The following is a 72,089-nucleotide window of genomic DNA, read 5'->3' on the forward strand; positions in this document are numbered from 1 at the left end:
ATATTTTGTCGGATTTAGATGAATATTTTTTATTTAATGCTACTTTTGAGTCTGACTTAATTATGTTTCAAATATATTCACCCCAGTCCAAAGTCATATTTTATAATTAAAATGCATATATTTTAATGAAATTAGTCATAAAATATATATACCCTTATGCTGCAATAGATATTTTTATATTATATAAAATATTACTTTATCAGTGATAATATATCGTTTTTATTTTTAATATTTAGGATATTCATCATATTTAAATCTTTAACGTTTTAAAATTATTTTAATATTGTCCCGTCATTAGTAATTTATTAATAGAATTATCGGTAGGATAATATTAAAATGATTTTAAAACGTTAGGACTTAAATAGGATAAAAATGTTGGAAACAAAAATGATACATTATTCTTAAAAAAATTATTAAATCAAGTAAATGATAATGAATTTTAATGACATGAATTGCGTTACGAATTTAAGATTTTTACTCATACTAATTATTTTACAAATATTTCATAATAAGTAAAAATATTAAATTCGTAAAATTCAATCATTTAAAATTTACTAGTGTAATGTATATATTGTCTTTGTCCCCAATATTTTCATTCTATTTAAGTTCTTAATTTTTTAAAATCACCTCGATTTTGTCTTATTGTTAATTCTGTTAACAGATCGCTAACAATAAGATAGCATTGAGACGATTTAAAAATATTAGGAATTTAAATAAGACTATTTAAATATTAGTGACAACTTTGAGACTACTTACCTCAAACGTTGGGAACAAAAATAATATTTTATTCTATTTTTATTTTAGAATAATTTCTTCTAATATAGTTATATAATATTTTTTATATTTAATCTAACATAAAATTTTATTGATTTATTGTATAAGTTAATTTTATATTAGATGATCCAATTTAACTGAATTTTGTTATATTCATTTAGAATCAGATTTAGAATGTTTTGATTAGATAAATTGGACGATCTTTCATTTTAGTTATTATATATTACAAATTCAAATACTTATCCACATACATATAATGATATGAATTCTTAATTATATTCTATTACATAGGTTAATATCATATATATTTTAAACTCACATATAACTCTATAGAGACCAACAAATCCACTGTTTGTGTCAAGACTCATGCAAATTAGATTTAGACCTTGAAAACATAGATGGTGAAATATTAGGATGTTACCCTTGCCATATGCACACACACCCATGTGAAGTTTGTTCAGTTGCCCATAATTTTAGGTTTGCCTTATAACCCAGAAACTAGAGGCCTCAATTCACTCATATGATCTTCTATGATCAATTTCCATGGCTGAGAACGAAACCATACCCTTAAAAATGATGTAGGGTCACGTGATCCATTATAAAGGACTTGTCTAGAGGAAGAAATAATAACTTTATTTGTAAACCTTAATATTTAATAATAATAATAATAATATATTTAATAAAAAATGACCATAATTATTTTATACATATAAATGAGATTAAACAAATTTTGGGGCAAGGGACAGATCTCATTCCCAAGACGAGGCTTGAAAGGAAATATGTTAAAGATAGATCTGTCCTTAGATTTGTGCTTATTGTGTTGCTAGCTATTTTTGACTTGGAAGGGTAATAAGAGGGGCACCTGTCATGAGGGCCATTAATTAAGAGTTTTAGATTTGTCCAACTAACAAACAATGAGCTTGTCCTAAACCCTAGAGAGTTTGTGGCTCACAAATTTTTGCTGATTTTTTATTATACGGGGAAGATTTACCATATTTGAAAGCAAAACCTAACATTTTCTTTCATTTAGATATAGTAAGCAACAACATCATCTAGATACTTCATTTGCATATTTTCTTGGAAGTACACTCTTCCAAGATTGGCTAACTCATCCACCTTAAATTAAAATTCTTTTCTCAAACTTATAAAATAATTATTTTTTTATGATTTAATCATTGTTATGTATATTGTGACTATGTAAACTATTTTATTTATAAAAATATTAAGTAAAAAAATTATTTTTATAATAACTTTAATAAAGTTTTTTTATGCGTTTCTTTCTTTTTTTAATTAATTTTTATTATGTCAATAAATTATTGAACTAACTTAGTTGAAATTGTTACTAAAATAACTTAATTATGTAATATATCACCGTGTAATTTTTATTAATTTAGAGATATTAGGATTTTATTTTTTGAAATACTAAGTGATAAAATAAAATATTTATATTATTATGAATACATAATTAGATATCCTTTTTAATTTTTTTACACTAGAATAACAATAAAATCTTGTTCCATTAAACTGTATGTATAAATCTATCACATGAATACACAAATTTATTTGTAATAATATAATAATTATGAAATATTAAATATATATTTTTTATACGTAATAGTTAATTAATGGTTGATTATCATCAGTGTACTTGCTGATCTACATGCTAATCCATAATTGACAAAAATAACAGATGTATATAAAAATAATTATTAAATTAGTCATATATTTATGTATAAATATATATTTATTATTTTATATATTTTTAATATTTATTTTATATCTTAATATATCATTTATATCAGTATTTGATTTTTAGTATATAAATAATAGGGTGGATAATTAATCATGAAAGAAAAAGAAAAAGTAAAATAGAAAGAGGAAAGAATGCATGAATGAACGAGGAAGGGAAGCAATAAGCATAGGGATTTTATGGTAAGGAAGGAAAGAGGGGTTGGCGTTTACGATAACACAGCAAAGAGAAGTGGAAATCTGAGGTGGCCATAAAGCGCAGAATAACGTAGTGTGGGGACCACTACACCCAATCACACACCACCAACTTGCCTTTCTATCTTCTTTCTTTCCCTGCCGTCTTTTTTCCCTGCCTTCTCTTTAGTGGCTCTAGAGTCTAGAGTCTAGACTTGATATTTCTTCTTCTTATTTGTCACTTCTGTTTTCCTCTAATTGTTGTGTTTATGAGTTATGACATACATAAATAGTTGAAGGATTAATTAATCCATTGGTTTTTATAATTTTGTAAAATTTTAATTAAATTTTTAAATTTTTATAATTAAATTTTTGTATTAATTTTTTTAATTAAATCTTTTTAATAATAATTGATTTAATTATATAAAAATCTAATTAAAAAAAATTAGTGCAAAGATCTAAAAAAAATATAAGAATCTAATTAAAAAAATTAATACAAAAAATTCAATTAAAAAAATATAGGAATCTAATTAAAAATTTTATAAAACTATAAGGATTAACAAAATAATTAAACCATAATTAAATACTCTTCAATGTTCATTTTATGTACTCTAAGTCTACGATACAATATGAGATATATAAATACATAAATTTTAAAGTTTTATAAGATATAAGATATATTATAATATATATATATATATATATATATATATAATATAAAATAATTTTTAGATAAATTATAATAATATTTTAATATTTTATATATATTAAAAGAATTTTTAATTATTTTTAATATCTTCTTTTAATTATATAAAATATTTAAAATATTTTTTATTTTAATAAATAATAATATATATTATTTCTAAATCTATTTTAAAAATACATATTAAGAATAAGATTTAACACACTAACATTTGATGATATTTAAGTATATTTAAGTATATTTAAAAAAATTATTTTTTATTAAGATACAATTAGACACAACAGATACGCATATCGCACGAATATCAATAAATGTCGTGTCAAAAATGTGTCTGACACATAGACATGATAATTCAACAAAATATCCGTACTTCATAAGAAAAAACTATACTTTCTTTACTAATATATCAATAATAAATCAGTTATTAAATTAATTATTTTATATTTATATACAATTAAATACATGTAGTGTATTAAATAACTAGTTTTTAAATTAATCATGTATTATTAAACACTAAATGTAATCATTAATTTTTAGGGTATGCGTAATATAATTGTTTAAATAATTATATATTTTCCTAAAATAAAATCTACAAATATTTTCTTAGTTTAAAAATTATATTTTACTTATATTTTGAGATAATTATTTTTTAATTTTATCTTCTATATAAATTAGAAAAATTCTTAACATGTCACATCATTATTCTTTTGTATACAGTTATTGTTTTAAATGATAACCATATTGTATAGAACATTTTTTAAGTCACTCATATGGTATGATTAATTAGACAACAATTAATTTAGGTCGATTTAAGCAAATTTGTCGCAAATTTAATTTTTAATTGATGATATTTTATTTATAATATTTATATAATAAAATATTTAGTTAAAATATAATCTCAAAACATGTAAACCAAGTGCATTTTCTAAATCCAAAACTAATGTACCTAATAGTACCGAAAGCGTAATAAGAGAGAGTTAGATCCATAAAAGAGAGACACCAAAACATCCTATAGTACTTTTTCGTATTAATTCCATAAAATAGATAATAAAAAATCTGAACAATATGAAAAATAGGTTAAAAATTTAGTTCAATATAAGTAAAAAATAAAAAATATTTTTCAAATTATTCAAATAAAATAATCCATTCAATTATTTAAAAAATTGAACCATGGCAAATTTTAATTTACCAAATTAATTTATTTAAACAGCTTATTTTTCTCAAATTTTTTGTCATCCCATTTTCATCAATCATTTCACTTCACTAACGTCAATTGCACCTTCACCGGCCATCATCTTTGCCCTCTGGGGTCATCATGTCGTCGCCGTTCAGCAAGTAGCCCCCTCCTCCGCGCATCTCTCTCTCCCTCGCCGGCAGCCAACATTACTGATGGGATCCTCCTCCCCGTCGCGCGTCCGTCATGCCCTGCGCTTCTCTCTCTCCCTCTCGCCGGAAGTGAAGTTTGGCGTCGTTTTCAACTGCCGTGGGAAAGAAGGTCAGTTCCGTGCTCCCCCTTGACGCTGCTTGGCTCACCATCCACTATCATCACGGGATGTCCACCCACTCACCAGAGATACTTGTTGGCGGACTCCTTCTTGCATTCGTCGCTAGTTGGCACTGCAGACATCATCACCGATGTCGCACTCTGTCTACTCGCTATTTCAATAGGTTAGTTAATGGTCAATGGGTGATGAGATGCCGTTATTCTATAAATTAAAATATTTAAAGTAAAATAAAATAAATTCAAAATTAAATTATTGTTTCTATTTTAAAATATTTATTATTTTTATTTTTTGATACATTAAAAAATTTAATATATTTAAACCTATGTTATATTTAAATTCATTTGTTTTCTAATGTGTCGAAAATTCAAAACCATAATTATTTAAATAGAAAGAGAATATATAATACATTAAATTAAACTAAATTAAATTATATATAAATTTAAGTGATGCTAGTTGCGTCCCGTTTTGTTTATTATCTTCTTACTAGCTAGTGGGTGATACTCAGATACTGTGTATCTGGATTTTTCTTCTTTATATAACTTGCGAGAGTTGCATACACTTCCGGTGGAAGCGATTGGATTACACGCATCATCAGATAAACTGGTAAACAGTGTAAAGTAATTATTTATTATTAAATTAATAAACTCAGTATAAGAGGTAAGAACTGGAAGTTTTTTAGCTTATTTTTTAAATATTCTTTTAACACTTAAATAAATAAAATTATATATATATATTAAAATCAGATACTAAAATTAGTCACAAATATAAAATATATATTAAAAATAAATAAATTATATATATTTATATATAAATATATAATATTAATTTTATGAATTTTAGTGTATATATAAATAATATTTTTAATATATATATATATATATATATATATATATATATATATATATAAATTTAAAAGTGATCAACAAAGTAAACTCAAAGTTCCGATATTTTTCTAAATAACTACTTTTTTCCCATGGAATAGATCGAGCTGCTTTTAGTAGTTAGTTCTAATATTTTAAAAATCGAACCGGTTACTGTTAAAAATTTAAAATTTGATTAAGATTAAATTAAATATAATAAAATAATATATTTATATATATATAATATGTATTTTTTAAGAAATGACTTTTTTAAATATTATTATTTTAAACTAATTAATCAGTTTGATAAATTAATTAATTGTTTGACAATTTTTTTATTTTTTAATTGATTTATTATTAATTTTATATAAATTGAATTGATTTAGTGATTAATTTTTTATTAATCTAATTAAATCAGATGGTTCAATTTGATTCTCATATAATCAGTACATGAAAGTCAAAACTAAATTCATCAATATAGCAAAGCTCAAATATATGGTTCGATTTCAACTAGTACATGGGTTCCATCTATGAATGTTAATATATCAATAAATAATGCATGAGGATTAACCCATTTTTTCGTGTAGAAATGATTTTGTATGTTAGTTAGATTTGGTAGCTAATTTATAATCTACGTACTGAGAATAACAAAATACAGCCTTGTCAATTTTGTATACTTCTGCCGTCATAATAACATTTGCGGCTTAACGAGTTCACATGTAAGAAGGGAAAATCATCTCTCCTTGACAAGTGTGTTCCACGTACTCTGCTATCTATCCACTATAAACTTATATTCGGCCATTCACTCAAATTAGAAGGATAAGCGTAACACGAAATTATTGCATGTTTAATTGTTTATAGCATATTTCAAGCGGTGTTTTAGAAACATTTATATTATTAAATTTATTTTATAATAATATGAGTAGTAAAATAACATTGTGAACTTTTAAAGAACATATATTAAATAAATATGGCTAAAAAACACGTACCAATATGTCAAAATCTAAAGTTGATAAGACGGTTTTGGTATATTATTTACTTGAATTTCATTCTTTTCAATAATGGGAGGCCCGGTTTTCATTTATATTTTAATAAATATTATATATTCGTGTACAGAGTAGAGACACAGCCTCAAGATAATATATAATGTTAAGGATTTAATTTTGTTAAAAATAAGAGGTTAAACTGGAGAAGGAATTATAAGGTATTATAAATAAAATTATAAATTTAAATCAAAGTGTGTTTTTTAAAAATAGATTCATTTTAGATAATATTCTAATTATTCACGAAATGTATGCACCATTTGAAAAATAAGAGAAGTGAGATAGAGTATGAGATAACTATTAAATTAGACATAAACAAGGTTTATGATAAAGTTGAATGGTATTTTTTATGGTATATTATGAATAAATTGAACTTTAAAATATTATTGTTAATGTAAGCAATTTTCAATTGAATATCCATGAAGTCTTTGTGTAGCACTTCGATAGAATCTAAGCTACTGGTAAATATTATTCTAAAATTTATAAAATTTATAGATAAATATTGTTTATGAGTAATTTTGTAGGAAAGTGCATAAGTGTGAAGATCGCACATTTGTTTGACACCAATCATGTCCCAAGATCATGCTCAGTTGGGACATGATTATACACGTTGATCCTTTTGTTTCTATCACAGAGTGTAGTGTAGCAGATTTATCATTTCAAGCTATCATATTGAAAAGTGTAGATGACAAAGTAAAAAGAGATTGTTCAGATTTATGAGGAATCATACATTGTTGAGTTTGAAGAACTAATTACAATTAATTGATGATGAAAAAATATTATTATTGGAGTTAAAAGTCCAATTGTATGTGTGATTAGTTTGTTAAATGTGCAAAAAAATCAAGAAAATAAAACAGACTCAATAACAGGCTAATGAAGTCTAAAAATGGTTCAGACCCATAATCCATCATCATCTATGATTCAAAGAATGGGTTACTGATCTCCAAACACAAAGAAGAAGGAAAGAATTATTACAAACTCAAAAACAAGCATAAAATCCAACTAGTGATCCATTCACTCAACTTGGTTGCTAACTAAGAAAAGAAACTTAAAAAAAACTAAGAAAAGGAACTTCATTTTCCGAACCAAAAGTAAGCTGCTGAACTAAATTCTACTCTCTATTCTCTCCTTTCTCTCACCACGTGAAAAAGTCCAGATGCAAAGCATACAAAAAAATCAGATTAGGATTCAAATCAAAAAAGAAAAGTGGGTTACCAAAATCAAGCAAAAAGAAGAAAGTTAAAAAAAGTAGGACTCTAAGCAAAAATCACATTCGAAGGCTACATTAGAGAAAGTTTTTTTTACGTATGCTTTATTGAAGATTATTGAAGAAAATTTCTTTTCTGCATGCACCGAACTGAAAAGATCAAGAAGTTTAAGATTATGTAACTCTACTACAAATCAATAGACAAGAAAAAAAAATGGGAACCAAACACAAATAAATGGTTCAGATCCTTCAAGAAATTTAAAAAAAGATGAAAGAAAAAATGGTAGGTATAAATGCATGTAGCCATGTATGGTTTAATCAATGCTATTATTCTATCTCTTCTCTGCACTGTTGCTGCTGATATTGGAGAAGAAGTCAAAAGTGTTGGAATCAAATTTCAAGCTTTGGAAGCTATACTCCTCTATTAAAGGGGTAAACGACAAAGGATTAGAGTAAGTAGTGAGAGCACAAAGTTTGGGTTTTCATAGCTTACAAATCTATACCTTCTTCTATTTCATGGTTTTCTATTAAATATTCTACTTTCTCAGTTTTATTTTTCTTCGTTTCAATGGAAAAGGACATTAAAATGAGGAATTAAGAAAAAACCATTGAGAGAAAAGGGAAAAAGAGTTATACTTGGAAAAAATTAAAATATTTATTTCAAATATTCTTTGTACGTTTTTCTGTTTTGTAGTCACGATTTCGAGGGAATTCTCTTATTAAGTTGGGTGAGCACTTAATGGTTGAAAATCTAGGGGGTGAACCTAGTCAAATCTAGCTTGGATAGAAGCTATGTTTGTCCCATATAGAATTGGATTGAATCCTAAAAAATTTGGTGTTTGTAATCTTTGAAAGATAGTGAAAATTCCACCACCATTATGGAAAGACTGGATATAGGTCACATTTCACATGGTGGTTGAACCAGGATATATGGCTGTGTCACTCTTCTTTTTCTGTTCTGATTTTTGTTTTATGCTCTAAGAGACAAAATAAAATTGTCTTCTACTTATTCTATTCAGTAAGGTGTCACAACAATTCTGCTATCGATAAGAGACAAATAAAAGTATCTCATGCGTTTTAAACAAAAACATATTTAACAGATTCTTTAATTTCATTCTGTTTAAAATAAAATTCAACAAAATGAAAAGAGGTCTAAATTTAACCCCCTTCTCTAAACAACTGATAATCATCATACACGATTATTGTGCTATTCCTTATTACAACAGAAATTATAGGTAATTTGATAAATTGTTTTGGTCTTTTGGGCTTTCCTTCTATGTGTCGAACCATTTAAGTATTGCAGATCGTTTGTATTAGTTGATGAGACACATTTATATATCAAATATAGATGTGTACTATTCATTGCTGTTGTCCAAGATATCAACTAATTAATTAAGTTAAAATAATCTAAAATGTTAATATTTTAGTACATTTTCTAACTAATTAAATCAAAATATTCTAACATGTTAATTAATTAATTAATTAAATTAAAATAATTTAAAACATTAATATTCTAATATATCTTCTGACTAACAAAATAAAAAAATTAATTAAATTAAAATATTCTAAAATAACTTCTAAACAAATTAATTTAACATTTTATTAAATACGATTAACTAAAACTATATAAAATAGTTTAATAATCCCATATAATATCAAAAAGAGAGAGACAAACCAACCTCAAATTTCAATACTCTAACTACATGTCAACTCACATTTAGTCTGTTAATATCCTTTAAATACATATATTATTGGCCATATGCCTTTAATACTTAAGAGAATTTCAAAATATATGTAACCAAACTCTCTAAATAATCCAAAATCATATCAAATGAAAACTAATCTTAGTTGCACCTTATATATAGCCACCATTGTACTGATTACATAATTCTGGTGCATCCGAGATCTCATAAAAAATTTATGTCATTTGTCTCAGATGCTTATCGTTCGAGATCAAACTTTAATTTTAGTGGGTTCTTACGATGTGATATATTAATACATAAAATTAAGTACGATTTTTTTAAAATATAGGTTAAAATTTTTTTTATTTTCAATTTTTTTTATATAAAATTATTTTTAAAGTTTAAAATTATTTTTTTATTTAAATATTAAAATTTTTGACTAAATTACTCATAATAAAAAAATTATAAAATAAAAAAATAAAAAAAGAATATTTCTGTTCATATGAAAAAAAAAGAAAAGAAAAAAAAACTATTCACGATTTATTTCTCTCTCTATTTTTATTGTTATTTTTGTATGATTTTGCCTCCTAAAATAAGAATAATTTTAAAATTAAATTAAATTTTAAGAATGATTTTGTATATAAAAAAAGGTTAAAGACAAAATTTTTTTTAACCTATAAAAAATTAAAATTATACTTAATCTTTTTAATAGGTAACAATAAATATTCTATCTACACATTTTAATAAATAAAATATTTAATTAGTTTAAATAAAAAATCTAAATATTTATTGTCAGACAATATTGTAGGAGAACGAGAGAAGGGCTGGGCTATTGGGACAAGATGGACCTTATATACATAGGTACGCAATATTTATGTAAGAAAATGTATGAGTGAGGGGCCAGCTAGATGGATCTTATACATATCTAACATCTTTATTTTGGAACCTTTTACATAGGAACAGAATTTTCAATGTAATTTTATTATGAGCAAAATAATGGATGGAGTTGCTTATTTATATAAGTAGGTTTTTTTTTTTCTATCATATTTTTCAACTCGGTAAATTAAAAATTAATTAACTACAGGTTAAAATTTTATTTAAAAATGTATTGTTGATTAATGAACTATTGATAAAACTTAGAAATTGAGGTTTGGGAATTAACATATGGGATGCTTTTTCCATTGGTTTTTTCCTTTTCTTTTGACAGTTTTGTTTCTTAGTTAAAAAAAATTATTAATATGATTAATTAAAAGTAATTTTTTTAATCATGGTACAACTTTAATCTAATCCCCCAAGCTATTTTCAGGTTGTTAGGATAATTCAACCAAAATTGATTAAAATATTTTTTCCTACCAGAATATATGGTTTTCTTTTTTGGGAGATGGGACTGGTCGCTAATCAAATTTGTATGGTTTTTCAAGAAGTCTTTTTTTTCCTTAATATTATTGTATTTTACTAAATCAACCTAGTTATAAAATATGAATAATATAAGTAATTAATCTCTGCATTATATCAATAATTTTAACATGGAAAAACAACTTTTTATTCTTTTTATTGCAACTGGAATAAAACAACTTATTTTAAAAAGAACTTTTAATTTAAATATCCGAAACAAAAATTGACTCTCATATACTAAAGTATGCACAAAATTAATTATTTAAAATAATTGTAATCTGTAAATATATAATCCTTTCGAACAAAAAATATAATTTTGATACATTAATAATTATTTTTATTGATATAATATTATATAATTAAATATATATAAAATTATTTTACAGTTTACACTAAAATATATTAAAATTAAATTCTTTGAACAAATAAATATAATTATATCTTCTATTAATAAGTTTACCTTTCTAAACACCCAGAAATAGTTTAGTTTAAGATTTGAAAATGAATTCTTTCAAGCTTTTTTAATTATTTGATAAAGGAAAATATAATCTCCAACAAAAAATATATAATAACAAATATTAAATAATAAAAAATTATATTTTACCAAATAATAAAAAAAGAGAGAATCCACCCCCCATACTTCAATGGGAGTTTAACAGCGCGTGAACAAGCACTAAACAAAAATGGACAATAAGTCAATAAAGGCACACTAAAAAACAATCGGAAAAAATATCTTATATCTCAATTATATATTTATAAAAAAAATCTATCTCAATTATCATCTCAGCACTCATGCCCTCCACAAATAAAATATGCAGCACCATATTTTTCACCGAATTTTTATTCCCACCCCAAAATTAAATACTACACATCACAAAAACGCGCCACGTGTCCTGCGTCCCAGACCATTCTCAGCCACAAAACTCTGAACCCTTCTCGAACCCTCTACGGAAATTTCTTTATTGTTTCTCAAATATTTCTTCACATCTGATGTGTCACTCTCTCCTTTTTTTTTTTTATTTTCTCGCTTTTTCAATTAATTTTTTCCTTTCGGGATGAAAATTTTTAATTTTTATTATTTATAATCTCTTCCGTTTCTTCTTCTCTTCCCCCTTCTCTGCACACACCCCTTCTTCTGTTCTCTCATTCTTCCAATTCTTCAATCTTCGAATCCTCCATTTGAGTTGCTCTGATTTTCTCGGGAAAACAAAATTTTCCGGGGAAGTTCTCATTTTCACTGCGCAATCTGAAGTCCCGGAATCTGTGGCTTCCAACGAAATCACAGCTTCCAGCAAAATCATTGGTATGTGTCCTGCTTTCAATTATTTTTTATGATTCAGTTCTCGAACATGTATTTAACATTGAGAATCTGATTGATCTGATTTGTGCAATAGTAATTAGCACTTTTTTGTTTATTTTTTAAATGGATATCTCAAAATATCTCTGAAATGTATATTTATAGTATTTGGAGAACAGAGAAACTTGTGAAGAATGTTATGTGATTTTTTGGGTTTGAAAAAGGGAAAGAAAAGTTGATTTTTTTGGAAGCTATTATTGTTGTAGGCTGGTGGGGTTGGTCCCTGTGAAGCTTAGGGTGTTTACAAGGACTGGCTCTGATTTTGCTCCAATGGAGATGCAGGTATTGCAAACAAATATTTAAAATTTGGTCCTTGCAATAATACCCTTTCACTATTTTCTTTTTAGAAGTTTTGTTTTTTTTGTTTTTTTTTGTTTTTTAATAATAGTTCGTTTGTATGGAGAAACTATGAGTCATTTATCTCAAGAATTATTTCAGCTTCGGTGGGAAACTGATGGAGTTTCATAGAGATTGGATTTGAGTTTGTTAAATATATACAAATAATTTTATTTTTGGATTAACATGACTTAATACTTGAATGGTTAACCTAATGAGCCTTCAAATGATAAGAACTTTGACATTTTGTTTGTTCTAACATTGTGGTTGTGTCAAGTGGGTGAGTTTTAGGAAGCGCCGGTCACAATGAGGCGCAGCATTAGCCTGTCCTCTCTGACACAGGTTACTGCTTTGCTAGTGGGTCTTATTCAAAATTTCATTTTGACCTTAGCTAAGAAGACATATTATGTAGTAGTCTTCGATACTTGATATATTTTCATTTTTTCCCTTTTTTTTTATGTTAATGGGCCATAAAAGATCCAGGTAAGTAAATAAGTGACGAACACTCATAAAAAGATGGGCCAAAATTTTGCTTAAATATTTGTTAAATTATGAAAAAAATTTTAAAATTTAACTAATAAATTCACACTGGTTAAAGAATAAATATTATTTTATGAAGTAAAAGTCTGGAAAAATTTAATATAAAAAAGAGTCTGAAAAAAGTTACTACTTCTGTAAATGAGTATGGAGAAACCTTAAAATTTTTTGGCTTTGAATAAAATTCTCATTTTACAAGGAGAACCGTATGAAAGGTTAGTTTTTATAAATAAAATTCATCATCCTAATCATTATAATAATTAATTTATCTTTTTAATATTATTTTATGTGTTATTGGTTTTATTTTGATTTTCTTTTACAGAAAAATATTAAGATATTTTTTAAGTATTGGTGTAGACTAATAAAAAATTTTTACCATTTACTTTGAAATTTTAATCTTTCAAATTAAATTCTAAGTAATTATATTTTTCCATATCATTTTAAGAAATTGAATATATCTAATTATTAATTTGGTATTATTTTATGATTTGTTAGTTTTCTAATTAATTCTTTTAAAAAATATATATTCAATATTCATGAAATATTATAATTTTTAATATCTATCATTTTAAGTATAAAAATTTTAATTTTTGATTTAATTATTAAATATTTATCAAATTTTTTTAGATAATTTTTTAAATTAAAATGTAAGTTTCATATTGTCAATATATTATTTCATAGAAATTTTTTTTACATAAATATAAATATTTTTTAATTATATATAATTTTTAATTAAATATAATTTATTTAAATAAATATAAATATTTTAAAATTAAATTTAACATACATGATAAACGTTAGCTAATAAAAATTTAGAATTAGTTCCATTAACATATGTTAGTGATGTTGATGCTAAGTCCACCACAACTATATCTTTTCTTGAAGATCCAAAAAGAGTAGTGGTTTATCCACATTCTTGTCTTTTATCCACATTCTTTTTTTGTTTTTTTTATAGTTTATTCAAATTCACGTTAAATTTTTTAAAATTTTAATAATTATTCAATGAATTCATTTTGAAATTGATATAAAAAAAAATTTCAAAAGTAATTTAACATTAATTTAAATCATCATATAAAAATACATCATTATATAAATTATTATATAAATGTATACCCAAAAATCGTTTATATATATATATATATATATATATATATACGGTTCCACCAAAATAATAAAAGAAAAAAGACATCTGCCAACCCAACTAGGTTCAGTCTCTTAACAAAAATATATTTATGCACTTGCCATATATAATGTCGAATTTAAATATTCACCCAAGACCATGGAGCAAAATTTTAATACTGAGGAGATTTCATTAACCTGTTGGCCAGTCAAAAATTACACCTCAGACCTACACAATACTGCTAAAAATAACACGTGTCTCATGGAAATTGTGCCAACATCCAAAAAAACACAAGGCGTGTGACACGCCTGATTAAGGCAGGCGCACCCTAAAACTCACCTGTCAAGTGTAGCATTGTTAGAGCTTTAGATTAATCAATTCGATCATTTATCTCAGTTCAAAATACAGAATAAGTTGCACTCTTTTCCCTCCTGTTTTGGATTCGGTTTAATTTAATAGATCTGAAAAAGGAAAGCGGAGAATATAAACAATTAGCCTTTGTTGTTTTTTGTGGGGTGCACAGAGTAGTATCTGACAGCATTGGCCATGTGTTCTTACTAGAATATAAACGGATATAAATGTCTGGGTTTATTTGTGCATAAAGAAGTTAAAGATGCATGTGTTAGCATGTGCGTTTGAAAGGGGTGACAACAAAAGATCCCGTAGGTTCAATAATTATGTATAATGTGTTACTTGGTTGGAAACAGGTTTCATTGGTCATACACCTTCACTCTTCTGGAGACCTTTTCCCTCTATTGATAGAAAAAGAGGATTTCAATGTGAATTCGAATTCATCAAGGGACTTTATTTCTTAATAAGGAAATAATGTCTCCTAGGAACTGAAATATATTCTAGTGAGCATCAAATTCCTTCATGATGGAATTCCTATTCCCCCTTACCGTTGTGAAACATTTTAATTGTTCTTATTGGTTCACAGTTATCAATTCAACTGCTTTTATTGAATGTAGGACCAAATCGAAGGCACAAAGCTAAGCAAGTCTGGTACAGCCAGTGACTGCCATTCCAATGATGGATCACAATCCCAATCGCCAGATATAAGTTCTGTTGTGAACAATCATGCCCCCAAGGTTGCTTCACATTCCATGTTAAATGTTTTCATTTAGCAATATGCAGAAGACTTGCCTTTTTATTCCGATTTTACCTTTTGTTTTTGGAGCTTATTGAAATTAATTTCTGCAGGTGAGGAAACCATATACCATCACTAAGCAAAGGGAGAAGTGGACTGAGGAAGAGCATGAAAAGTTCCTTGAAGCTTTGAAGTTGTATGGTCGGGGATGGCGTCAAATTGAAGGTAAGCTCTATCTCCTGATTTGACAACAAAGTAATCTAAAGTGAATAATCTTCCATATGCCTTCAAGTCGGATGAAATATTGTTTGTATTTGTGCAGAGCATATAGGCACCAAAACTACTGTTCAGATTCGAAGCCATGCACAAAAGTTTTTCTCTAAGGTCATTGTTGTGAAATTTCAGTTCATAACTGTGTTTAAATCACTCGTTGTGCTTGATGGAAAGAATTTTTTGATCATTTGCAACTTATTATAGTATTAATAAGTTGAAGACTAATTGTATATGAAAACAAAGTTGAAGATGTTTTGATCCAACTCTCTGTTCTCATGTGTTGTACTACTCTAAATTGTTTCAGGTTGTGCGGGACTCGGACGGAAGTGCTGAAAGTTCTATACATCCAATTGACATACCTCCTCCTCGTCCTAAAAGGAAACCCCTTCATCCATATCCCCGTAAATTGGCCAACTCCCTCAAAACGCACTCCATACCAAATGAACCAGAAAAATCTCCATCGCCTAATCTGTCCTCTGCGGAGAAAGACTCTCAATCTCCAACCTCTGTGCTATCTGCCTTTGGTTCGGAAGCATTTGGGTCAGCATTTTCAGAGCAGACCAACAGATGCCTTTCTCCGAATTCTTGCACTACTGACATTCAATCAATCAACTTGTCACCTATTGAGAAGGAAAATGATTGCATGACATCTAAACCATCCAAGGAGGAAGACAAAACGCCTCTAGCTTCTGCCCCTTTATCCATCAGCTCACAACCTTACTTGCACATGGTATGACAAGCTTCATGATATTCTCTTATTTCACTTCCAAAATTAATTGTGTAAGAAATAGATTTATTTTTACAGCTTACTGATTTAAAAATTATATTGTGTTATCCTAGAAGTCTGAGAAGTTGGAGTTGTGTTCCAAGCAAACCAAGTGTATCAACAATGATGTTGTCAATGTCCTGCCCACTACTATAAAGCTGTTTGGAAGAACTGTTTCAATGGTCGGTAATCAGGAGTCAATTAATACTGAAGAGGAGTGTGTTAAGCTATGTATTACTAGGTCTGATGAAGTAGATGATGTTGAGAATCAATTGAATACACAGTTATCACTAGGCATGTGTAATGGAAGTTGGCAAGTAATGCCTAAAGAAGCTATAGTGAAGGAGGACCTTGGCCTTGGAGAATCTGCACCTGAAGCATCTTTGTCATGGTCAAGTTTGTTCCCAGGCGGTCCGGCTGCTTACTTTGGTTCATCCAATACAGTCGTAAATCCTATGCCTCTTCACCCCTCCTTGAAAGTAAGAACTAGAGAGGAGGAAGGTTCTTGTACTGGTTCCAATGGTGAATCAGTCAATGATGTGGAAATTCAGGGCAAGATTCAGGGAAGGTTCTTGGACACCGTCGATTCCAGGTGTCAACAAACATCTCATCAAGAGGAAGTAGTAGTCCCCCAGAAGTCTCCAAGGGGTTTTGTACCATACAAAAGATGTTTAGCTGAAAGAGATGCAAGTTCTTTGATTGTTGCATTGGAAGAAAGGAAGGGGCAAAGAGCTAGGGTGTGCTCATAGCCCTTACATTCCCCCATTTTTTTTTTTTTAATTTCATGATGCTTCATTCTTGCTGATACATGGGATAAACGGGCTCTTGTGAGAATAAGGAACTAATTATCACTTAGGTAGCTGAGTTCTAATTGTCAAAATTGACAAAGCATCTGATTCTTTAACACGAAGTGTGCAACTGGGAGCTTTCTTCATTCTTTCACTTTAAGACACTCTTTATGTTCAATAATTCAAGAGGGGGTGGTGGGCATCATCATCATTCTCACTAAAAGTTTGCTTAACCAGGTCCACCTTATAGTCTCTATTTAACTTGTGTTAGTGTTCTGTTTTTGGCATATTTCATGTCTCTTTATAATCTCATGATTGCATCAGTAATGGATTGAGGGTATATAAAAGGAAGGGTGGAAGACAAGCACATTCAGGATGTCTCAGCTCACAAAACATTAGTTAGTTATACAAACCCGAACGATGATAATTAGGGTACTATTGTGGGGTGTCGTGCCGCAAACCACCTGGGCAATTTGTATATCTGAATTTTTCTTCTGTATTAAATTTTTATGTATATTTTTTATTGGGATGATGTAAGCCATTACTATGTACTTCTGATTGTATTCTTGGCCTTGCTAAGATAGTGGTTCAGTTCAAGTCACTCAATCATGCATTATCATTTAATTTACAAGGGTCTTTTTTTATATATATTTTTAATAACTAAAGTCACATATAGAGATCCAATTTATAAGTGCAAAATGTTTTATTATTTTTATATTCATAAAAAATATCATTTGTAGTGTTTGATATTGAAGCATCCGTGTCCCATGAGTATTTTTTTGTGTTGTAAGAACTTGGTAAATAAGTAATTATCATAAACGGATAAGGATCATTAAAATCAGGATAAAATTAGAAAGATTTGATTAATACTACAATAAAATTAAAAACCGATAAATATGACTGGGGCAAAATTTTAACTTCTAACAGATTATTTTCATAGAGATGGATGGGGCCTGGGAAGTCAAACTGGTAATCAAGATCTGCATTTCTGGTAACATAGCACAATTCAAATAATAAAATATATATCTTAGCTAATCAAGCCAGATAATCAATTAATACATTAGCCACACATTGTATAAGAGAGTAACAAAAAAAAGTCATGTTCAATGAATACTCAAATGGGATTCCATTGCAAATAAAGCATGACTTGGAATTCATGGCGATCCTGTGGTAGAAGGTCTCATCAAGTAAGGACCTTGTTTATAGAGAGAGACTCAAGTACAATGCAGACATGGCTAATGTGTGTAGCCTTCTTTGCATGTTTCAGTGCATTGCTAGTATCTAGTGTTTTGTCTTTGCCTTAGTTCTGATCTTGGTTTGGCAACTTCCACAAATATGACCCTACCATCCAAGAACTGCAAACAGTGATCCCTTTCTTGTCAGTTTCTAACATAACTGAAAAACTATTATGGGTTTATTAAATGTAAAAACAAAATAAAATTAGGAATTGTCATTTTAGATTTCAATTCTTAAGAATAGTAAGGAGTTACCAACAAGTATACAGTTAAATGCTGAATCTATAAGATTTCTGGATAGAGTATTTGGGGGTTAAAGAAAAATCAGCTTCTTGAGATCCTTTAATAATCTCAGAGGGAGTAACATGAAGATTAAACTTGATTGCCACAAATTTCAGTTTCACTCTATTGAAGGATATAAAGTATAGATCCATAGGAATAGGATATAAAGCTGAAGCAATGATTTGAGTTAAAGCTGATACCTTCCCTTCCCTCCAAGAAAGTTCCAAGTAATTACATCAATCCCTGCCCCTTTCCCTTTTAGTGTTACTTCAAGATACACATTCTAGTTATAATTTTTTTGATAAATCATAATATTGGCATTGTGAGAGGAATGGTAACTTACACTAACCTTCTCTGAGAATCATAATTACACTAACCTTTCCACCTTTCCTCTAATTATCCAACTTATGTTTACTTATTTTGTTCAATTAAGATTTTTCGTAATAAAATAGTTATGTGCAAACACATGATTACAAAAGGCCTTTTTGTAAATTTCTAAACACTTGAACAAATTAAACAACAAAAATAACCTTATTTCATGTTCTAAAGTAAAATCTAGAAAGGACGTAATGTAAGTATAACAACTAGAGCAGAAGTGAGCGTAACTATATTAAATTACCAGAGAGGTCAGTGTAGTTTATCCTATAAACAATTACATAAGTCTTCAAATTTCTGAGACACTACTCAATTGATTACATAATCTATAAGTTCCATGTCTATCTTGTCCCATATTTAAGCATGTCAGATTCTAACTACGAATAAGCTAGTTAACAACGGCAATCTGCTACAATTAGATCGAAACAAACTAGTCCTCTAAATCCACGTTGCTCTCATGAATATGATAATTTATAAATTGCGGTGAGGAATTTATTATAGGAAAAAATAATTCAAATTCATACCTTTCCATGCATTCCCTCAATAGCCTTCAGAGATTCCTGTTCAGTTGCATATCTAAGAAATGCAAACCCTCTTGGTCTATTTGCAATTTTATCCATCACCAAATTCACTGCTCAAAGTTATGCGCATACATTACAATTATTAAAAGTACTACCATTACCAACGAATAGCATAATAAAAAAAAATAAAAAAAGGTACTTCAGCATTTTCTGTTCCTACCTTCTAAAACTTGACCAAAATTCATAAATGCATTTCGCAAGCTTTCTTCAGTGGTTCGAAAAGATAACCCTGAAATAGAAAAGGAAACAAGATACATAAAGTAGATGCAAATAAACAATATCAAAGTCTCAAAGAAACAAAGCTATTCAACAATGGCGAGATGGCAATGGAATGGAATCACGAGGGATCACAGCATATCAATGAAGCGCTGAAGTTCAGTTCGAAGGAAATGCAGTTGCAATGAAAAAAAAGAATACTAATCAACCTTTACTAGAAATTGTGCTGCTAGATGAAATAAGCATTGTTTGCTTTACCCTAATATTAGGCATTCGATTAACTCAGCTTGAGGAACTATGGCTACGAATATGAGCACGGGACTCCTCTGCTCCTAGAACTAAAACTCGGGACAAATGGGAGGAAATGAGCTTGCTTATCACTTGCCCACCACGGTGTTTGTAGATGAAATAGGCAATTTTGAGTGTGATTTTGTAGTAATACATAAGCAGTATACTTTTTCAAACTAAGATCACTAGGTAATCCATGAGAAACCAGGACAATTCAGAGTTCAGAGTCTAAATTGTATTGGACAACAGTTTTCTATTTCAGGCCTGAATAGTTATATGTATAAGAAAAATAACCTGATGAAAAACGCCTAATGGGAGATAGATTAATTACTCATAACCACTTTTCTTAAACAGAAAAAAAAATAATTTAAAGTCATTCACAGTCATCATTCGTCCTAACTTTTAAAAATAAAAAAGCCTTCCACTTCTGTAATGCATATTAACAATTGACACCATTACAGCATCCAATTCCTCCGAATGAGAGCAACCACGTTACCATCAATACAATTTAAGCTAAGCTACAGCACAAGATTATCAAAGGCTACCAATGATAAAACTATTCATATGTATAAGCAAATCAAAAGATATTCCCCCTAATTTTGCGACTAATTCAACCCAATTGGCCAGACCCATAAAACAAAACAAGGGAAAGTTATCATCTTTGCAACTGTAGATTGAATTTTGAACAAGAAAATTGAAAAGGTGTAGTTAAAGTAGCTAACCACTAACATAGAGCTTAGTTGAAGGAGGAGCAGCAGAAGAAGGACTTGGTTTGCTATTGGAATTAGAAGAAGTTGATGATGATGATGAACCAGAAGCATGTGGTTGAGGGAGACACGCCAACACATAGCAACAACACTTGCTGCTGAACGGTGATGAAGAAGAAGAAGGGAAAGGGATTGTTATGCGGTTGGTTTTGGAGCAATTAAGATAAAGTTTGCGTTTTTGGGTGAAAATGAGAGAATTTGAAACGGGTAATGATGGAAACGGAGATTGAGGAAGTTGTGCTGCAACCCCAACAACACCCTCAAAGACGATGCTGTTAGCAATATTAGCCATTTCCTTCCTCTGCTATGCTTTGAAAAACACAAGCCAAGAAGAGCAAGCAAGTAGCACATAATAACTAAATATAAAAAATATATTAATAAGGGTTGGGTTATGACAAAAAAAAAAAAAAGGGTTGGAGTATGTTGGATTTTTTTTTTGGTGACGATTATGTTGGATTTGAAATTTGGGTAATATACTTATATATCAAAATATACTAAAAATTTAAAATATCAGACCAACCCATAATAACCAAATTAGATTGGTTTAATAGTTAGTTCACTACTCAGTTTTAAAAAGTGTCGAAGTTTGAATTTTGCTCTGTCATTTGTGTATGCAGTAATCTATTGGTCAATGGCAAATCTTTAAATGAAGTTCTGATCTACGACAAATTAGTCATTGACCTGCGGGTTGGGAGATATCATGAAAAGAAAACGGTAATGTTAGGAAGACAAGAAATGGCCAGAATTTATCATATTTAACATTTATTAATTATTAAAATAATTAATGAATACTAAATAAGATAAGTTTTGGCTAATTTTTTTGTTAACTAATATTTTTGGAAAGAAAATAATGCATTAATAATTTTTTATTTTAAAAAAATTAGGTAATCTTGATTAATTTTCTTTTCCTTTATGTTAAGTTTGAGAAAATAAAAATAATAATTTGATGATAACTAAACATTATAATTTTGGGTTAAAAATCTAATTGTATGTTTATTGTGCAACAGGCCCAAAATCCTCTTAAACAGCACACTCTTCTTCTCTTTGGTCTGCAAAATAAATGATCAAACACTCTTATATCTCTTTAATTTGTGACCCATGTGACTAACCTTAAATTAAAGAAGAAAGAGAACTCTCACAAGCAAAAAATGGGTTGCTCAGCTTAGGGTTCAATCAAAAGGAAAAGGGTGATTACTAAATCCAAACAAAGAAGAAAGAAAAAAAAAGTCAGAAGCTAGTACACAAAAGCAAAAATCAAATAAAAAAAAAATTAGAACAATATTTCTATCTTTGTGCTTTAATTGTAGTTTGTTGAAGTTACCTTCCTCATGCATACATTATTTGGGTAAGATAAAAAAAATAGAGGTTGTATATCATTGCTACCAATTAAAGGTCAAAAATAAAATTTGGAGTCAAAAAATGGATGAATGACTCAAATCTTTAAAGCCAAAAAAAAAATGAAGAAAGAGAAGCAACAAGGTAAGGATGCATGCTAACTCTAATCACTGCTGCTGTCAAATCTCTTCTCTGCATGACTACTCTGATTTTGGAGAAGAAGAACAAGTCAAAGGTGTTCAACCAAACTCAAGTTTTGGAAGCTTTACTCTTCTTTAAAAAGGGTAAACGACCAAAAATTGAAGCAACGAGAATGAGCACACTATTTGGGTCTTCATAGCTTTTAAGCTATCCCTTCTTCTTCTCGATGGCTTTATATTGAATTTTCTGATCTTCAGTTTTTATCTTTCTTTGTTTTTTATCAATGAAAAAAGACATTATGTGAGGTAATAGAAAAAGACATTGAGAGAAAAGGCAAAGAGAGTATTCTTGAAGAAAAGTCATAAAATTATTTGAAACTCTTTTGTTTATATTTTTGTTTTGTATGTATGATTCTGAGGAGATTTTCTTACTAAGTTGGGTGAGAACTTAGTGGTTAAAAGTTTAGGGAGTGAATCTAGCCAAATCAAGTTTGGGTAGAAGTTTGGTTTGTCCCTAATAGGATTGCATAGAATCATAGAAAATTGGTGATTGTAATCTTTGTGAAAGATAGTGAAAATTTCATCACAGTTGTGGTAGATACTAGATGTAGGCTACATTGCACAAAGTGGTTAAACCAGAATATATGGCTGTGTTATTTTCTCTTCTCTGCTTTGTTATTGGTTTCTTTTGATAAGAGACAAAATAAAATTATCTCCTACATAATCAACTTAGCAGAAGTCACAGCAACTTAGTTTGCTCAAAAGTAACATGTTTGCTCTGTTCCTGAATAATCGTTAAGAAACAATAAAATTGTCTCTTGCATAATTAACATTGCAGACTCAATAGCAACACTGAGTAAAATTCAGTTTCAAGTTAAAGTGTACAAAATTAAAAGTGGCCATAGATTCAACTCTCCCTTCTCTAGGTCATTGATAACCTTCAATTCATATAAGAGTCAGGTCTCAAGGAATCAAGCTTCACAGCTTGGAGTAAAGATCTAATGGCCAACAATATGGGTGGGAATATAATGGCTTAAACACTCACTGAGGGTCCGTCCAACAATAAACTTCCCTTCTTCAATGGCAAGAACTACACCTACTGAAAGGAGAGAATGATGATATTTATGCAATTCGTTGATTACAATATTTGGAAGATCATTATGAATTGTTTGGAAATTCCAACAAAAACAAGTGCAAAAGGAGTGGTAACTCCCAAAGAAGAAGCCGAATGGAACGACAAAGATAAGAACAAGGTGGAGCTGAACGCAAAGGCAATCAACATGATGCATTGCTCAATTAGTTTTGGAGAACACCAGAAGGTATCAAGGTGTAAAATAATAAAAGAGATTTGAGATAAACTCTAAGTCACTCATGATGAAACCGAACAAGTTAAGGAAACAAGGATCGATATGTTAAAAAAGGAATAGGACAATGAAGGAAGGAGAAACCATCGATGAGATGTTTGAGATATTCTCAATCATTTTCAATAGCTTGGATGCTGTGGGGATGACTCATACCAAACAAGTGTTAGTGAGGAAGATACTTAGAAGTCTCACCAAGGAGTAGAAAACAAAAGCAACTGTCATCTCTAAAAGTATCAATCAGAATAAAATGTCATATGATGAGTTGAAATGTATGAAACCACCCACATGAACTGAGACACAAAAGGAAAAGAGTAGCCTTGAAATCCAATATTGATTCATTGGAAGAAGATTCCAATGATAGTTTTTCATATGATAAAATTTTGTTTTTTGCTAGGAGGTTGAGAAGGCGCATGAGAAGCAAAGGAAAGAACAAAGGCTCAATCTCAAAGGAACACAAGAAGAATTTTAGCAAGGTCATATGCCATTATTGCAAAGAAGTTGGTCACTTCAAGTATGACTGTCCCAAACTCAAAAAGAAGGACAAAATGAGGAAAGACAAGAAGAAGGTGCTAATTAGGGATGTCAATAGGGCGGGGCGGGGGCGGGAGATGCCTCACTGCTTTCCGTCCCCGCCCAGAATTAATCCCCGTCTCCGCCCCTTTCTCCGTCATAGGGGGATAATTGTCCCCATCCTCATTTTCTGCGGGGCCCCATTTTTCATCTCCCTACGGTTAACATTTATCTGGCAATTATAGTAAAAAAAAAAAAACAAAAAAACAAACTACAAAATATTGTTACAAATACAAGCATATCTTATCCAATATTATAAGTCCAGAAATACAACATAGCAAATCATAATCCATAAAATAAAATCTTAAAGTACAACTTCCATTCTAAAGAAAGCAATAAAATAAAGTCTTTAACATCAAATATTCTTTCATTGTCAGCATACAACTTTCAACAAACATCTCCATATTCTCTGTTAAAACAACACAAACATAAATATGTTAACATACATCATAAACAAGAATTTCACACATTAAATACAAATTTGACATAATTGAAAAATAATTACCTAAATTCCTAAATCCCCCATATCCATCGCATAGTCCTAAGGAATTGGAATTTTTGATCTTGATTTACCTATATTATATCAATCAACAAGGTATGAGAGTTAAATTTAACATGAGATTGAAGCCATATGTCTAATTACTTCAGATACATAGAAGGAGAGAAAATCAATCCTGAAGTCAAGTTGATGGGAAGGAGGAAGAGGACTGGAAGAGGGGCAACCGGTGGCTGTTGCAGTGTCAGCAGCGATGCTCTCCAGTAGACGACGAGCAGTGAAGAGATGGTGGAGGAGTGGGATGCGACACGGCGACAATGACGAGAATGAAAGCAAACACGCAGACGCAGGAGTGAAGAGAGGAAGGACGCCGCGCCTGAAGAGAGAGAACGATGTGGTGAAGCTGTCAGGGTGACAGCGCAGGAGTGGCCGGTGGCGAGTGGCGATCGACGACTGCGTATGGTGCTGTGGAAGTTTTGAAGTTTGAATAAAGTGGAGAGTGACTGGAGAGTTGGGGCTTAGGTGGGAATAGAGAGTTAGAGACGACGCAGCAACAAAGGTGAGAAGGGAAAACATTGAATAATAGGGTTCGGGTTTTTTAATGGGTGAAATTATTAAAAAACCCCCCTATGTTAGAGATAAAGTAAGGGTATTTAAGTAAGTTCAAAAATTCGGGGAATTATCAGGGATGGGGCGGGGATCCCTGCTCGGGTGCCCGCATCTGTCTCGAAGGAATTTTTCTCCCCATCCCCATCTCTACGGGAAAAATTTCCCACTATCGGAACCCCATTCGGGGCGGTCCCCATGGGGATCCCCGCCTCCTGGAGATTTTTTATACCCTTAGTGCTAATGATGTCATGAGAGGACTTGGAAAATGACTTCGAGGATGATGAAGAACCAGAACTCGAAGCACAAGCTTGTTTCATGGTTAACTAAGATCAAATGAAAAACGTAAACTATCCTATCCTAACTAATGAAGAATTATATCAAATGATTGATGAGTCAATTGTACATGTTAGAAATGTTTTGGATAGATTCTATAAATGTCAGGCTGAAAATAATTCCTTAAAAGTTGAATATGCATTCCTCAAAGAAAAACTAAAGCAAACCAAAAGTGCTATTGATTTAATTAAAGAAAATTAACTTCTTAAATCTGAAGATGAAAAATTTAAAAGGAAGCACTCGATTATTGCTTTAATGAACTGAATTGATGAAAATGAAAAATTCCATAAAATGATCAAAGGTTTGAACCAAGACATAGCTAAATTTGCTCAAAGTTTTATAAACTTGGATAAATTACTAGCTAGTCAAATACCCTTATTTAAAAATCTGGGTTAAGATATTTTAATAAAAATGAAGCTGTTTTTGAAAAAAACTAATGCTAAAATATAAACTTCAACTTCCAAAAACAAAGAACTTCAAACCTTTTATCACTTACAAAAATCAACAAAGAAGAATCATTGTCAAATATGTAAAAAACATGGTCATTCATCGCATCAATATTTTATTTTTGAAAAAAAATTAAAAACAAAGTGTACAAGGTTGTTAGCAATTTCAATGCTCTTAGAGAACCAAAATGGTTTAACATCAAAGGATCCAAATTGATTTGGATACCTAAGGTTAACTAAAGTGTTGTGCATATTTGCCTTGCATCCAATAAGAAGAAGGATATGTGGTACTTGGATAGTGGATACTCAAGGCACATGACCGGAAATTTTATGTTCTTCATCAAACTCAACAAGTACAATGGAGGATTCGTGACTTTTGGTGATGATGGAAAGGGCAAGATCATTGTCGTAGGTAAAGTGGAAGATAATGATGCAAGTATTCAAGCTGAGAAGAACCAAACTGAAGCTCAAGTTCAAGATAAATTGAAATCCATGTAAGTGGTCCTTGATATTGCAGACCACTTTGCAAAAGACAAACTCGCTTTAACTTCTGCTACTACAGAAAATTCTGAAAAGGACAGCCAATCAAATCAAATTCCATTTGAATCTGATCCCAAACTCCCAAACCAAGAGAATGGAAATTCTTGAAGAACTATCCACAAGAATTCATCATCGGAGATCTGTCACTAGGTGTCACCACTAGATCTTTGAATAGAAGGAGGATGGAACAAAGCAATCTTGTCTTCATTTTCGAGAGCGAAAACTAAATCTCACGGATACCGGTAAGTACACCAGATTGTTCAGATAATACCATGGTAAGTGGATATCATTCCCACGAGGATAAAATGATTGAGCAAGCAAATATCAGATTGAATATCTAATTAGATCAATAAAATCTAGATTGATGAGGGCAAGATTATGTCTTTATTGGAACCTTATGTGCCTGAATGCTTAAGGGACATTGAATTTGAATGTTGATTGAGAGAAGACAATGATGGTGAGAGTCAAGGGTTCGAAAAATGCTTAAGTTGTTAGGAAAATCAATCCTTGTTTATCTATCTTAAAGAATGTAAATATCTTTTCACGACAAATCTTAATTATCTGATTTCCAATTCTTTGACTCCTCAGTTTCTCTTCAATTAACTAACCACCAATTCCTTGGTTAAATGACTAATTGAAGAGGTTAAGCACAAAAATGATTTAATTTCTAAAAAGATTCAAAAGTAGTCCTTAGGTTGAATTTATATGTCATGTATATAAGCTAGTCCTATCTGATTGAATCTTATAAGAAAACACAATTTTCAAAAGTTGTTCTAATCCAAATTATATGTCACTTATTCAAAACTAGAGTAATTAAAAATCATGTGATGTCACACACTAATTGAAACACTATTCCAAGTCGAATTCAAAAAGCCACATGAACGAGTTTTCAAGCTATAATTCAGATATTAAGTTTTCCAAAATAATAGAAAAATTCAAAACGGGATTAACATACCTTCTGATATTACTAATCCTTTATAGAATGAAGAACAAATAACTCAATCATGAAATAGATCAATGCAATACTTCAAAATAAAATAAAACTTAGATTAATAATTCATAGAGAACATAAAGAGAGCTCCTAACCCTTTGACAGAAGAGTTAGTGACTCATGGAGAATTGAAAAGAAATATGAAAAGAAACTATGTAGCGGAACCAAGATATTCCTCTGTGAATAATCTTCACTTATTTATATCTTAGGGGTACTTGAAATTCAAATTCACCGAACTAAATCTTATCTTTATCGGAATAAGATAACTACCATCAATAATTTAACTCCTAAAACTAAAACTGAATCAAATCAAATTCAAATCAAATCCTAACAGAATCTTCTTAAACTAGATTTGCAATGATAAAAGTGGGTCTTGCTGAGATACTTGTTGGCATGACACTTGGGTTTAGTGGCGTGTAATGTAGCCTTGGAATTGAGCTTGGGTGTTACACGCCCTTAATGGCGTTAGATGCCAGTTTGTTTCTTGGGCCAGGGCATTACACTCCCTTAATGGCATGACACGCCATTCCTTTGTGGTTGCAGGGGCGTTGCACGCCACCTTCAAGGTCTTCCAAGGGAATTACACACCCATTCAATGGCGTTACATGCCATATCTTCTTGGCTTCCAGGGGCTTTTTGAATTTTAAGGTCTTGCACCTCCAGGATGTTGCATGCCACCATTGGCATTACATGCCAATGTTTCTAAGTTGGAGGGGTGTTACACACCACTGCTCTTGAGTTGGAGGGCATTACATGCCCATAGAAGTGGTGTTACATGCCACTTTGTTTGCATAGCGTGTTTAAATTTTATGTTCTAATTTATTTGCTTGAACTAGTAATATCGATTGATGATAACAAATTAGAGAAGATTTTGATTTTGTGATCTAATTTGTTTGTTTTAGGATTATTCTATGATAATTTTAGATAATATTAAAGAAAAAAATTCTAATAGTTTGCTTATTAGTTTTCTTCTTATCATACCTTATTTTTATTGTTAATTTATTTTCAATATTTTGTGTATTTAAATTAATAATAGTACTTTTCAATATTATATGTAAAAATAAATTATTACATATTAAAATGTGAAAATAGTAAATAATTACCAAAACTATAAATGTTACTAAAGATCTATTGTAATATTTTTTTATTAACAAAGAAGATATTTTGTAATTTTTTTTCAATGTTAGCAAAAAAGATAAATTGTAACATTTATTGGAGTATTGCTATAAAAGATCTATCATAATAATTCTTAAAGTGTTATTATAAACACTTATTGTAATTTTTTTAAGTGTTACAAAAAATATCTATCGTAATATTTTTTTAAGTGTTACAAAAATATCTATTATAACATTTGTCTAAGTGTTATCATGAATGATCTATTGTAATATTTCTCATAATATTATTATAGAATATCTTTTATAATATTTTTACTAAATGTTATTGAATCTTTAGAATAATATTAGTAAAACTCTTTAGTAATATAGAGTATATTTAACATTTGTTAACATGTTACTAATATACATAGATAATATTTTAATATGATTTGGTAATATTTAAATAGTAAAAGTCAAGTATATAATAGTGTAGTGGCGACCTTGTGGGTGGAAATTAAACTAAAATGGAGGTTAGTTACCATGAAATAAAAATCATGTTGATATATATTGGGATTTTAGATAGAAGAGGAAGAAGAGAAGAACATAAACTATGATTGATTAGAAAACAAAAAAACTATTTACACATAAAATCAACTACTAAAATAAGCTACTATGTAATTCTGTATAAATATACGTACAATTTAATATATTTTTAGTGTATATTTGGTATTGCAGTGCCTTACAAAATTGCAACCACATCTTTTATTTATGATGATCATAGTAAAACTCGAGTTCTATAACAAAATATCGTCAAGCAATAAATAAAATATCAAACTATCCTAGGAGATATTATTTGATCTGGTAAGACATAATAGGATATATTATCTTTATTTCTAGCAAATTAAAGAGTATACATATAATCTTCAAAACCTTATGATAATTGTGCATATCCGAAACCTAAACTCAACAAACTTCAATGTTAATTTTAGTTTGTTCTAATTTCTTATCATTTAATCTTTTACACTTCATATCTGAGAGACTAAATGATAAAATATCAGAGTAAATATTATGAAATAAAAAATTAATTCTTTTGTTTGTAAAGGCTCTTATTTCATATGCTATCTTTTCAATCTTAATGAACCCAAGGCATCATCCCTAATACTCTTGACAAAACCTAATTATTATTAACCCACTCATGATGAGTTGAACCAAGTTAACCTTGTTAGAATTAACCACAAGGTTTCACAAGGCAAAACCCCCCAAAAGAGAGAGAATAATGCATAGGTTCTATCCCAGCATTTGGGATAATGTGGAAATTGAATGCACCAAATTCATGGGTGCATTAGAAAAGTCATTAAGATTGTGCCACTAGTAGAATATTTTGGTACATTATTGAATTGATTTCGCACATCTTCATATGAACATACGTGTGTTCATCTTTATCATCATCATCGACCATCTTTTTCTTTCAAGAGCTAACATTTTTTTTGAGAAATTTTGATAATTTGTATGAATTTTGATGTAAGCCTATGGTTTATATAGATGCAGTTAGCTTACTGATGATAAGGTTAAGGGAAAAGGAAATGAATTGTAGGTGTTGACTAAAAAATACGTATCCTAATATTTAGAAATGTTATAAAAGCTTAAGATTCTGTAGGATTTTGTATAAAATTTATTTCTATATATGTTTTAAACATGGTAAATTCTACTCTACCCTTCCTATAATAACATGTAAATTATCCTCTATGACATGTCATTCTTTAATTGATTGTTATGTTAACTCTGGTTAGGCTATTTTGTAATTAAATAATTTTTTAAAATGGGTAGTTGTATAATTTATTAAAATATTAAAAACTGAATTTTGCTTCTTCCCCAAATCATGCTTCCAAAGAATGAACCCTAATTCTCGGTAATGGCTTACGGCCTATTGCTCCTCCTCCATTCCGTCGCTGTCGTTGCGCCACCCGAACATAACCGCCTCATTGGGTATCCCGTTCTCTCCATCTATCGTGCCATCGCCGACCTCCAAAGCATCGCCGCTGCTATCGTCACAAGCAGCGCCAGCGTCTTCAGGTATCATTCTCTCTCACTCGGTCTCTGTTTCTGCCTTCTCTTAGCCCTTGATGACGTTGTTCAAGCACCATCGCTGTAGTTTTTGTTGTTATCTCCGCTCTCCTATAACCTCTTTGTTTCTGATTTTAGGCTTTTGTTATGTTTTTTCTTTGATTTATGCAATTTAATTTGGTCCAAAACTGAGTTAATTGGATTGGAAATAGGTAATTGGAAGAATATTTGCTTACATGTTCTTTTTTTACATACATAACACGACCTGTCTATTTTTGGTTCCAAGCTTTCTAAGATATATATGTAGGCATGACATTCAATGAAATCGTATTCTAAGTCTTTAGCTCTTTTAATTTATTTTAGGCTTGCTTATGTTTGGTCTTGTACTAATTTGGTGTTTTCTCTGTGTTTGGTAGTGTAAATTCTATTGGGGGGGAGGATATTTCAGGCAGAGGCAGAGTTTATATTCCATCTGACGGCGAGCATTTAGGGTTCATTCCAAAGAAGATTTGTGTTCTTCCATCTGTGATTGAGATGATATGTTGATTCATCTCAATAATAACAAACAGGTTCAATGACAACAATTAAAAGTAGCTAAATATTAGTTTATCATAAGTTTTCCTTTTTTTGACTTGGTTGCCGGCTTCGGTACCGGCAAATTGCACAGCTTTTGTAGTTCGGAGGCATCATTTTCTGTGTAATTTTTGAGAATGGAATTATGGAAAGATATATTAGTTTGAAACTTGAAAGTTTTTTCATGGATTGGTGAAAGCAATATTGTGTTGTTTCCTTTGGAATTTTAGTTGGTTCTAATTTCTAATGGAGAGAGAGAGAGAGAGAGAGAGAGAGAGAGAGAGAGAGAGAGAGAGAGAGAGAGAGAGAGAGAGAGAGAGAGAGAGAGAGAGAGAGAGAGAGAGAGAGAGAGAGAGAGAGAGAGAGAGAGAGAGAGAGAGAGAGAGAGAGAGAGAGAGAGAGAGAGAGAGAGAGAGGGGTACTGGAGAGTGGTGTCTTATTTGGGGTTGCAAAAGCGTAGCCTGGGGCATAATTGTTATTTTTGAGTATGCAATTTGTTGACAGTATAGTTTATCTATATTTATTGTAAAATGTTTCAAGGTTCAATGCATGATTTATGAAATGGCATAACAGATTACAAGTTGAATACTATATGTTTTATTTTATTTATTAACATTACTTTTTACTTTAACTTCATATTCCATTTGCAAGATGGGTTGATATCTTTTGTCAAGAGGAGCTATATATTTTTAAGTTTGGATCAAAAGTTAGTTAGTTGTTACTGTTTTTATTTTTTATTTTTTATTTTTTCACGGCATCTCCTAATCGCGATATACATGGTATAGACGCTTAGCCGGTAATTTTCAGGTACTTAAAGCATTCTCAAGTCCTACCTAACTAGTTGGCAGAATTCTCATGGTTCAGTCATTATCATTATTCCTCAAATTTAGAGTTATAATATGCATCAGCAATCCTAGGGTAGGTATCAATAATTTTTTTTGACTACATTTTTTTGTCGATATAATATTCTCTCTTATTATCTCCTTTGAAGTTGGTTGATATAAATTTACTCCACCATCTCTCTTCCCTTCCCGGGTATACGTATATAGTTCTTTGCTTTGCTCAATACGATTTGAATACGGTGCAGTGTGTAACATATCTAATCAGTTCAGGAACATAAAATGTTGAGATATTGATTAAGTTTGGATTCATGACAGAAAACACTCTTTTTTAAATATATATATATATTTATGAATTTTATGTATGCCTTACTTATGCAGGAAAGTTTTACAGGGCCAAGGATATTTTGGTCTGGTGCAACTCTTCGAACTAAAACTACTGGCTATGGGCTGGTAATTTTATCTTTTAATCCTTACACTTTGTGCAGTGCATGTTGAGATTCGAAAATGGGTGACTATGTATGAAATGTTTCTCCCTGATATCCTTCTCAATGACATATCCTTCTGTGGTAGTTCATATTAAATTTCTGCATATGCTTCTTCTCAATAAGATTGAAATATTTTATTGCTTATATGTATATCTGCCAGCTTATCATTTCAAAAAAAAAAAAAGAGAGGATGGAGGGGGGTCATAACATACTCATCCATTATTCCTAATTATGATCAAGAATTATAAATAGTTTTCTTTGAAACTATTATTTCAGAAGATCTTAAAGATAACTTTGTGATTCAACTGCAGGTTTTCTTTGCGCAGTTCATGCTTTCTAACATGAATAAAGAACTCAAAGGATTAAGGTTCGATTTTTCTTAAACTGATTTAATGCTTTGTTGATTCTAGAATACTTATCTAATTTGTTATTTCCTGCAGATGCGTGGTGAGTGATTTTCGAAAGATTGCAATGCATGTTTTGGAGAAGCTAATTGCTTATGGTGCTCTTCCCATTTCCGTATCAGGTGATTTGTGTTACCATAGTATAAAGAGTTTAGGAAAGAAATGAAGAATTATTTAGAAATGTATTATTTTTATTATTCATATTTTTCATCTGTAATTACAAGATTTTTACCAATATATAGACCAAGAGTACGCTAAGAATACACTCGTTATGGAATAATATCCTAATAAATTACATTAATTTTTTTTCTAATCCTCTTTGATATTTTCTTGATTTTGTTCCCTAATTATGATATTCTAATACTCCCCCTCAAGGTGAGTAGTGGGATCACCAATACTCAGCTTGGTTAGAACTTTAGCAAGGACTTGTCTTGAAACTGCTTTAGTAAGAATATCAGCCAGCTGATCTTCTGATCTCACAAATAGAAGCTCAATAATGTCATTCTCAATTTTTTTCTTTGATAAAGTATCGATCCACCTCAACATGTTTTGTTCTATCATGTTGTACGGGATTATCTAAAATGCTGATTGCAGTTTTATTGTCACATTTCAACTAGCTTGGCAATTGTGGTGGAAACCCAATCTCAGTCATCAATTTTCTTATCCATAATACTTCAGTTATGCCTTTAACGATCCCTCAAAATTCTGCCTCTACGCTTGAAAGAGCTACAACTTTCTGCTTCTTGCTTTTCCAAGTTATCAGGTTGCCTCCAACAAGTGTAAAGTAACCAGCTATTGATCTTCTATCATTTGGGTTGCCCACCCAATCTGCGTCAGTGTATGCTTCAACTTTCAAATGGCCATTCCTTTTGAAAATGATTCCACTTCCTGGAGTTCCTTTTAAATATCGAACTATCCTCATGGCAGCTTCCATATAACTGTCTTACTATTCCCACAGCATAAGCTATGTTAGGTTAGGTATGTGATAAGCAAATTAGTTTTCCAATTAGTCATTGGTACCTTTCCTTATCTGCTAGGGTGGCACCTTCTACTATCTTCAACTTGTGATTAACTTGCATGGGCGTATCTATTGGTTTGCAATCCACCATTCCTGTTTCTGCCAGAAGGTCCAGAATGTACTTTCTTTGGGAGATAAAGATTCCTTTGCTGGATCGTAGAACCTCTATTCCTAAGAAATATTTTAGTCTTCCCAAATCCTTCATTTCGAAGTCTGTAAATAAGTTCCTTCTTAATTTTTCAATTTCTTCATCATCACTTCCCGTTATGATCATATCATCCAGAGTATAGAGTATAGAGTTCCAAAGATACATATAACAAGCTCTAGATTTGACCTACAAAGTAAAGGCCGGCCAGAGTATACATATACATATATACAACCCAAAAGTTTACCAAAATACAAAATATAAATCCGGTTTCTCCAAGTCAACATCTAAGAGGGACAAAATATAAGTTCTACACAAAATGGAGAATACTACATATATATAGATATACAAAATGCAAAATATAAAATATAAAGTCTCAAGTAGATCTTCACTTCAGCAATGCCTCCATCATGCTTAGCGAGGTACCTCGTGTCTTACATATGAGAAACAACAGAATATGTATGGAATGAGAATTGGAGGTTCCTAGTATGGTAAAAGTGCCCATATAGATAATAGATAATGTCTCGAGAAGTCAGAGGTAGTCCAAAAAACTCCAATAACCCATATCAAATCTTAGAGTTTTCACTAAACCAGAATTATGGTGACTATGTTTAAGAATTCTAATCTAACTCTTTATTTTATGTCCTCTACAAACCTCCTATTCACCAAGTAGAACAACCCTCAGCGCCTCCTTCACCCGCCAGAGGGATCTCTCAGAAACAAACACAGGCAAAATAGACAAGGAAAACATAGGTATAGATAGTAGATACAACAAATAGATCAGGTAGCAGTTAGTTACAGTTAAGTAAATAGACAAGCCAAAACAAATTCATACTCAAAACAAAAATACAAGTGCATATGATGCATGTCTGCCCTATGGCCGATGAGTCTCATCTGTTGGTTATCCATCCAAACCCGACAACATGTCTGGTAGCAAACCCTAGATAGTCCCTGCGTGCGCACATCCCAAGAGTCTATGCATATATATATATATCATCAATCATTTATCATCTCATTAGGGGAGTTCTGGGAGTTAAAGTGTCCAGTCACATCTTGTGACGGAGGGTCAACAGAGTATCGAGTCTCAACCTGGAGTAAGTAGTAGCAAGCCAATGCATCTACTGAAGAAAACTCGTGTCTCAGATAATATAATGCAATGCCAGATGGATCTTTCATATCATCCATATCATTCATCAATATCATCATCACAATTCATCAATATCACCATCATCCTTATTCATATCTCATATCACTTTACCCACGCCTCATGAATTCAATTTTGCACTTCACCATTCTCCCTCAATGTCAACCTAACTCCCTTACTTCCTTTCCTAAGCCTGACACTAGCTATCAGACCTTAGATAGGGGTTACAAAGGTTTGAAAAGCTAGAGGAATAGCTGAAAACTCAAAACAAGGGTCATGCGTATATGAGCCACTTGTCGCGTACATAAGAATTTGTAAAAAGACAGTTCCGCGTAGGCATCCACTGTCTGCATACGCGAGAATAGTGGGCAGAGAAAAAGTCATGCGTGTGTACGCATGATACATACTACGTACGCATGAATGTAAAATGACATTGTCGCGTACACAACCTTCTTCTGCATACGCGAGTGTGTTGCTATAGCCTAATACTCGCGTGTGCGTAACAATGTCGTGTATGCAACCATATCAATTTTGCCAAGAAGCTGTTAAGTTCAGACAATTAGTTTTTTATACCAAACTATCAATGCATATAACTTTTTGTAAAAAATCATTTTCAATTTGTTCTTCAAATATTATAAACTTCTCGGATCCAAATTTGATTCAAAACAAATTTCACAAGATTTGGAGGTCCAGAAGCCAAGTTATGGCCCGCTGAAGTTGGTCAAAGATCAGTGTTTACCAAAAGTTACTAATTCTCTAATTTTCCAAAATTCTCATTACAAACCAAACCATTCAGAACCAAAACCAATCCCAAACATTCACACACATCACCAAATATTAGTCTCCTACTTATCAATCATTTAATCATCTAAATTATCAACTTTTCATTATTAACTCATTGCACGCGCGCACACACACACACACATACACACACACATTAATTCCATCAAATCCAACTATTCAAAACATTCAAGTCTATCTTATAGAAACTAGCCTAAGTTTTAACATAATATTATATATTATCTACAAGAAACCAAAATCATACCTTGGTTGGTTCCTCTCTAAGCCACAAAACACCACAAAACCTCTCGTCCACAAGCTTTCAAAGTCTCTAAAACAACTCAACAAGCTTCAACCACCAGGATTTTGTCCCAATTCACCAATTTGACTCCAAATCAACATGAAATTCAATCTAATTTCACATAATTTCAATATAATCAACACAAGTGTTCACTAGTTCACTAATTAACAAAGGTTTAGTTGTTCTTCACTTTATCCACCAAGCACTTGGATGAAACCTAGCTATATCTCGCATTAGAGTACCCCTAAACCATCAAAATTACACAATTCTCAATACCCATGTACCAAAAATCATGAAATTGAAGGGAGTGAAGAACTGGGTAAGAAATTTAAATTTCTTACCACTTTATCCAGATGGATTTAAAGATCTTGGCAAGACAGTTGCGTGACCGCAAATGGTGTGACGACCGGAGTTCCAGATTGAGAGATATGTATGATTGAAGATTGGATTTGGAATGGGAGTTAGGTTTTGCTCCTCTTCCCCCTTCTTAGTGTGAACTTGTATAATGTAAGGGAATAGTGGCTGAACCTTGTATATATATGTTGGGCCTTGGGTCCAATATGGGTATGGTTCAATCGGTTCGGTCCGTTGGCCTAATTTCAGGCCAAAATCTTTAAAATTAGTGTTTTAATACACATTTTAAATATTCTTACTTTTTCAAATTATAAATTTTAATTTTCTAATTTATTTGGCCCATAATTAATTTATTAGTTAATTATTTATTAATTTTCAGGGTTTTCACGTACCATGTGTCCAGGGAGCTATTATATAAATCAAAGGAATTGGCCAGTTCTCTCAGTAGTTTATGGGTCACATTCAATCCCGGGATATGTTTCATCACACCAAATCCCAATTATTCGACGATAGCTTTCTTTTCATCGGTCATCTTGCTGAATATTTCAGATATGGATCTTGTTGAGCACCTCAAATCATGAGTTTTCTATAAATAAATAAAAATTATGTTAGATAACTATATTTATACAACAAAAAGTTGTTTTAACATATATATGCGTACATTATATATTACTGTCTTTTTTTGTGGTGCTCTTCTCAGCAACTTTCTTGATTATCATTTTTTTGTAAGGAATAAAGAATTAGGTTAATAGATAATAACTGTAAGAACCGCAGCTAATCAACCGATTAATTAAGAGATTAATTATCCAAATTTGATTTTGAAAAGTTAGAGTGAGAATTTGAGGTTTTAAATATCATTTTTGGACTCAGTGGGTCCTTCTGAGTCAGAAAATGTGTTTTCTGTGAAAAACTGTGAAAAACCGCAAATCGGCAGTTGAACCGGTTGAACCGGTTCAAGTCTATCCGTTACCGCATGAGAAAAAGTGGAAACCATAAAAAACTTTAGAAAAACATTAGAAATGAAAAATCGGGCGTTAATTTTAAAGGTTTGGCCCGAAGTTGGGCCAAATGGGCTAAAAACGCTAACGAGTTGGACCGGTCTCAAGTTGGGCCCAAACCCAACATATAAAAGGTTCATTAATGAACCCTTTACGTCACAAACACACATACCCAGCTGAAAGAGAAAGGGAAGAAGAGAAACCCTTGAACACTATTCACCCATCTCTTCTCTTCGCGATATCTTGAGCTACGGTGCTCCGATTTACGTGCCGTCAGCGGCTACGCGTTTCTTGCGACAAGCTCTACAAAACTCATGTAAGAAATTGGTAAGGAAAGCTCTCCATAGTTTCTCTCTTGAAAATTTTGGATTTTCTAGGGCTTTGGGTTAAATGAGTTTTGTGATTTTGGATGTTTAGGTTTGCTCTAATCCTTGTTTAGCCTTGGGTTTTGACATCCAAATCTGTTGAAAAAGGTAAGAGCCATTAAACCCTTATGAATTTATGTTTAATTGAAACCTTAGGTTTATTTGAGGTGATTTGTATATATATAGTTTGATTTTTGTGGCTTTAGGAGCTATTGGAACTTAATTGTGCTTATTGGAGTGGAATTGAAAGCTTGGATTGTGGTTGGAAGCTTGTTTGTGCTAATTTGGAGGTTTGGTACATATAGGAAATCAGTCAAGGTATGGTTTCGGTTTCCTCTATGTAGTATATAATATTCATGGACACTTAGGCTAGTGACCCATAGGATATAGGATTGAATTTAATTGGTTGTTGAGTTGTTAAATGATGGTATGTGGTGATTTATGAGGAATTAATGATTGATGATTTTGATTTTGATGGATGATGGTAATATGATAATGATGATTGATTTGTGTAACTTGAAAAGGAGTAATGATGATGTAAGTGATGCTGAATTTGATGATTTGGCATTATGGTTATAAAAGTGTGATATATTGGTGTTGATGTTGAGGATGATGAAATGTGGAGGAGAATGTGGTGATGTTGGTGTATTATGGTATGACAGGTAAATTTTGATGAAATATGAGGTTTTTAAATGGTTTGGTATGATTTAGAATGTGTATGGTAAGAAATTGTGTAAATGGTGAAGTTGGTAAAATTGGGTTTTTGGTGAACTTTGTTCGATCATAACTTTTTCTCGGTTTTTGAAATTGATTGAAATTTATCTAGAATTAAAGATCTTTGAAAACCCTTTAAATCGATATAAAGTTTGCAAAATTTGGAATTTTGTAGAGGAAGTTATGATCATTCAAAGTTGGTATTAAAAATCTGAAATTTTGCAAAGTTGCAGAATTTCATGCTTTCTGATATGTACGGGCACACACTCTTGTGTGGACGCACAACCTGCGAAAATTTTGATATGTGTGAACGCACACACTTGTGCGCACGCACAGGCAGGGAAGTGCGTTTATTTGCCGCGCTAGCACAGCTTGTGCGCGCACATATCTAAGGGAAAATTTCAATCTGTGCGGACGCACAGGTCTGTGCAGACGCACAGGTCTGTGCGGACGCACACGTTGGGAAGGCCAATCTGTTAGGGGCGCTGTCACAGGTTGTGCGAGTGAATAGATTCTGTAAGTTTTGCCACCTGTGCGTACGCACACCCCTGTGCCTACGCACACATTTTGAAATTTTCTGGGCGTGCGCACGCACAGACCCTTGTTCGGCCTCACACGTCCTGTTTCTCAAATTTTACTTGTTTTTCAACTATCTTACATTCCCAACAAGGTTGTAAGCTTCTATAATACCATTTTAAGACTTTTAGGCTTGGTTTTGAGTATTAGAAAATGGAGGCCTAGGTTTCTGACGTACTGAGGATGGGTTGACGTTATGTGATGAATGGTTGATGTATGAGATGAGGATCGAGGAACTATTGAGTTCGGAACTGAGATGTGAAATTACAGTGGTTGAGATGAGTCGAGGACTCCGATTGAGATGATGGATCTTTGTATACTAAAAATGCTTTTTGAAAACCACTGAAATAATGTTTTTACTGGGATTATGAGACGCTATGCGTCTGACAGGGACGATGGTTAATCCCGCCTGTCGAGGTAGTGATAGCGGCGTAAGGACGGAGGTTAATCCTGCTTACGTTGAGATGTGAGGTCTGAGACAAGAGTATCCTACTCGCATCCCTTCAAATCTATAGAGTGTGCATGTGCGGGTACCTAGACAGTGATCTGAGCACTATATCTCGGGGGTTCCCATATGAGAAATCCGAAGGGCAACGTCTCCATGGAGATGTGTTGGGTTGGCAGTTGAACCGACAATGTGATATCACAGCCAGTAGGGCAGGCATTCATCATGTGTATTTTTTATCCGTTTGTATGCTTTATTTACTTGTAATGGCTTGCCTAATTGAATAACATGCTTACTTGCTATTTGAATTATTTGCCTTATATACTTCTACTTGTGCCTTACTTGCATTGTATATTATCTGTGTTTTCTACTGGGATTGAGGAGGTTCGGAAGGCGGTGGCGATGGGATCGCAGGGAGGATAGGTTGGTGAAGGCTGTGGGACAGCGGTGCTTGGCTAGAATAGAAATCCCTTAAGATAGATTACCCGGTTTATTTATGTTAAGGTTTATGTTATGCTCATCTGTTTTAAAATGCTTTAAGTTTGAATCTTGTGATGGATATGGAGCTTAGGATTGCCTTTGGCGTCCCGGGGTCTTATATCCTATATCACTGGGCACTGTTACCATACTGAGAACATCCGATTCTCATACCATATTTCTGTTGTGTTTTTCAGATGCAGGTCGCAACCCACCTCGGTGAGTTATTTTGGATGGTGACAGGAGCGGAGGATCTTGGATTCTTTTGAAGTCTTTTGTTTATTTTGTTTATACATCTCTCACTTTTGTATTTTGTTTTGCCTAGAGGCTTGTATATGAGAGAACAAAACTTGTATAAGCTATTTTCAAATTGTCAAGTTTCTGTATGGTCTGTATATGGCTAGCTGGCTTAAACTCCGCGAGCCGTGGCTAGTTTCTTATCATATTATACACTTACTTTTTGTTATATTACCTTTGTATCTTGTGCGTTAAGTTAGTAGCTTCGATAGTACGTTTGCGCTTTTGAAATCCTGTTTTTGAGCTATATCTTTCATCGGACTTCTAGCTATACTATTCTTTATATATATATATATATATATATATATATATATATATATATATATATATATATATATTATATATATATATATATATATATATATATTATGTATGAGCTTAGAACTATCATAATCTCTGATTAATCTTTGCTTTACGACACGAGGTAAAGTTTAGGCTAATTAGGGTGTTACAATAACACAATATTTAACTCATCAAAATCAGTTAACTATGTACAATATAAAATCAGAAGCACTACAACAATATTCTATGGCCTAATTACACCAAATACAGGACAAAAGCACCGACCAATTGTACCTCAATTCAGTTAAAAAGCACCGAAAGTACGTAGTGATTACTTGCCACAAACTTAGTTCAAAAGATGCAAATCACTCAAACATGCACAAAAATGCATAAAAATCACTCAAACATGCACAAAATTACAATAGAATCACTGTAGAAATAATCTATGCCCTAATTACACCAAATGCAGGACGAAAAAACCAATTACACTGATGACACATCATCTTAAGCAATTTTTAGGGTTCTTTTTCATTCATTTTCTAGGGTTTTAATCAAATTTCTTATGTTTTCTAATAGAATTTCATAAATAATCAAATATTTAGAGCCGAGATAGTGTTTCTGTTTAAGAGACTTTGGCTCAAAAACAAGAAATAATTAGATATTTTTCACAAAGAAAACACAAGTACATAAAAAGCGTGACCTAAGAAACAAAACCATGCCCTAAGAAAGAGAAGAAATGGAGCCAAAGCACGCAAGGACACACGCCCAGCAGACAGCTCTCATGCCCAGCGGACCACTCCCACACTCGGTAGATGTGACACATGCCCAACGAACCTTCGCAAGGCCTCCTACACGCCCAGCAGCCACTCTTGCATGCCCAGTGGACCCTCCTTTCTTCCTCGTTCCGCCAAGCGTCCTCCGAGCCCTCTATACACACGCCCGACGTATGCGTGACCCTGGAAGGTGATTTTTGGGTTTTTTGCTCAATTTTCTCTTGATGCATAAGCATCTTTAGTTGTTTTCTTTATTATTTTCTTGAATAAAGTTAGTGATTTCCTTGTTATAATTGAGATTTTTTGTGCTTTAATCAATGTTTTTTAGAGTTGCTTTGAATTCTTTTGTTATAGGAGATTTTGAAAGAAATCTAGTAAGAACAAGTATGGGGAGAAGTAAGCAACCATAGCACAAAAGAGCAAGGCATGGAGGAAGCAAGTAGAGGAGCTCTTGAACCAAGCAAAGCATCATGCGTACAATGCATAGCATCATACGTTCAATGCATGCAAAATTATTGAAGCCCCTAGAGTGCCAAGAAAGCCAAACGTATAACGCATGGACCATGCGTATATACGCACAAGCCAAGAAGCACCTCCAGGAGCCGAAGCCAAACCATGCGTACTACTTGAGAACCATGCATTCTACTTGTCTCCTCATATGTACAATGCATAAGCAAATTGCACTTCCAGTAGCAAGCCTCCAACCTTGCGTTATACTTGAGATACCATGCATTATACTTGAGACACCATGCATATAACGCATGGGCTTAGAACACCTCCAGTGGCCACTTCTCAAGTCATGCGCTCTACTTGCTTCCCTTACGTATAACGCATGGCTTAGGCTATCATCCAAGGACTTCACAATCCTTCATTAATCTCTCCAACTTCAAGTATTTTGTTGGCCCGAGATTGAAATTGCAAGCCCAAGATTTCAACAAAGTAAGACACCAAGTTCTGAAGTTCAATTACAAGGAAGATCATTTGCTAATTAAGAGTTATTAAGAAAAGTTTTCATTTGAATTAGATTTGGTTCTATTTTGATTTAGTTTGAATTTGAATTCTAGGTTATTGTTTAGGTTTTAAATAAGTCCTTATCCACGGACAGAGGGGGAACCATTTTTTATACCATACTTTACAATTCCTTGTTTTGACCATGAGCAACTAATCTCCTTTGTTTAAGTTATGAGCTATGTTCATTTTTTAATGAGTTATTAATCTAAGTGTTTTACTTTATTTGAAGTTTATGCTTTGATCTATTTCATGATTAAGTATCCTGAATAATGTTTCGTCTTCTCTTTCTGTATTTCTTGGTGAAGATTTGGAACGTGGCTTCGAATTTTCCTTTAGTTTTGGGAAAGATTTTGAGCATCATTTGAAATTTCTTTGTTTCCGTTTTGATCGAGAGAGACGAAGCGTTTTTTATATTAATGTTCGTGCTAGTGAACAGTTGCACGAGTGCGTGTTTACAGATTCTATATTTTGAAATTGGTTTTTGTTGAGTTTGGACTAACTTTATTAGACTTGGATGCCAACAAAATTTGTATATATAGCACAACGGAATAGTCTAATAGTTATTTTCAATAGACTAAAGTACATTTAAAAAAATGACTTCAAATACTTTCCAAAAAGAAAAAGTAAAATTATTTTACAAAAAAATGTAATTTTAAAAACAAAACTAATATGTTTTAACATCTCTAGACAAATCTTTTACAAAATTTGACTTCTCCTACTCTTATTAAATTAAATTAAATTATAGTTTCCTTTTTTAAATATTATAATTTAACTTAATTATAGTTGTAATGCTTAGTTTTTGTATTTCTCTGTTAACTTAGTTGTTTAGATTCAAGTATACTTTGTTAAAATGACTAAATTTTGAATATTAATAAAAAGTTAGTATAATCTTAGAGATAATACTCAATTTTAGTTTCTCAATTTGCACGGGAGTCTCACTTTAGTCTCTGAAATTTCAATTGTCTCTATTTAATCTTCAAACTTTGTGAATGTAATTCATGTTAGTCTCTGGCATAATTTGCGACGCACAAATGTTAACGGAACATTGACGTAGATAGCTAGATGCCACGTGGACTCTGTAAAACGATGTCGTTTTGTTTTGGCACTCAAATAGCCAAAAACAAATTGAAACTTTTCTTCCTAAAGCAAGTGATCCGGAGTCCTTTTTGGGTTATTTGAGTGCCAAAACCAAAATGACATCGTTTTACAAATTCCAGTATGGCATTTGGTTGTTGATGTCATCCCTTCATTAACGTTTTTGTATCAGAAATTGTTTTTCGAGATGTTTGTAAAATTTGGAGACTAAAAAAAGAGAATTAAAATTTTAGGAACTAAATTAAAATTTGCATGAACTTCGAGCACCAAATTGAGTATTAATTCTAAAAAAAATAAACGGTAAAAATAATTCGAGTAAACGAGATAGTTTTAATTAGGTTAATTACTTTGCAAGTCCCTATAGTTTCACCGAATTTTCAATTAGGTCCCTAGCTATACTTTTTTCTTTTCAATTGGGTCCTTAGATGTTAATTTTTTTTCAATTTAGCCCCTGCCATGACAAAATTATTTGAGATAACAGAATATTCTGTTAAAAAAATCAAATATTCTTACAATTGGGTTAAAAAAGCAAACTGAACCTACCTCCAATTTTTCAAAATTCTAAAACTACCCTTGACATTTTGTAGAACCCTAGCCAGCGCTTGTCCTCTGAAGTCGGTGGCGTTTCTCCTCTGTTCGCTGGTGTCGTCGTCCATCTGTGTTGTCGTCGTCTTTGGTGGCGTGAGCATCTATCGTCGTCCGTCGTCCTTGGTCTGTGCTGCACTACTCTGCGCTATTAGTGGCAACTCCATAACACAGACGTCACTATCGAAGTCTTGGTTACCTCCACAGCTTTGGAGGAAGCTCTTCAATTTCTCTTAAATTGAATTCATTGAACTGAAGAATTCAAGAAAAAAAAGAAGAAATAAATAAAAAATGGGTAATCAGAAGCATATTCTCAAAGATCCCCAATTCGCACCATTTCTCACTTCACGTTCCAACATCAACCTCAAGGTGAAAATTCTGCTAATTAACCTTTTCAATTTTTGCGTCTTATCTCAATTTAGGGTTTTAAATTTCACCGCAATATGTCTAATTCCCCTTCATGTATTTCGTTTTCTGGATAAGTGGTGAAATTTGAGTTTGAGAAAACTGAGTAAGGGTTTTAGAATTTTTAATTCTTGTTCTTTTGTGGTAATTCAGGATAAGTGACGAAATTTGAGCAATGGCACTCAAGGATCCAAAGAAAAATCTAGGATTCCTAGAATAAGGCTGCGGCCCCTGATGCTACCGCAGTTGCTGCTGGTAATGCCATTATTGTTTCTGGGAAAGATGCTACCCCTGTCACGACTATGATTCATCATCAACCTGATCCTTCTATTGCTGTGGGTGATTTCTCTCAAAATGACGAATATGCTAAGAATCCTCTGCGGCATGCGAATTGATGTCACTAATTTTATATGGATTATTGTAATTAAATGATGTGGATTAAGATTGTAATTCTGATTAAAACGGTTGTATGTCTTAACAAAATAAGAAAGGTATTTTGTGACTTTTGAATTATTTTAAGACTTGGTTGCTTTTGTTTATCTTCTCTCCAGATACAATGCAATGATTTTAGAAGCGCTGTCAGCTCTGAAAGATACTAAATCTGACCTGAATTTTATTGTAATGGTTTAAGGTTTACAAAAAAAATATATATATATATATTAGTGAGGAAAAGATTGAGCTGAGAAAATCCTATTTGGTTTTGGTTGGTAATGAGAAAATAGTTATGGAGACTCTGAATAAGGAGATTAAAGATGATCCTTTTTTGTTTAACCAGGAACCACCCTTGGGTGGAAGCTATATGAAAAAAGTCTAAGGATAATGTGGCAAAGATGGAGGCTTAGATTGTTAAGGATGTTCTGCCATTGAATTTCTTAACGCCAATGAGGATCATAAGAATGCAATTTTTGGAGTCGGAAGCCGGCTCCGGTAATGGTGTCCGAGGGTGCAAACACCATGAATGTAGGTAGGGTTGTGTTGGCTCAGACAGAGCACATGACTAGGTTGGATGCAGGGGCTTAGGGGACTATAGGGGTTGGCCTCGATTATTGCATTGCGGCTGCAGTAGCTTGTCCCCATTGACTTGTTGCAGTTGAAGGGAATTTTGGATTCAGATTTAGTGCGATTGAAGTTAAGGTAGATACTGCTGAACCCATGCTTATGTTTATCTATTTAATTGCCCTTCCATTGTGTTACGTGAATTGATGCCGTTAGCTTTAGTTACATTTTCATCCTCATATAATGGAATGGTTCTTATTTTAGTCTATACATGAAATTTTTACTACCATTGTTTTGAACTAGGATCTTCCATGAACTCTTTTATGTTTCTCTGTCCATAGCTAGTAATTCTATGATAGAGAGGATTACATAAGCTAGTGTAATTTCTATTAAAATCCCAAATTCTAGACTGTTGCCTTATATGTCTTATCTTTTGTCGATACTTGAAAAATATGTATTGCCTTATGTCTTATCTTTTTTTTTCAATCCAGACATTAGTTCAGTAATATTACTTATGGTAGTGAATGTTTTCAACAATGGAGGGGTATATGGTGGTGACCGGTGACCGGAGAATTCCCGAAGAGATGAATGGACCTCACAAAGATGATCCTGCTCCGATTTTCTTTGTTTCGAAAGCAGGCTACCATGCTTTGATTGAAATTTTTAGTGAAAAAGACTATCTTATTGGAACACCTGATGAACTCAAGTCTGCTCTTTATTGTTGATCCCTATGCTGGTTGTGGGAAGTTGCAACACACTAGAACTGATTTCTAGATTATCTGTATAACACTCAAATTACGTTTTATATGGTTTTCGTTTTTTAGATTTCAAATTTCAATAACACAAATTACATAGCCTTGTGATTCTTTATGGTGTACCATGATATGATAAAGATACAAACTATATTCTATAAATCCACACAAATGTAAAATGTTACATGATCATAATAAATACTTGAATGATGAAACTGAATTTTATACTAGTATTTTTGCTTCATTTTATCCATTCTTTTTTTGTATGTTCTTAAGATAAAGTGATTTAAAAGTAAAAAAAAAAAGAAGAGAAGGTATCTTTGATACAATTTGTATATAAATAAGCAAAGAAATGATAGTAACACAATAAAAAGGATTATAAAAATATCTTTCATGTCGTAAAATAATTGAATAGGGATTATAGGAATATCTTTTATTGAATAGTTATAGTTTCATCGAATTTTCAATTAGGTCCTTATATATTTTTTTTTAATTAGGTCCTAAGGGTATACAAATAATTTCACAATTTACTAACATTTTTTTGACGTTTAACGTTAATAAGGACTAAATTAAAAAAAATTAATGTATAAAGACCCAATTGAAAAAAAAAATATAAAGACCTAATTGAAAATTCGATGAAACTAAAGATTTTGAAGAATAATTAAACCTTTTAATTAAATCAATTATATTCTTCTATTGATTTAATTTTGTGTGTTTTGGTAGCCCAAAGGCCCAAATCACCTATAATCTTCTTTTGTCAAAAATGAATAAAAGCAATCTAATTTTAATTTTAAACCGAAGCAGAGTTTGAATAAATTTAAATTCATACAAGGATTATGAATCAAAAGTGTTTTTAGATTTTAAATGTTGATGTTGATTGTAGGCTTGATGTTACATTAGGGGAGTATGGAATCGGTTCCCTTAAATGATGATTATTCTCTCTTCTTAATTAAGGAGTACTAAAACTCCAAATACATTAACTTTTGTTTAACTCTTTAAGAAGAGTTTTAATACTCTAAACCTTCCAGGAGTATTGGGAACCGATTCCATACTCCCCTAATGTTTGGAGTTTTAAAATTCCTTTGCATTATTAACATTGTAATGTACGTTGGTGCAATATCCTAAATAATTTCATTAATAAAGCTTTTAATGTATATTGACAAAATTATTAATTAATTAATATATTTTTTTGTAAAACTACCAATATATTAATTATAACTTTTAAAATATATTTTTAATAAAATAACAATTATGGTTATTACCAAATTTTTTATTTTGATGACTTACTATTGAAAATTTAATATATTCTATTGGTATATAAATTATTAAAATTATTAAATTTGTTTATAAATTCTAATTAATTAATAATTTTTATTTTTATTTATTTTAATTATTTGTTTGATATTATAACTTATCTCATAAAATTTGAAAATTTTTGAATAATAATTTAATTATTTTAATTACCAAAATAAATAATTTGTAGCGTACTTACCAATTTACACTATATTTATTTATTTCGTTTACATATGTGTATTTTTTTAATTTTCATATGTCTTGTTTACACATAAAAAATTATCTCATTTATAGTATAAAACGATATATATGTATTTATAAATAATTAAATATAATTTTTAAAAATAATAAAAAATATTAATAATTTAAATTAGACAAAATTTTGTAAAAATGGAATGTTTCAAATAATAGAAAAGATAAACGATTTTAAATAATAGAAAAGATAAACCGTCCATTTTAAATAATAGAAAATATGGACACGTTAACACGTCTACTGTAAAAGCACATAAGTGCAACGTTAACTGCCTATTGTTGACACAGTTATTAAGATAAAATTAGTTAGAATTTACACTAAAGCAATTCAGATAATATTTCAAATTTTTAAATGACAAAATTTTTAAATTTTTTATGTACCCTCTTGAATATTAATTTTTAAATTTAAATTATATATATTTCAAATTTTGTTTGTCACATGAGAGTGTATAAAAGTTTGAAATATAATTTAAATATAGGTGATTTATTTGATGACACAGTTAATGAAGATCACGACTCTATCGGCATAGAATATAAAATTTTTTCTATTTAAGTTGGTTGTACAAAATTTGTTACAAAGTTTAATCCAATTTAAATTATTAATATTTTTTTTATTTTTAAAAATTATATTTTATTATTTATAAATACATATATCTCGTTTATACTATAAACGAGATAATTTTTTATGTGTAAACAAGATATATAAAAATTGACAAAAATATATATATATAAACGAAATAAATAAACGTAGTGTAAATTGGTAAGTACGCTATAAATTATTTATTTTAATAATTAAAATAATTAAATTATTTATTTAAAAATTTTAAATTTTATGAGATAAATTATAATATCAAATAAATAATTAAAATAAATAAAAATAAAAATTATTAATTAATTAGAATTTATAAATAAATTTAATAATTTTAATAACTTATATACCAATAGAATATATTAAATTTTCAATAGTAAATCATCAAAAAAATTTTCTGTAATAATCATAATTGCTATCTTATTAAAAATATATTTTAAAAGTTATAATTAATGTATTGGTAGTTTTACAAAAAAAAAAATATATTAATTAATTAATAATTTTATCAATATACATTAAAAACTTCATTAATGGAATTCTCTAGGATATTGCGCCAACGTACATTACAATGTTAATAATTTAAAGGAGTTTCAAAACTCCAAACCTTAAGGAAGTATTGTAACATCCGCCTTGATCGTAGATATTTAATAACTAATTAATAGATTCTGGAACTGCAACCGCAAGAAACTCAAGAATGGCAGCGGCAGCAATACTTTACCACTACCCATGTCCGGACGGTGCTTTTGCTGCTCTGGCGGCACACCTCTATTTCAAGGCAACTTGTCTCCCTTCACTCTTCTTCCCCAACACCGTCTACCGCCCTCTCACCCCCCACGATCTTCCTCTCACTCAAATCTCCCATCTCTACCTTCTCGATTTCGTTGGCCCTCCTCATTTTCTTCAAGATATCTCCGCCAAAGTTCAAAGGTACTAACTCCTCTCTTCAATAATATTCTTGTGATTTTAATTTGACGTGAGTGTATTGAATTGTATGTAGTGTGATCGTTTTGGACCATCACAAAACTGCACTTGAGAGGCTAGGGAGTGAGAATTTGGGGGCTAAGAATGTTGATAAAGTGATTGATATGGAGAGGAGTGGGGCTACTATCGCCTTGGATTACTTCAAAGAGAAGCTTATGAATCATGATGCTGTTAAGCACCAGTCTGTGCTCGATGAATTTGAGCGTGTTCGGCAACTCTTTCGCTACATTGAAGATGGGGACCTTTGGAGGTGGAAACTGCATAACAGCAAAGCTTTTAGCAGTGGATTGAAGGATTTGAACATTGAGTTTGATGTTAGAAAAAACCCTTCCATGTTTGATCAAGTAAGTATTTGATTACATTTTCTTTCCCAACTTCAGCAAGTTTCTTTTTGCAGTCTGTGTTGTCTTAGTTATTATGCATATGGGTTTTGTTTTGTTTGATAAGTTTCTAGTTGCATGAAGATGTTATCCTTTCTTTTAACTTAAAATTTGTGTGCAAGTTCAGTGAAGACTGAAGCAAATTTGGAATTCAATTAAACTATGATATAAATTCAGTTCCTCAAGATTGGCTATATGCTAATGTTATCTAAGCAAGTCTTTTTTGCTACATTGAAGGATTTGGGGTGAAGCACCAAAAATATCTTTATTGAACAATTAATATATGATATAAATGAGACTACTGGATGCTTGAAATAAGTGACAAAATTTTATTTATTTATTTTTTTTTTCTGAATAATGGCAGTTGCTTTCTTTGGACTTGGATTGTGTTATTAGTCAAGGCATGAAGAGCTTATCACACAAACAAAAACTAATGGATGATTGTATCTCCAAGTCATATGAGATAGCCCTCGGTAACGGTGCATTTGGTTGTTGCCTGGTATGCTTGATGTTTCCTCTTCATAACTTACATTTGCGAATTACTTCATGTTGCTCTTGGGTCTATTAATTTGTACCGTATAAGTTTTGTAGATTTGCTTATACGTTTTCTTTTGCTTCTTAAAAGGAGATGGCAAAAGGTTATGAAAATCTTTTTGCTAACAACACCTTTATCTTTATGTAATTGGAGGCTGTTGATGCAGATACAACACTTTCAGAGTTAAGGAGTGAATTGGGACATCAACTAGCTATTAAAAGCCAAAAAATGAAGTTGAGGTTCGTTAATTTCATTTTTGGTTGTTCCTATCCTAAGTATATTATAGTTGCAGCAAATAGTGTAGAGGTTTTATGGAAAACTTGAAAGGACATGGGTTTGTCTGTATTTTATTGTTACATGACATACTTGGAAGTTGAGAAATAGAGTTATTTTTTGACAAACATAAACCTGATTGGAATATGAAAATTATAAACTTGAAATTGGCTTTGAGATACTAGGTTAAATAACTATCCATTCTCTCCCCAACAAAATTAATGGAATGTAAAAGTGGCTCAGATTTCATGCTAGATGAGTTGGTTTGAGAAATCAATGAGTTGATGAACTATAACTGGTTCCGTGAAATGCCTTGCCGCACCTTGTCCTCTTGATGGCCATGCTGAAGGGAGTGGGATGTGTGGAGGTGACAGAAAGAAGTTAGGGAAGGCAAAGTTTATCGTTCGGGAGGAATCTGAGAAGTATTAATAGGAACTTAACTGCAAAGAGATGATAGGGTGCAAGACATGTGAAGGCACGATTGAGGCAAAAGAGGATATCTGTCACTGAAGGTGGTAATTTTGCATGTGGCATAAGGTATAACTGATAAAGTAGATAGAATGAGTTTTTTGTGTGGCATGAAGAGGTTTTGGTGTAAGTGGTTAATCCACGAACTCGCATGTTTTTTCCCCAAAAAATAAAAACTATTATAGAGGTTGTAAGATAGGAAGCTTCACTCTGTTTGTAGTCTTAACTCTCACATGTGTTTATACTTCAATCCCTTTTCCTTTAAACAAATACACCCTTAAGAAGCATAGTGACTTGAGGATAATGTCATGGTTTGTTCTTTGAGTTCAACATTCTGTAACAAACCACAAACAAAGAGAATAGAAGGAGTAGTATGATTCTGTTATTCAGCCTACATTCTTGATGATGGTTAGGAAATTATAGAACTGATTGCAGGATCTGAAACTTGTTTCGCAAGTTTATATAATTTCATATTCTCGTTATCTTTTGTCGACCCAAAATAAATGTCATTACTTTTTACTATTTTCGATAATTCATATCTCATGTTTGTGATCCACTTCTAATTTTAGGGGTATCGGAGCTATTGTATATAAAGTAGCAGAGCTTGAAAATGATCACAAGTTTAAAATAAGCCTGAGAAGTGTGGAAAATGAAGATACAACGCCAATCTCACAGGTTAATTATTCTTTTACCAGGTTTGTTCATGTTACTTGCTGTAGGACTCAAACTTGTAGCTAATGTGCCTTTGGCCTCTTTGTTTAGGAATTTGGAGGCGGCGGACATCGAAACGCAAGCTCTTTCATGTTAAGCTGTGAAGAATTTGAGCAATGGAAGGTGTGAGATATGAAACACATGATTGCAACTGTGTAAGGTGATATTATGCATTTTTCTTGTTCTTTTTAATTAAATTGTAATTCATGAATTTTCTTTTAACTATTTAATCGGTATCAATGTAATTGCTCAGTGTAGATGTAACTTAAATCGTTCTTGACTAACCCGCTACAATAGTTGTTTTCTATAGGCTATTCATTCTTCTTCGTTTACTAAGTTGACTTACTTTCTAGTTTCTACTCTCGGATGATTGAATACCACAACTCCATACCCTCTATTCAATAGTAGGAAAACAATAAGTAGGTTCGAGGGAAAAACAAAAAAGAACACGTCTCTTATTCCGGTCATGCCATGAAACTACGAAAGGTTCTAAACTTGTCCGATAGACCTGTGATTCTTATGGTAGGAATGACATGAGCTACTTAACTTTGAAGCTATAGTTGTTACTGTTAGGGAATAGGGAGCAGTCAAAGTCGGAGTGGAAATGAGGTAAATAATTTACGTGAAGAATGATAGATTTAATATACCAATCAGGAAGAAAGGAAGCAAAATATCTTGCGCTAACACTCTGAAATGATATTTAATATATTCAATGGTAATTACAATATAGTGTATTACACTTAGTTTATAATACGATTTGCAATACCTAGTAAGTATTAGAGAATATAATAAAAAATCTTAGTTTATATCGCTTATAACACTTAAAATTTTACCAAATTCTATAATATTACACTTACTACGTTACAAGTAGAATCTCACTTACAAGTTATACCGAAACTTTGGATTGCTTTGTTGCTTTGCTTGGTGCATTGAGGGTTTCACTTTAGCTCCTATTTATAGCCAAATGATGCGTACTAAAGAAACAATTCTAGCGACAGAACGTAGACTTTTTTTGTTTTCCATGACGGATCAGAGCACTATTTAAAGGTTTATTCTTGACCAATAGATTGTTGCGTATACAACGTGAGATTCGAATTTCCGATACTTGCTTAAGCAAACTAGTGAGTTAAGTTATTTACAAAACTTAGATATTTGAGGATTAAAATATTAGAAACATTATCTCTGTACTGCTTCATATATATTATCTTCAACTTTCAGTGGGAATGATCGAAGAATATATTATTAATACAAGTGATATTTTAAACAGTTTTTCGCCTTGACTAGTATTTATAATAATCTTCAACCACTGCAAGAATCAATGCTACAATGGTCTCTTCAGGATATATCTATTAATATAATTATCTAATACAATTAGTCTTGCTCACTAAGGTCTTCTACCTTAGGCCTATACTCATCTAAATGGTAGAGAGTAGTGTTGATAAATTGTTGTGAAATATATAGCTAAGATTAATAAAATAGAGTAGAAGTGAAGAGAATGAGAGAAATTATTGGTATGTTATATGGAGCACCCAACAGACCTATTTATATCATTCAAAAACAAATTGAAATATGAATCAACTCAAAAAATACATATGTAAATAATTTATAACTGATTCTATCTAGGTCAAGGTAAGAATATTCATATCACATATAACATTTCTTTCAGCTTATGAGGCAAAACATAAATAAACTTATGTCTTTATTAAAAAATATTAGGATGTTATTAACCGTGCTGAAAGGGCTAAATCATGAAACCACTAACCAACATATATCTTTAACAAACTTCTCAAGTCTCTTCTAATGGCGACCATGTCAAGCATAGTGCTTATTAACGAACTCCAATACACATAATAATGTTTTGAATGCTTTTAAAATAATTCTCGTAAGAGAAGATGCACATTAAAAATTGGTAGCGCCATTTTTTTTAATCGAACTATAGTATTATATTCAATTGCCTTTCAAGTGTTATAATCCCTTTCATAGGGAGGAAAAAAAAAAAATAACATAATGAAACTTACACTTTGTGTGTGGTAGTTTTTTTCTTTATTCCACAGGTGAACACCCACGTAACCTCGAGATGAGGTTAGTACAAAAATCCAAAATAATATGACCCCTAACAAACCCACCCAAAAAAAAAAAAAAAAAAAAAAACAAACCAAACCATCCTCACCAATTAATTAACCATAATAATTAGAGTAAATAAAGTGTTAACTAGTATCTTAATAATAAAAATAAGTTAATTATGGTGTAAATTAAAAAAAAGTATTTAGATATTTTTTTTATTAATTACTATATATATGATGAGATGTTCCCAAAGTTATTAATTATTGACCACCAATCTTGAAAAATATATATTAGCTTGTAAATGTAACATGTGAAACTTCTTCACCACCAACCATATTTGGTGCATTAGAAGAGTACCATGCATCTTCTGTGATGAACTGCATCCATGAATCATCTTTGTCTTCCTCTTCCAAACATGAAGATGAAACCCCTGCTATGTCTGGTGACATGGTTTCACAATACTCATTATTATTATTACTATTATTGTTATTATTATTGATTATGGTTTGTGAGCTCTCAATTAGTGAAGACATGTTACTACAATGCCCTACTTGCTCTTCAACATCCGTACATATTCCATTTTTCTTGAACACACGGCACAAAGCATAAGTATCCTGCAATAATAAAATAAGTCACCAATAATTAAATATAAATATAATTTATTATAAAGTATTAATAACACCAAAGATTGTTGAGTAGGGTGATGATGATCCAATAATTTAAAATATTTTAATTTCTTCCCAAATTGCTTTTTGGTCTTCTTTGGCCTTATATTGTTTGCAATGGTCAAAAACAGTTTAGTCAAAAATTGTGGCTCTAACAGATCTGCACAAATGTGTACGTACAAACCGTAAAGTACAATCTCCACACAAATCCATGAGATGAACATTCAAAGAATACTAGATGTCTTGTCCATTTTGTAATCAAGTTTGAAGACACTCACCATAGCCTACTAAAAGTGAGGAACATATATTATAATAGGTTGAACAAAATTTATCATTTTGAGTTAATATTTAGTTAACAAATATATTTTTATACATAATATTAAAAAAATGTAAAATTGATTAAATTTTTAAATTTTTTATTTTAATGGTATAAAAATATAATATTAATCTATAATATTGATTAATATTTATGAAAAGTGTTTGTGACTAATAGTTCTCTGATCTTTAATTATTTTCTTTATTAAATTATATTACAGCTTAACCTAACAATAAAGTAATGCATTCATTATTGATTGGAATCTATTGATTAATTTTTTTCCCTCATATCCCCTCACCTTTTCTATTTAATATTATTATTGTTACTTATTCTTCTTCCTCTTCTTCTTCTTATTCAGCTTCTATGTTGGTGTAATAGTACACTATGAGTATCAATTGGTGTATTTTGGGGTTTGGAGGAATAAAGTAAAAAGTGACCGACACAGAGAGAAAGTGATGGAGAAGGAGTTGCTTTATGCGGTGCCAAAACAACCCTTCATTCATGGCTTAGAGAAATAGAATCTAATAATTCTAGATGAGGATAACATTAACATACACACAGGGATGATGATGAAAAGAAAGATAACAACGACAATTGACAAAGACATCAAAGGAATAGTTTAAAATATTTAGTTAATTATTATTGGATCCTAAGGATCGGAGTATAGGACTTTTGTCTCATTACATTAATTAATACTCAAAAAATAAAAAAGAGATAGAGGACAATGTGAAGCGCAATAGTATAGAGGAACTTTGTCATGTAGAAGTATTAGAGTAACACAAGCAACGAATATGTCAGCAATACGTTTATAGAGAAAGTAACATGTGAGAGAAAGTGTGATAGAGAGAGAAAGAAGAAAGAATTAGAATTACTATACTATAATATAAAAGTAGTTATGGCTTCCCATGCAAGCCATGCATGCAATTTGTTTACACACGTCCTAATTTAACATCTTATACTTCTAGTGTCTATGACTCTTAATTTGGCCAATAAATTTTTATATACATTGAATATGAATCGAACTTTTAATATTTAAACAAAAGTGAACTAATTATTCGATTAATTTAAGTTAAATATTTTTTTCAATAATTCTACTGCTTAATTATATATTAATGATATTCATACGTGAATGCTTAATATATTTATATAAAAAAATAAAAATATATAGAAGTAATATTAATTATCACAATAAGAATGAAAATTACTGCTTTTAAATTTTTGTTTTAAAAATATTGTCTTTAGTATAAAAGACGGACCAAATCAAAGATGATTATTGATTAATGCAATTGATAAAAAATAAACTTTTATATATCATTAGAGTATAAGTTTGGTTATTTGTCATCATTATCGAAATTTATAAAGTTTTTTTGCAAATGAAAATAATATAATGAAAGAAAAAAGCTTTTGTAATTGGTTTAAGCATGGAACTTGATGCTTTTTGGGTCAAATATATGGTGATGACAAGTGTGGATACACACACAAGAAAAAGAGAGTAGAGGGTGTTTGAGTTTCTGAAAGTAGGAAAAGGGTCAAGTGGGCCACCAGAGACCACAGTTTTGAAGCTAACAAAAACATTTACTTTTGTACGATGTGACATGTAAAGGTTTTTCAATTCTGTTATTCATCATCATCATCATCATATTCAAGTCTTTAATTCATCCCCACTTCTTCAACTACCATTCCCTTTCTTAGCTTCTCCGAGTTCTAATAAAATTGAGACACACCTTAATTAATTATTTTGTACCCGGAAATTGTTAGGACATCATCATTATTCCCTTCAATTGTCTTTAATTAATTCACCACCTCAGAATGATAAACATGGCTTAATAATTATATATCCCCTAAAACTGAGACACAGAAATGATAATTTTAATTAAGTAGTGAATAACCGTTTTTTAAAAATAGTAAAAGTAACTGTGAAAGACTGTACTGACTTGTAAATTTATGTTCAACCTATGATATGATACAGTAATTAACTATACAAGTCTAACTAACAACTAAGTCTGTCTGCTACTTTATTATGAAAAGTTATTAAAACTGTAACAAAATAATAAGAATAAGTTTCACTGACTTCTCATAAACTTAGACGATTTTATATATATTATTTTTAAAGAAATACTAGGTAAATATTTTTTTTAAATCAAATCTAATAATTTTTTTTCTACTTCTTATGCGCCTCTTTTTATTTTTTAATTGATTTTAATTATGTTAATAAATTGTTAGACCAACTTAATTATTAGAATGACTTAATCATGTAATATTATGGTTATTTTTTTTATCTGTAAAATATATATTAATTTCCCTATACATATAGCATAGTAGGCTTCTTGACATGAAAAATCAAGGTTGTTATGTTAATATAACCTTAATATAGCCTAAGCTAGACTAAAAGCAATTAAAGCTAAATGTAATTTATCTTAAGTATATAATTGAACTTCTGGACATGTATCTCCTTAGCATTTAACGTATAAGGATTATCATATAAATTATTCTATGTGTACACTAAAATTAGTCACCAATATAAAATATATATTAGAATATAAATACATATAAAAAATAAACTAAATCGCACTTATATTTATACATAAATATATTAGTAGATAATTTTAATAAATGATTTTAGTATACAAATAATATTTTTTTAATCATATAGGTTATTGTAAATGGTTGAAAGCTTATGAAACCAACTCTCATATAACATTTTTCACTCTTAGCATTTGGTGCAACTAAATAAAGCTTATGGTGCCCATTTATGAATATCCAAAAGTAGGTGTAATTAGACAACGATAATACCTGTAAACCGGTGGTGTCTTCAGAGTCCTTGTCATCGAGACGATATTCGTGCATAACCCAATCAGTTCTGATTCCGTGAGGAGCCCTTCCTCTATAATAAACCAAAGTCTTCTTCATACCAATTGGTCTGCTTTGGCTTGAAACTCTCCTGTCTTTACCTGTTGATTTCCAGTACCCTGCTCGTGTTGCTCTATTTGTTCTGAATCCGTTAGGGTATTTTCTGTCCCTTGGTCCAAAGAAATACCACTCTGGATCTCTACTCGGCAAAAATGATTTTTCTAGAAACAAGCAAAATGTTCGACTTTTAGATATATAATCATTCATCTGCATGCGTATCAAATAATTGTTTAGGCTTTTGAAAAATAAAATGGTTCTTGACATTGAAGAGCTGTAGCTAGAATGCTAGGTCAAAATGTATCTCATGAATATATTTGAGGATAACAAAGTAAAAACATAAATTGATTCATTACAGTTCAAAATGTATACAGGAATTTGAAAATCAGTATTATATATTATTATTATTATTTTGGCAAGATATCAAAAAAGAAAATTCTTTTATGTTTGAAATTTAGAAATGTAAATGTACTGGGAATAAAAAGAAAAGTGAATGATGTACTGAGTCATTTAGAATAATATTATTTGTTGAATTCTAGTGATGTTCAAATATTATCGTTTGAGAAAAAAAGGGAAAAAAAACAAAGGAAGAAATAATTAGAAACATGAATGTATAATTAGTTTCGAATTAACTTAGTTGACTAGTGAACTTAAGACATAATGATTTGGAAATGACATAAGAAGTTTAAAACTTGAATGCATAACATGTTTTAAAACGAAAAGGAAAAAACAAGACTTAAGAAAACTAAAGGAAATTAATTATTATAAGAAAGAATGCAAAAAAAAAAAGAAACCTGCTAATTCCCATGGTTCACATTTGTAGAGATCAACCTCAGGAATGATATCAAGTTCAATTTCTTGGCCATTGATCTTCCTCTTTAGATAATAGTTAACAAGCTCTTCATCTGTTGGATGAAACCTAAACCCAGGTGGTAATCCAACTGGTGACATTATATTATTTTTCTCTCTTGTATTGATTTGATTGTTAGAGATCTTAGTGTTCTGCAAAAGTGTATTCATTCATCACACCCCATCATTGCCAATAAATAGAGCAAATAAAGGAACCAAAGTTCCTTATCTTTGAGTTTTTTTAAATCTTTCTTTTTCTTTTACAGATTTACAGATTCTATGGCATAACGTTTGATACAAGCCTTTCCCCTATAACTCACAATAATATATTAATTAATACCATTCTTCTATCATTTTTAGTTTCCACCATATTTTCAATCCGAAAAGTTAAAGATTAATCTGCTGCATTTAAGTTCTATTTAATGATGTATCGTTGACAAATGAATTATTATATACACAAAGTGTAACTTAATTTTTCGACATTTACTTAAACAGACAAGTTAGCTGCTCACTCCACCATCCTAATTATCATTCTTCTATAATTAATTTTGTGCACCCTATTAGATTGTTCTGATTTTTTAATACCAATTAAATCCTCCAAATAATAATAACCATTTGCTTTTCTTACTAATGCATTATGACCCTTTTTCTTTTCTTTTGTAGGAACAATTTGGGACAAAAAAGAAAGCCAAGCTAGCCACTGGCCTTGAGAATGAGAGGTCTTTAGAGATGAGAGAGTTCTGTTAATTAATTAATTAATTATTGTATCTTTGATCAGCCATTCAGTGCCATACAACTATACAACTACAAGCATAGATCGAACACACTTTAATTTCTAGAAGAAGAAGATAATAATAAGTTTACATATAATATAATTATAGACTTGTGATTGAATACTAGCAGCTAGGCTTGCTAGCTTAATTAATCATTTAATTAATTAATTATTGTATCTTTACACTGTCGCGTGCTTTGCTTGATTTGATTATATTGTTCTTGAATTGTTTATAATATTATTTTAATAAATACAGTATTGTTTCGTTCTTAAAAATCTAATAATATTCGAAGGGGATAGAAGTTATGATTCAAGGAACTATTCCAGTTCACAAGTTCAGAATAGTTCAGGTCCAAGAGCAAATTAAATATGGCAAAAAGAAGTGTAGTAGCTACACCAGTAACAGTGAGTGGCTCGAATTGGTATCCCGATTCTGGAGCAACACATCATATGACATTAGATCCTACAATCTAATGCAGAAATCGGTTTATGATGGATGTAATCAGGTCATAATTGGAGATGGATCAAGTTTTCAAATAAATCATGTTGGAAACTCTTTATTTAAATATGATTTGAATTAAGTGTAAACAAATTTGTCAAGGACATCAATATTTTCTCTTTAAACTACATGATGATCATTACTGTGTGAAATCACAGGAGGCAAAAGAGGTGCTGCTTCATGGAACAGTTGAAAATGATTTGTACTTTGTACAAATTTCAGAAGCACTACTAAGAAATAAGCTTAGGCAATTTACAATATGAAGTAGATGAAGTTGTTTGTCATGCTTATTATGTAGGCAAATCTCATGAGTTACTCTTCCGTATTCGGGAGCCTTTTCCACTCTCTATAATAAATGCCATTAAATGGTGCTACATATCATGTTCAATGTTCAATAGTTAGTTTACAGAATATGTAAATAGTGAAATTAATTTCTATTGGATCACTTGTTTTTTAAATTGGTTTTTGAAATATTTTTTTAATTAAATTTACTTTTTAAGAATTTTAAATTAGTCATACTAATTTTTTTTGTTATTTTTTTTTGTTGATAATGTCAAAATTTACTAATATAATACATTAAATGACATTACAACACACATTTATAAATTTTAATTGACTATTAATATAATAAATTTATAAAATTAGATCACATCAAAACCTAATTGAGAAGGGAGAACTTAAAACATTAAAATCTCTCTATTTAGAGTTGATTAGATCTAATTTTATAAACTAATAATGTTAATAGTCAATTAGAACTATTAAGTATGTATTGTGATGTTACTTAATGTACCACATCAACAAATTCTAACGCCATCAGCAGTAGAAGTGATAGAATGACTAACATGATTAATTTAAAATCTTTAAATGACGAATTTGATTAAAAAAAATTTGTAAGAATTAATTTAAAAAATGAGTGATCTTTTCGAGATTAATTTGACTATTCATTCTTAGTTTACACATATTTCTCTCATATCTTTTCAATCTCAAAATTGATACCGTTTAAATTATAAAGAGTAAAATGATAATTATATCTTTAAAGATTTTGACATCGATCTAATTAGCTTTTAAAAAAAGTATCAATTAAGTCCTCAACGATAATAAATAGTGGATATGTATGTCCTTCCATCAATAAATAGTACGAAACGAAATTGAGTTATTTATATATTTCGTTATTTATAATAGTGCATGTCTTATTAGTTATTATTGTCACGTAAGCATGAAAACAATATATTTTTAGATAATAAAAATTCATTATCTTTTTACTTTTGTATATAACATTTATCAATTATTTTTTATTTATCACGAATTTTATTAAAATATATAGAATTTTACTTCAAAAATTATTATTTATGTAACGATTTTTTATATATAAGCACGTCACAATAGTTAATATATAAGCACATTCTTTAAATTTATATGATAAAATGATAAAAAAATATAACGTGTTCATTATATATTATTTTAAAAAATAAAATTAATATTTTTTTAAAAAATTAATTAATTTAAAATAAAAATTTTTATGACTTAACTGTCACTCTATTCTCAGACATGCTAATTAACATAATAATATTATACTATATTCGTTAAACATATGCAAAGTCAATACATTTGTTACACAACAAAACGTTGATATTAAAGATGGATATAGGTCGGATAAAATTGAGTTCGATTTAATTTGGATTCGACCTTAAATAATAATTGAGTTTATTTTTAAGATTCATATCCAATTTTAGATCTAATGAAATCACATTACTTTTGAGCTACACTAAAATTGGCTTTCGATTAAATGAAGTTGGATTTTGATAAATTTTATGTCAAAAATTTATAATACACTTATTTATAAAAATAAAAAAATACTTATTACAAAAAAAATTGATAACTATAATTGAATTTAAATTTGTCCATAAATTTTAATTTTATATTTTTTATCTATTTTTTAATTTAATAAATATGATTAAAAACAAAATAAACTTATAATTAATATAACATAATATTAGAATTAATTTAAAATATATTTTTTTTTTACTCTTTTTAGGGTGTACATAGATCAAGTGAAGTCGAATTCACTTGGGAGTAGATCTTTTTCAGTGAAAAAAATTGGATGATGTCCAGTGTTTAATCTCACTCTTTATTATTCTCTCTTTCCTATTTATTTTTAGTCTCACTTATAGAATTAAATGTGAGAAATCACACTTTATTCTTTCAAGTGTTAAAAAAATGAAAAAAATCCATTTTTAATTCACCTTGATCCGGACTCAATTTTAAATAATAATCAGGTCTATTTTTAAGACTCTTATCCGATCCTAAATTTAATAAAATTAATCTAAATTAACTCTAAAGTATTTCAATCGAGACGGAATTTTGAAGACTAGATCGGCGCCCCTAGTTGATATATAGACGAAGTAAGTGTCGGTAAAGATATGATAACTGGGGCAATTCTTATTGCACCCGAAACGGAAGTACAACTAATGGTTCGGAATCACATCACATTATCCGGTTCTTGTTCCTTGAGAACAATAACGCATGCTTGGTTAGCATTTTGATTTTTTAAATTCTTGTTTAAAAAATATAAAAATAACCAAATAGGAAAAATAAATACAAAAAATTAAAGCACAAACGTTAATTTGTCAAATCTGGATATTTCAATCAGAAATTCTACTTTCGGTCTACTGTGTGCTTTGATTAATATGATAGCATCTCTGCTAATTATGGGAACGACACCACGTGAATAAAGATTAAAGTAGTGTTAAACACAGTAATAATACAGTGTAACGTATAAGGGTACTTTTTGAAAATAAAAATATTAATGGATCATATATGTGCAAAGTTTTTTTTTATTATTATTTCATATATCACGATTTTGTTTTTATTTGAAACAATACAAATTTAGTATCTCTTTTAAAATATAACTGGATATGGATCTTCTTTCAAAATTGTTCTTGAATTATACATTGATTAAAAACTATCAGTCCAAAAAATTTAAATTTATCCATTGCATTTGTCTATAACAAATATATTTTATACAAATCAATAAACATAATATACATACATAAGTAAACATGAATTTTGAATAAAAATAAATGAACTTTACTAGGTAGATAATGATTTTTGTGAATAATGTGAACAATAGACTCTAAAATTAACCCAATAAAATAAAAACACATTACACTACCAAATTATCCACCTAAATCTTAATATTAAGATAACCATCCGCACACCTATTAAATTGAACATCTGATATATCCATTGTTCATATAGTATTTTTATTATTTTTCTATACTTTTCCAAAATAAATATATCTTTTTCCGGATATGACTTTGTGTTCACCGTACCATATGCTCCAAAATTGTTGTTGCATTACCTATTATACCAGAAATTATCAAATAAAAAGTCAAAATTAAACCTATCTATTACATACACTTGCGTATGATAAATATATTTTATACGAAGTGGTAAACATAATAAATATTTGAGTAAATTATCATTTTATTCTCTTTGGAGTAATTTTTAAAGTTATTTTTAACATTTAAATCATTTTATTTAAATTTATAATATTTTAAAATAGTCTTAATATTGTCTTGTCATTAGTGATCTGTTAACAGAATTGATAGTGAGACAAAATCAAGACAATTTTAAAACGTTAAAGACTTAAATAGAATGAAAACATTAGGGAATAAAAATGATACATTACTTGCTCTTAAAATAATTATCAAATTAAGTAAAATAAAAGTAAATTTTAACAGAATGAATTGCATTGCGAATTTAAGATTTTTACTCATATTTGTAGAATGTCTAGTATATAAACTTCCAAAAAAAAAAATAATACATATACAATAAAGTATAAATTATATCTTTTTATCTCTAATATGCTGAACTTCTTTAATGTTTAATTTAATTAAATTTTATTTTTAGTTTTTAGATAAATTTTATTTTTTTCAATAATTTTAATTTTTTCATTACAGATAATTATTTAATTTATTTTTAATTTTTTTCTTAATAAAAAATAAATTTACTTAGAATAAAAGTAATACGATTAAGAGTAAAATTAAAAAATAAATTTATCTAGAATGAAAGTAGTGTGATTAAAAATAATTTACTTATATGTAATTAGAATAATAATTGAATAATTATCTACTGTAAAAAATTAATATTATTGAAGGATAAAATTAAAATTTATTTTTAAATTAAAAATAAAGCTTAACTACATTAAACATTAAAGAATTTTGGTCGCCGACGAGGGAATCCACCACCACTACCGCTGGTTAGGTGATGATTAGATTTTTGACGGTTTAGAATTTCACAAATGAATTCTCGTTGCAAGTATAGTCTCTAAACCAATCGCTAATCCTTTCATACAAAAAGTTGTTTGTCACTAAAACAAACCCCTAAATTTATAAACCGAAGTATTCAAACCTCGGGTCGTTCTCCCTAGGAATTACAATAAAGTGTCTTGTTATTGGTTTGAGTTGTTTTGGGGTTTTGATAAGAGGCATGAAAGTAAATGGCAATAAAAATAAACTAACAGCTATAAAAGGCTCTTGGCAAGGTATGAAAATTAGAAGTCCTATCCTAGTTATCCTTCTCAATTGTGATGAGAATTGTTCATTGCTACCACTTAGTTAACCCTTACTAGATAAAGGAAAGTCAAGTGGATGAATTGACTTGAGCCACAAGTTCTAGCCAACTCCCAAGGAAAGACTAGCTTTAGTGTACTCCAAACCAATTAGCAATCTCTCCAATTATCAATCAACAAAGGAATTAGATAACTCAAGTGTCACTAATTACTCTACCTAGGCCAAGAGGAACAAAATCTACACTAAAACTAAAAGAGACATTTTAACAAACACATAGAGTGCAATAAAAGTAAACAACATAAATTGCAAGAATTAAAGAGAGATCTAACTACAAAGGCAAGAGATTAACAATGGAAAAGCAAAGAAGAACAATTATTATGAATTACCTCTTATTGAATTGAAAGAATGTATAAGGAATAATACTAGATCTACAACAAAATGTAACAACAACATAAAGGCAATTACAACAAAAGAGTAGAAGAAGATGAATCTAACAACAAAGAATTGAAATGTAGAAGTAGAAGAAAGCAAAGATTAAAACCTAGATCTAGGAACTAATCCTAATCCTAATCCCAATTCTAGAGAGAAGTGAGAGCTTCTCTCTCTAGAAACTACTTCTAAACTAATCCTAATGAGTGTGTAATGAATGGAATCCCCCTTTGCTCTTCAATCCTTGGCTTTAAATAGCATCTTTGGCGCCAAAGTTGGTTGCAATTGGGCCCCACAACCCTTCAGAATTCGTTGGTTGCGAATTCATTAAAAAATCATATATCAGCACCGACGCGTACGCGCACAGCACGCGTACGCGTCCATGGGGTAATTCGCAGGTGCGCGCAAGCGCCAGGTGCGCGCACGCGTCCATGGGCGAGTTCAACTTCTTTGACTTTTCATGATTTCTCCACTTTGCATGCTTTCCCTCTTCACTCCTTTGATCCATTCCTAGCCCCTTTCAATCTGAAATCACTAACAAACATATCAAGGCATCTAGTGGAATCAAAGGGAGATTAAAACCATCAAATTAAGGGTTGAAAAGCATGTTTTTACATCTAAGCACAAATAAGGAGACAATCACAAAACCATGCTATTTCAATGGATAAATGAGGGTAAAAGGTATTAAAATCTCTTAGAATCAATGCAAGATAAACCGTCAAAATGGGGTTTATCAACCTCCCCACACTTAAACCAAGCATGTCCTCATGCTTAAACCAAGAATGAAGTAAAGGGTATGGTATTTATTCAATGGAACTAACTAAATGCAATCTACCTATATGCAACTATCTAAATGAATGCAATTGCTTGGTCAAAATAAATTAATTCCCAAGAAGCATATATGCACAAGGGCTAAGGACTAGCAAGTCTAATCCACAATTGAATTGAGTTATTAAGTATTTTTTTTTACAAACTTGCATGAAGAGATGATCATAGGTGGAAACATGTAATTGAGCAGCAAACCCTCACCGGATGTATTTGCACTCTATTCGCTCAAGTGTTTAGGGTTGATTCTCTCAATTCTCTCTTAATCATGCTTTCTAAGATTTGTTTTTCTTCTAACAATCAACAAATATTTCATGCATGCATACATATATCATGAGGTCTTTTCTTTGGTTGTAATGGGGCTAGGGTCAAGGTAGGATGCATATTTGGTCAAGTGAGCTTGAAATTTGAATCTTTGATAAGCTTAAACTTCCTATCTAACCTATGACATCCTATACAAGTTCAAAGCTAACCTAACTACCCATTTCTCACTTTTTCACATACTCATGTATTTTTTTTTCATTTCACAACACTCATGCATTGAGTTTTATTGGACATTGCTTTGGGACATTTTGTCCCCTTTTTATTTCTTTCTTTTTCTTCTTTTTCTATTTTTTTCTTTTTTTTTCTTTTCCATATTGTTTTTCTTTTTCTTTTGTTTTTCTCATATTTTTTCTATATACAAGAGCATCAATGCATAAGGTTTTACAATTGATCAATACATGAGCATGTACCCAATTTCCAATAATTTCAATAAAAATACAAAACTACACTTTTATTCACCCAGTGTCCCAAGGTTCCCACACTTGAGTGATACTCACACACACTAGTCTAAGCTAATCAAAGATCCAAATTAAGGACATTTATTGTTTTCCGCTTTAGGCTTGTAATGTGCTAAAATTAAGAACAAGTGGGTTAATCGTAGGCTCAAATTGGCTAACAAAGGAATATAAAAGGGTTGGCTATTTGGATAAGTGAGCAAATGAAATGATGGCCTCAATCATATAAATGCATGTATACACAAAATAATGGACATAAAGAATCAAACAAATCAAAGATTACATTCATAGAAAGAGAATAATGCACACAAGAAGGAAAATAAGTGGTTATAGGATGTAACCACACCATTAGGCTCAAATCTCACAAGCTTGTGTTCTTAGCTCAAAACATGATCCACAATATATATAATTCAAGCAAGTTCTATGAAGAGTTTTCACTCAAATCAATTGGTGCCCTATAGATAGAAATCTTGAAAAATTTCATTATTTTGACTAAGCTTATTGTGTATACATATGCAAAAATTAAGAGAATGCAAGTAAAAATCCTAAAATCCTAGAATGAAATGCAAAAGTGTTGGGATTAGAAATTTGTCACCCAAAATCGCCGAACGGTCGGACGACCTCCCCACACTTAAAAGTTTGCACCGTCCTCGGTGCATTCAAAGATGAGCAAGGGAATACGGCGACTCTCCGGATTGCTACGTGTTCTTAGTCTTGCTTCCGTTATTGCTTGTGGTGCATTCGTCATGAAAGACAAAAATATAACATCATAAGATGAGACAATACAAAAAGCAAGGAAGCATACATTGTTGGAATGAGGTAAATCACTAAAAATGAGTGAGTGAATTAGTGTGACATTAATGACAAATAGGTGTGTGAATTCTAAATTGCGCGGTTTAGAACACACATTAGCATAAAAAGTGATGTCACAAAAGAAGCATGCACTTCACTTATCCTAGTGTACTTGAGATGCTCTAAGTAAACTTGTAAGGTAAAACAAGCATTAAAGAAGCATGAAAGCATTCAAGTCGAACATATGGATGGATATAATCATGAAATACAATGCATTAAAGTAAATGCACAACATCATCTATCAAGAGGTTGCCTAATCGAGGAAAAGGATTCAAATCACATGATGGCTAGCTACAACATGCAATTCAAAAGAGTTATAAGCTCGAAGGCAATTCTCATCACTTGGTATTCTAAAAAGGTAAGCATGAAAAACTCAAAACCAAGTAGCAAAATATAACCTCAATCATAGAATCCAACAAAGATTGTAAACATAATGATGTTAAGAAAACATCCCTTTTAATACTTAGCAGCAATTAATGGTAAACAAAAATAGCAATCCAACACTTATAATAAAAAAGAAAAAAAATGAAATGAAAACTAACTAGAACTAACTAAGAAACTACCCAACTAACTAATTAACTAACTAAAATAAATGGTTATCAATGGTGTTTGGGAGTGTTGGATGAGGGGTAGAAGAAGGGAAGACGAAAGGAGAAGGAAAGAAATGGAAAGAGGGGAAGAAAAGAGAAGTGTTGAGAAAAGGGGATCCGTGCGTACGCTTATATGGCGCGCGCGCGTCGATGGCTTATTTCGAGAGTGGCGCGTACGCGTCATGTGCGCGTACGCGCGAGTGGTGTTTGTGCCAGAGGCACAACGTTGGCGCGGCGTAGGCACAACTCTCGGGTCAATGTATGGAAGGTGGGACTTCTCAATCCACGCGTACGCACGCATGGCGCGCTCGCGTGGATGGTCCAAAACGCTTGATGTACGCGTACGCGTGGATGGTGCTCTGTTTTTCAAAATTTTTCTATGTTTTTGCACCAATCCAAGCATTCCAAACCTCCAAATAGCTACCAAAACACCCTAGAACCTTATTCAACATACTATATTACTAACTAAACTCAATAAAACAATAAAAAAAAGAAATTAAACTAATTCTACCAATATTTACAAAAGATGAAAATGAGAGAATCTACCTACAATGGCAACTCAATTCACTTATTAACAAAACTAAAAGAGTATGGAAAGAGTTTACCATGGTGGGGTGTCTCCTACCTAGCACTTTTGTTTATTGTCCTCAAGTTGGACTTATGGGGAGCTTCTCTCAAGGTGGCTTGTGCTTGTACTCATCTTGGAACTCCCACCAATGCTTGGTTCTCCATTGTGCCCCAAGATTTCTTATGGATTGAGCCAAGTATTGATGGAGTTCTTCACAAGCTTGGGGCTCCCAAAGTTGATCCTCTTTTTGTGATTCGGGGTCCCACACTTTATTTTCACACCCGTCTTGAGGTTGATCATCATTATTAGTCCAACCGGGTGGTGAGTAGGGTGAATTCTCTATATAGTGGCCAACAATCCTCCTAGACCCATCTATTTGAGCACTACTCCAACCTTTATATCTCATGTTTGATGCATCAACCATAATGAGCCTTGATTTGCAATGCCCACCACAAAACCTTTTCCGCTTACGCTTCATCCCACAAACTTCCCTAAGTTGGCCATCCGTTTCAAGCAAACCATATTCAAGTGGGATAATAAAAATAGTAGAAATGAATTTCACCTACTCAAATGAAGGTGTAGATGGCAACCTAGGCAAAGATGCTTCCAAAGATCTTGACGAAGCATAACCAACCCTCGTTCTTCTATTTCTAGGGATTTCCACCTCTTCACAAGATCTCTTGATCTCAATCCTTTGTTCAACAATTTTATCTAAACCTTTTCCTTTACTCAAATCATAATAGGGAGGGTGAGAAAAATTTACCTCCTCAACGCTTTTAAATCCAACCGGAGAAGGTTTTTCATGCTCAAAGGATTCTTCACCACTAAGACTTGATGCTTGATCTACATCACCAAGGGAACTCAATTCTTTCTCTATCCCATCCAAGTCTTCATATGGAATATGCCTTGGAAGGTGTGCACTTTCCTCCCTAGCATCAATTTCAATCATCTTGGAGGGGTTTTCTTCAATTCTATGTTCCCATGGAGGCTCCGCATCTCCTAAGTCTTCTACCACTTCTTCTGTGTCTTCAACAATTAAAGCTTTCTCCAATTGTTCCAATACAAAGCAACTTCCTTTATTTCCCACCGGAGTTTCCAATCTCTCCTTCATGCTATGTTCTTCATTTGATTCTCCACATGTAGCCATGGGAGTTCCTTGAGTGTTCAAGCATTGGGAGGCTAATTGATTTGTTACCGCCTCCAAGGCGGTCATAAAATTTTGCACATCCCTTTTCATCTCTTCTTGCCCTTGAACAAGAACACCAAGGGTTTCATCTATTAGAGATTGGGGTGGGTGGAAGGGTTCCTCATTTTGCGGAGAGGGTTCATAATAGGAAGGTTGTTCTTCTTGGTAGAGTTGTGGTGGTTCAATGTTTTCCACTCTTTCCACTTGTTGCACAACACACTCCATGGTTGCTTGAAATTGATCCAATGCTTCCTTGAGATGATCCCTTGACTCTTGTTCCTCTTGGATGTCATGAGTATGATCATAGGACTCTTGGATTGAAGGACATAAGTATTTTTCCATGGGAGGTTGTGGTGGAAAGTAGTATTCATCTTGTGGTTGGAAATTTTCATATGTTGGAGGTGGTTCATCTTGGCAATAATATGGAAGGGGTGGCTCTTGGAAGTGGTGATGTTGGGATGGTGGTGGCTCTATGTGTGGTTCATATGGCTCATATGGTTGTTGGAATGGTGGATATGGATTAGGATCATATGAAGGTGGTTGGTGAAAAGAGGCTTGTGAGTGTGGTTGGGGGCCATGTTGAGGAGGGGGTTCATAAACATATGGTGGTGGCTCTTGAAAGTCACAAGGAGATTCACCATAGCCATTGGATTGATATGCATCAAAAAATGGCTCTTCTTCATAGTGCATTGGTGGAGGTTGTTGCCATGAAGATTGATCATATGCATATGGCTCCTCCCACCTTTGATTGTCCCATCCTTGATGCATCTCTTCATTGAAGTTCTCATTTCCTACAACACAATTAGAACCAAACTCAAAGCCAAAGTGAGAATTCATAACGAGAGAACAAAATAAAACTAACAAAAATTAAGAAACAAACAAAAGATAAACCTATTCACAATATTCACATATGTACAATAACCAATAACATAACACCATTGCAAATCCCCGGCAACGGCGCCATTTTGATGATTTGATTTTTGACGGTTTAGAATTTCACAAATGAATTCTCGTTGCAAGTATAGTCTCTAAACCAATCGCTAATCCTTTCATACAAAAAGTTGTTTGTCACTAAAACAAACCCATAAATTTATAAACCGAAGTATTCAAACCTCGGGTCGTTCTCCCTAGGAATTACAATAAAGTGTCTTGTTATTGGTTTGAGTTGTTTTGGGGTTTTGATAAGAGGCATGAAAGTAAATGGCAATAAAAATAAACTAACAACTATAAAAGGCTCTTGGCAAGGTATGAAAATTAGAAGTCCTATCCTAGTTATCCTTCTCAATTGTGATGAGAATTGTTCATTGCTACCACTTAGTTAACCCTTACTAGATAAAGGAAAGTCAAGTGGATGAATTGACTTGAGCCACAAGTTCTAGCCAACTCCCAAGGAAAGACTAGCTTTAGTGCACTCCAAACCAATTAGCAATCTCTCCAATTATCAATCAACAAAGGAATTAGATAACTCAAGTGTCACTAATTACTCTACCTAGGCCAAGAGGAACAAAATCTACACTAAAACTAAAAGAGACATTTTAACAAACACATAGAGTGCAATAAAAGTAAACAACATAAATTACAAGAATTAAAGAGAGATCTAACTACAAAGGCAAGAGATTAACAATGGAAAAGCAAAGAAGAACAATTATTATGAATTACCTCTTATTGAATTGAAAGAATGTATAGGGAATAATACTAGATCTACAACAAAATGTAAGAACAACATAAAGGCAATTACAACAAAAGAGTAGAAGAAGATGAATCTAACAACAAAGAATTGAAATGTAGAAGTAGAAGAAAGCAAAGATTAAAACCTAGATCTAGGAACTAATC

The 72,089-nt window shown here is 31.1% G+C and overlaps 4 protein-coding genes and 1 pseudogene across 7 annotated transcripts; 3 read left to right on the top strand and 2 right to left on the bottom strand.

Annotated features, from left to right (window-relative positions):
• Nucleotides 1-12,145: 12,145 nt before the first annotated feature.
• On the top strand, nucleotides 12,146-17,872 carry LOC130981776 (protein REVEILLE 7-like). 4 transcript variants are annotated; one of them, XM_057905473.1, is made up of 7 exons: nucleotides 12,146-12,395; nucleotides 12,656-12,731; nucleotides 15,411-15,530; nucleotides 15,643-15,754; nucleotides 15,852-15,913; nucleotides 16,107-16,532; nucleotides 16,646-17,872. In XM_057905473.1, the coding sequence occupies exons 2-7, from the start codon at nucleotides 12,720-12,722 to the stop codon at nucleotides 17,315-17,317; spliced, it is 1,404 nt and encodes a 467-aa protein (XP_057761456.1). In that variant the 5' UTR covers nucleotides 12,146-12,395; nucleotides 12,656-12,719; the 3' UTR covers nucleotides 17,318-17,872. The 4 variants fall into 4 exon arrangements, with proteins under 4 accessions (XP_057761456.1, XP_057761457.1, XP_057761455.1 ...); XM_057905472.1 differs by having other exon boundaries at nucleotides 12,160-12,395; nucleotides 16,643-17,872; XM_057905474.1 differs by lacking the exons at nucleotides 12,656-12,731; nucleotides 15,852-15,913 and having other exon boundaries at nucleotides 12,158-12,395; nucleotides 16,643-17,872.
• A 357-nt stretch (nucleotides 17,873-18,229) lies between these two features.
• On the bottom strand, nucleotides 18,230-21,431 carry LOC130982315 (organelle RRM domain-containing protein 6, chloroplastic). Its single transcript, XM_057906280.1, has 4 exons — nucleotides 21,056-21,431; nucleotides 19,990-20,058; nucleotides 19,773-19,879; nucleotides 18,230-18,711 (listed from the first exon to the last, which is right to left on the bottom strand). The coding sequence occupies exons 1-4, from the start codon at nucleotides 21,390-21,392 to the stop codon at nucleotides 18,631-18,633; spliced, it is 594 nt and encodes a 197-aa protein (XP_057762263.1). The 5' UTR covers nucleotides 21,393-21,431; the 3' UTR covers nucleotides 18,230-18,630.
• Nucleotides 21,432-30,930: 9,499 nt separating this feature from the next.
• Nucleotides 30,931-46,872, top strand: LOC130981358 (2-hydroxyacyl-CoA lyase-like; annotated as a pseudogene).
• A 2,849-nt stretch (nucleotides 46,873-49,721) lies between these two features.
• Nucleotides 49,722-52,718, top strand: LOC130982747 (uncharacterized). Its single transcript, XM_057906824.1, has 6 exons — nucleotides 49,722-49,960; nucleotides 50,031-50,358; nucleotides 50,759-50,893; nucleotides 51,083-51,168; nucleotides 52,240-52,345; nucleotides 52,433-52,718. The coding sequence occupies exons 1-6, from the start codon at nucleotides 49,728-49,730 to the stop codon at nucleotides 52,508-52,510; spliced, it is 966 nt and encodes a 321-aa protein (XP_057762807.1). The 5' UTR covers nucleotides 49,722-49,727; the 3' UTR covers nucleotides 52,511-52,718.
• A 1,981-nt stretch (nucleotides 52,719-54,699) lies between these two features.
• LOC130983115 (NAC domain-containing protein 54) lies at nucleotides 54,700-59,325 on the bottom strand. Its single transcript, XM_057907297.1, has 3 exons — nucleotides 59,128-59,325; nucleotides 58,220-58,497; nucleotides 54,700-55,059 (listed from the first exon to the last, which is right to left on the bottom strand). The coding sequence occupies exons 1-3, from the start codon at nucleotides 59,282-59,284 to the stop codon at nucleotides 54,736-54,738; spliced, it is 759 nt and encodes a 252-aa protein (XP_057763280.1). The 5' UTR covers nucleotides 59,285-59,325; the 3' UTR covers nucleotides 54,700-54,735.
• Between the last annotated feature and the right edge of the window lie 12,764 nt (nucleotides 59,326-72,089).

Source organism: Arachis stenosperma, chromosome 5 (genome assembly GCF_014773155.1).
Source record: "Arachis stenosperma cultivar V10309 chromosome 5, arast.V10309.gnm1.PFL2, whole genome shotgun sequence".
NCBI lineage: Eukaryota > Viridiplantae > Streptophyta > Magnoliopsida > Fabales > Fabaceae > Arachis > Arachis stenosperma.

Coding starts and splice junctions, on each gene's coding strand:
- LOC130981776 (XM_057905472.1), top strand. Junction 15,531..15,642: donor TGAACAATCATGCCCCCAAG/GTTGCTTCACAT, acceptor TAATTTCTGCAG/GTGAGGAAACCATATACCAT. Junction 15,914..16,106: donor CACAAAAGTTTTTCTCTAAG/GTCATTGTTGTG, acceptor AAATTGTTTCAG/GTTGTGCGGGACTCGGACGG.
- LOC130982747 (XM_057906824.1), top strand. CDS start 49,728: ATGGCAGCGGCAGCAATACTTTACCACTACCCATGTCCGGACGGTGCT. Junction 50,359..50,758: donor ACCCTTCCATGTTTGATCAA/GTAAGTATTTGA, acceptor GAATAATGGCAG/TTGCTTTCTTTGGACTTGGA. Junction 52,346..52,432: donor ATACAACGCCAATCTCACAG/GTTAATTATTCT, acceptor CTCTTTGTTTAG/GAATTTGGAGGCGGCGGACA.
- LOC130982315 (XM_057906280.1), bottom strand. CDS start 21,392: ATGGCTAATATTGCTAACAGCATCGTCTTTGAGGGTGTTGTTGGGGTT. Junction 19,880..19,989: donor TTTTGGTCAAGTTTTAGAAG/GTAGGAACAGAA, acceptor AACTTTGAGCAG/TGAATTTGGTGATGGATAAA. Junction 18,712..19,772: donor TTGAGGGAATGCATGGAAAG/GTATGAATTTGA, acceptor CACTGTTTGCAG/TTCTTGGATGGTAGGGTCAT.
- LOC130983115 (XM_057907297.1), bottom strand. CDS start 59,284: ATGTCACCAGTTGGATTACCACCTGGGTTTAGGTTTCATCCAACAGAT. Junction 58,498..59,127: donor TGAACCATGGGAATTAGCAG/GTTTCTTTTTTT, acceptor GCTTGTTTCTAG/AAAAATCATTTTTGCCGAGT. Junction 55,060..58,219: donor AAGACACCACCGGTTTACAG/GTATTATCGTTG, acceptor TTATTATTGCAG/GATACTTATGCTTTGTGCCG.